General features: G+C 30.4%; 2 protein-coding genes, 4 long non-coding RNA genes and 1 pseudogene across 8 annotated transcripts; 3 read left to right on the forward strand and 4 right to left on the reverse strand.

Moving 5' to 3' along the window:
- Nucleotides 1-10,072: 10,072 nt before the first annotated feature.
- On the reverse strand, nucleotides 10,073-11,163 carry LOC112712691 (peptidyl-prolyl cis-trans isomerase). The gene has a single exon (XM_025765626.3). It carries the CDS (start codon nucleotides 10,828-10,830, stop codon nucleotides 10,312-10,314), a length of 519 nt encoding a protein of 172 aa, XP_025621411.1. The 5' UTR covers nucleotides 10,831-11,163; the 3' UTR covers nucleotides 10,073-10,311.
- Nucleotides 11,164-15,737: 4,574 nt separating this feature from the next.
- On the forward strand, nucleotides 15,738-21,710 carry LOC112712692 (uncharacterized). Of its 3 annotated transcripts, none has more exons than XR_003157883.3 (4): nucleotides 15,738-19,167; nucleotides 19,276-19,396; nucleotides 19,557-19,627; nucleotides 21,446-21,710. It is a non-coding gene; the product is annotated as an uncharacterized lncRNA (long non-coding RNA). The 3 variants fall into 3 exon arrangements; XR_011866149.1 differs by having other exon boundaries at nucleotides 17,071-19,167; nucleotides 19,253-19,396; nucleotides 19,536-19,627; XR_011866148.1 differs by having other exon boundaries at nucleotides 17,236-19,195; nucleotides 19,536-19,627.
- A 5,108-nt stretch (nucleotides 21,711-26,818) lies between these two features.
- Nucleotides 26,819-27,999, forward strand: LOC140175396 (uncharacterized). Its single transcript, XR_011866150.1, has 2 exons — nucleotides 26,819-27,461; nucleotides 27,843-27,999. It is a non-coding gene; the product is annotated as an uncharacterized lncRNA (long non-coding RNA).
- A 555-nt stretch (nucleotides 28,000-28,554) lies between these two features.
- Nucleotides 28,555-29,647, forward strand: LOC112712693 (ethylene-responsive transcription factor ERF112-like; annotated as a pseudogene).
- An 8,822-nt stretch (nucleotides 29,648-38,469) lies between these two features.
- Nucleotides 38,470-39,411, reverse strand: LOC112712695 (uncharacterized). The gene is made up of 2 exons (XR_003157886.3): nucleotides 39,005-39,411; nucleotides 38,470-38,762 (listed from the first exon to the last, which is right to left on the reverse strand). It is a non-coding gene; the product is annotated as an uncharacterized lncRNA (long non-coding RNA).
- A 1,094-nt stretch (nucleotides 39,412-40,505) lies between these two features.
- Nucleotides 40,506-45,242, reverse strand: LOC112712696 (ABC transporter G family member 21). Its single transcript, XM_025765627.3, has 5 exons — nucleotides 44,633-45,242; nucleotides 43,553-44,360; nucleotides 41,919-42,086; nucleotides 41,575-41,753; nucleotides 40,506-41,334 (listed from the first exon to the last, which is right to left on the reverse strand). The coding sequence occupies exons 1-5, from the start codon at nucleotides 44,870-44,872 to the stop codon at nucleotides 40,684-40,686; spliced, it is 2,046 nt and encodes a 681-aa protein (XP_025621412.1). The 5' UTR covers nucleotides 44,873-45,242; the 3' UTR covers nucleotides 40,506-40,683.
- Nucleotides 45,243-47,493: 2,251 nt separating this feature from the next.
- On the reverse strand, nucleotides 47,494-49,452 carry LOC140175397 (uncharacterized). The gene is made up of 2 exons (XR_011866151.1): nucleotides 49,152-49,452; nucleotides 47,494-47,841 (listed from the first exon to the last, which is right to left on the reverse strand). It is a non-coding gene; the product is annotated as an uncharacterized lncRNA (long non-coding RNA).
- Nucleotides 49,453-72,089: the final 22,637 nt, after the last annotated feature.

Raw genomic sequence — 72,089 nt, forward strand, 5'->3', positions numbered from 1 at the left:
TGGGTTAATATCAGTTAAATTACTTAAATATAAGTTGGTATTCTATACTTTTTCAATAATTTTTTCCTCGAGTCATGATAATTATGCATTCTTGTATTGTAATTCGGTAATTCGGCCTCCCTGTCTTAGGCTTCTTTTATGGTCTTCCTGTTTTGGGCGTTTTTGGTGGTGTGTTAATGTAATCTGGACTCAAAAACATGCTTTGTAAGGTGTTTGAGGTTTATTGGTGTCTAAGGTATAATGCAGAGTCCTTATTGGCTCAAGACAAAAAAAAAAACAGGTTATTGGTTGAATCGCTTGAATGCTTATTTTTTCGGTGCATTGTATAGATTTTAATAAAGTTTGAAAATTTTATTAGGAGTTCATCAATAATGCCGTGAGTCCTTATGTGCGTAAGAGAAAATTATATTCCTTTTACAAACATGTTAGGGTCGGTATTTTTTCTTGCATTTAGAGCAACTCTAATGCTAAGAAATAGAGTTCCTCTTCTGACATATGGGGACTCAATTACCATTGGAGTGAAAAGGAAAAGAGGGCTCTTCACGGGGATCAAGGTTGAGAGTCCCTCTAAGTAGGGACTTGCAACAACCAATAAAATCATGCCATGTGGTAAGTTAATAAAAAAAATAAAAAATATATTAAATATATATTAAATACTTATATATCTATTTAATTAATTATTTATATTAATTATTTAATAATTAATTATATTAAATTATAATTAATATAAATAATTATGTTAAATCAATATCAAATATTATTTATATTGTTATATTAAATCATAATTAATTAAATTTATTTTACATAAAAAATAAATTTAATTTTTATATATTATAAAATAATTTTTAGTTGAATTATTTATTTTTATTTATAAAATTTAAAATACTAATCAAATTTAAGTTATTTATTTTAATATTTTATAATATTGAATTATTTTGAATTTATAAATTTAAATAATATTATTAAAAAATAATAATTATTATATTAATTTTAATTACTTAATTAATTAATTAGGTGGGACCACAATAGGGATCAAAGTTAGTTCCTTCTAATGGAGAAGAGAGAGATTCATTGAGTTCCTATTTATTGGTTATGACGCAAAATCTGATGTGGAGTCACTTTTTATGACAAGTGGGCCATAAATAAGGACTGAGATGAGTTCCCTACTGGAGATGGTCTAGAGCGAATATAAATATTAAGAGTGTTTGCAGTGCGATTTGGTTCGATTTTTTTAGAGAAAAGTCATCTAATTCAATTGTTTAATTAAATTGCGATTCAGTTTGGTCTAATTTTTTTAGCAAGACTATTCGAATCAAACCAAACTAATTAAATTTGGTTCGGTTTGTTCGGTTTTTAATCAATTTAAAAAAATATTATCATCCTATTTCACAAAGTCATAATGTTAAAATCAACAAATACAAATACACAATAACTAAATTTCTTTATGCAAACTAACCTAAAATAAAAAAACAGTTACATAATAATAATAATAATAATAATAATAATAATAATAATAATAATAATAATAATAATAATATAGCACTAGTAAAAAAATTTTAATCTAGTTAAATAATAATAAAAATACACCTGAATGTTTTATATTTGACCTGGTCATCATTATAGAAGAAAATTGTGTGCTCCTGCAATGACTTGAATCCAAATGTCCTTCTTTTTTGTCAGTCGGTTCCTAATACAAAGGGTCCGTGGAGAGATATTTGTCAATTGCAGATAAGAGGACAGCAAGCGAGAGATAAGATGGTCAGAGGGTTATCATTAGAGTTAGGAGATGGTAGAAGAATTCGTTTCTAGAAAGATAATTGGCTACCATATGGTGTGCTATAGGATGTATTTCCAAGGCTTTTCTCAGTTTCAAAACAAGTCGGATCTGTAATATGGGACTGTGGATTCCGGGATGGGTTGGAGTGAATATGGAACTTTTATTGGAGAAGGGTACTATTCCAATAGGAGTTAGAATTAGTTAACCAACTTCATGGAGTTCTACAATCTGTCAGATTAACAAGTGAGAGGAAGGATAGAATAGTATGGAAATTTGATAAATCAGGAGTTTACTCAACTAATTCATTTGTGCAGGCTTTGCAGGCTGAGATTCTCCCGGAGGACATTACGAGTTATAGTTTCACTAAATCTATATGGAGAGGACTAGTACCACCAAGAGTTGAGCTATTCACCTGGTTTGTTTTAGTTGGTAGGGTCAATACTAAGGAAAGATTGATTAGATTGGGCATTATTGATCACATGGATATGATTTGTGTTTTATGTAAAAAAGAAACTGAGAATGATTTCCACTTATTCATTGGCTGTGAGTTCACGTGGCACGTGTGGTGTGCTTGGTTATACGTCTATAATAAAGTTTGGTCTATTCCAAGAACCATTAAGCAACACTTTGAGAGTTGGACAGGAGCTCCTGTAAGAAACGTCGAACGTAACAGGTGGCTGATTGGTTTTTTTGCTATCATTTGGAATACGTAGTTGGAAAGGAATGCCAGGATTTTCTTTTCTGGAATCAAGAATCATGCGTTGCGAAAGTTATTACCAAGTCGATTAGGAGCTACAAAGAGTGGGTTGACTTTGTTCCGTCTAATTGTTGATGGTAATGTCGGAGATAACTACTATTTTTTGTTTGGTGTTTGTATTGTAATTCTGGACTTTTTAAATACTCTACCTTACTGTGTTGAGCTTTTTATTTCAAAAAAAAATTTAACCTGATCATCATTTCAAGAAAGTGATATTGTTGATTCCCAAATAAAAAAAAAAAGATGTGTTTCACAAATTACATGCTCACAAAAAGTTAAAAGAACTAAAAATCAGTTATTACAGGGTGTAGTATTTTCCGATTGGATAGAACATTGTTCATACCACAACATGGCTGAATTGGAGCTGAAGGGATGTAGAAATTGTCTTGTGCTTCCTTCACTTGGACAGTTACCCTCTCTTATGTAATTGAGGCTCTCAGAATTTGATATGGTAAAGATGCTTGATGCTGAATTTTACAAGACTTATGAAACGGATCATCGTCAGACGTCCGGCAGGAGACACCCTTCTGATTTCTCAAATCTTTGTCAATTTTTGATATGTCTTGCTGGGAGGAATAGGTGTCATTTAAAAAATAATAAGCAATTTCAAAAATAGAACAGTCAACAATAAACTTCATAAAGAAAAGTATAAAGTACCAATATATTATTCGCCAACTTCTGCTAACTCTTATTTATATTTGTATTTCATGGAAGTGTATTCGTAGATGTGTCTAATAATTAATATATTTTAAATACATATATAAAGAGACACATCCATATATCTATAAAGACACTTCTATTAAACACAGTTATAGAAAAAGATATTTTTATTAGACACATCCATGAATACACTTCCATAAAACACAATTATAAATTAGAGTTGGCAGAAGTTGGCAGATATACTATTGGTAACATAACGGAATCGACTTCATAAATTCCTTACAACAATCAACAACAATAAGTTATTTCAAAAATATTAGAACATAAATTATTCAAACAGATGAAAAGTTCAAACCAAATAAAGTAATTACAATACCAACAACAATAAAGTAATTTAATAATATCTAGTTTCTCATGTGACCAATGGAGATGAAACATGTGACCAATAATAAAAGAAGGAATAGGATTCGATAATCGTAGAATGTTTGGACCATTAAATGATCCAATAATAAAATATATTTTTTAAATTTTTTAATAATTATTAAATAATATTTATTTAATTTTAATTATAATTTAGACTTTTATATATTATTTAATTATAAAATCTGTTATCTATTTTATAAATTATTATTTTATTATTTATTTATCATGTTTATTAATAATTAAAAACAAAAATAACAACGAAATAAATTTTCATTAATCGTAACCTTTATAAATATTTTGAGTTTTTGACAATACAAATTAAGGAGTTTTTATCCTTGATACGTTATATTTGATAAAAATTAACAAAATTGTACTTATTGATAATTCAATCTATTGAAAATACAACATAATCAATTAAATTTCACATAACATACAATATACATTTTTTAAAAATTGAATCGATTAAAAAATCAATACAATCGATTGGAATATTATTGATTTTGGTGCCGTCATCTGCACCGTCAATCCCTATTATTATTGTCTCCAGAGTCTCGAAACAATTTGAAGATTCAAATTCATAATTACTGTACTATGGGACAAAGTGAAAAGTTTTAAAATTATTATTCAAAAAAGACGATAGTTTATTTCATAGTTTTTCATTTTTGAGAATTCAGACTTGATGATATAGAATTATAGACAAAATGCCTACAGTTGAAGCATTAAGCTTTTCTTTGATCAGTTGTTTTATTTCAAAAGCAATCTGCACCAAATAAAAGACAAATTGATGATTATCTAATTCTTATTAAATGATTTTGGGAGTAAATAAACTATTATGAAATTATTACTTTGGGGAGGGAATGAAGAATTTTTAATTTGGAGAATTATTGGTTAAAAAGTTGGAAATAAAAAATGTGAATTTTTAACACAAATAAAATAATTTTATTATTTAGAGATGAATGGGGTTCGTTCATTTGAATATTAAAAAAAATTATATTTAAAAAAATTATTACCCAAATTGTAAAATTACAGTTTGAACCATAAAAATTAGATATTAAAGAGATAGATAAATCATAAACAAAAGTGACGAAGAGATTGATAATAAAAAAATTGATAAACAATTACAATTGTAAAATTAAGTAATTAAAAAATAAATTAATGATAGATTATTCACTAATTATTAATCTTAATATTGAAAAATATGATTAGATATCTAAATCAAAATAAAATAAAAAAATGAAAGATAAAATTTTAAAGATAAGATAGATAAATAATAAAATAATAATTTATATAAAAAGACAAAATATTTATAATGGCTTAATATATAATGCAATCCTCAATTCAATCGATTGTGTAACACTTTCAATCAATTAATTTTTGAAAAAACTCATATTGTCGAGTGAAATTCAATCAATTGTTGTACTTCCAATCGATTGAATTACTAACGAACACAATTTTGCTAATTTGTTCGGATGTAACGGATCAAGGATAAAAATTCGTTGATTCGTATTGTCAAAATATTTATGAAAGTCACGATATTAATGAAAGATCTATTTTATTATTTTTTTTAATTGTTAATTAACATGATAAATGAATAATAAAATAATAATTTATAAAATAAAAAAGATATTTTATAATTAAATAATATATAAAGAATTAAGTTGTAATTAAAATTAAATAAAGATTATTTAACAATTATTTAAAAAATATATTTTATTATTGGACCATTTAATGGTCCAAATTAGGGGTGGCAAACGGGTCTAAATCCGTCGGATTGGCCCGCGTAATCCACCAAAAAAGTGGGTCGGACTGAAAAATTGGAACCACCAAAGTGCAAAAGTCCGCCTAACCTACACCGCTGAAACCACAGGCTTTGGCGGGGTAGGCTTCATCGCTGGGCTTAGTTTTTTTTAAAAGGGGGCATTTTTGTAAATTTTTTTTCAAAATCTAACTTCTCCCAACCCAACTTACAAGAGTATAAAGATGAAAATTGAGTATTTTGGATTATGTTTATGTTGCTTTAGAAACAATATTTATAATTATGTTTATTTTACTTTGGAGACAATATTTATAATTCTATTTTGGATGAAAATTTGGTTTATAATTATGTTTGTTAGATATTTATAATTACAAAGACTTTAATGTTTGTGAATATAAAAAATATAATTTTTTATGCTTTTAGTAATTATAAATTTATTAATATGGTTGTAAAATTATATATATATTATTTAGTAGTCAATAGTAAAAAAAAAAAAGAGAAGTTTTGGCAGGTTTAGCCCGCCAGCCCGCAATTAGGCAGGATGGGGTGGGATTCTAAGACCACCTCACTAGGCGGGACGGGACAGGCTTTTGGCAGGGCAGGCTTCCCCGCTTGTCACCCCTAGTCCAAACGTTATGGGATCATTGAATTCTATGCCAACTAATGATGCGTTTGTTTATAGGGACAAGATATTAAGACAGTGACACATAGACACAAAATTGTGTTTGACAAATGAGATATAGATAGAGACATTGTGTCCATCATGATAGAAAATACACAAAAATACTAACAAAAAGCAGTCTAAAAGTGCTAGTTTCCTAATTTTTCTTTATTTTTTTACCTAATTTTTTTTAGAAAGTTCTGGTATATTCTTGACCAAAAATAAAAAGATTATAAAAAATTCTTACTACGAATTCTCTACATCATCTTCTTCTATATTATTAGTACTATTTTTACATACTAAGATATACTTTATTACACCATCATCTTGCCTTCAAGAAGAAGAGATTATAAAAAATTACAAGTGATTTTTGTGATATTTTAAGATGATGTCTAGTTTGAATATTAACTTCAATAAATCTAGTTTGATCCCGATCAATTGCGAGTAAGGATAGTCACAAAAAATGTATAGATTGTTGGGGTGTAAATAAACTTCGTTACCAATTAAATATTTTGATATTTTTTTAGGTGAGAATCTGAGATTGGTCAAGACATGGAGACCAATTATAGACAAAGTGAAAAAGAAACTCAACTTGTGGAAAGCCAAAACGCTTAATAAAGCTGGTAAGTTGGTCCTTATTAAATATGTGCTTAATAGTCTGCCAATTTACTACTTAAGCTTATATAAGATGTCTAGAGGAATAATAGAGAAATTGATCTCTTTACAGAGAGATTCCTGTAGAGTAATGAGGATGGCAAGCATAGGCTACCTTTAGAGAGGTAGAAAATTGTGCAAATTCCAAAACGTTTAGGAAATTTGGGAGTGGGTGATGCAATAATTTAGAATACAACATTATTGTTCAAGTGGTGGTGGTATTTTTTAAAATAAGATTGTCCATTGTGTAAGAAAATTATATGCTCTTGTAATGATTTGAATTCAAATATTTGACTGACAAGAGAAAATTCATAGCAGAATATAAAAGAGCAGTAAGTGAGAGATAAGATTGTCAGGGGATTATTTTTGGAGGTAGGGGATGAAGAAGAATTCGGTTTCGAGAGGACAACTGACTATCACTAAGTCGGATCTGTAATAGAGGATTGTGGGTTCTAGAATGGGTTTGAGTGGATTTGGAATTTTCATTTGAGAAGGGATCTATTCCAATAGGAGTTAGAATTAGTTAACTGACTTCATGGGGTTATACAATCTGTTAGATTAACAAATGATAGAGAAGACAGAATCGTATGAAAATTTGATAGTTTAGACGTTTATTCTACTAGCTCATTTGTACCGGTTTTGCAGACTAAAATGTTTTCGGAAGACATTAGAAGTTATAGTTTTACTATTTCTTTTTGGAGGAGTTTGGTACCACTAAGAGTTGAGTTATTCACCTTGCTTGTGTTAGTTGGCAGGAACAATACTAAGGATAGATTAAGTAAATTTGGTATTATTGATCAAAATGATAAGCTTTGTGCTTTATGTAAAAAAAGAATAATCTAAGCAACATTTAAGAGTTGAAGAGGAATACCTATAAAGAAGAAAGAACTTATAGGTGGTTGATTGATTTTTTTATTATCATTTGAAATACATGGTTAAAAAGAAATGTGAGAATATTCAGAAATTAAGAAGCAAGTGTAATCAAGAAGCAAGTGTATCGGAAGTTATCAACGAGTCGACTAGGAGCTAAAAAAAGTGGATTGATTTTGATCATTTTAATTGTTGATGATAATGTTGAAGATGATTACGAATTAATATGTATTTTTTTTATTAGTAATTCTATATTCTCTAGTTCCTCCACTTTATTGTGTTGGACTTTTTGTTTTAATAAAAAAAATTAATTTTTTATTTTTAGATAATTTACTATAAAATATATAAATCTACGATAATTTTTTTATTTATATGAATATCAAATAAAAATTATAGTTAAAATTATGATGAAATTTAAAAAAAAAAAGACTCAAACGAGCCGATTTGTCTAATTGGGACGAGTATATGTATTATCTAATGTGATAAATTGAAAATTTGCACTGATAGGTATGTAATTATTAAAATAATCCCCTCAAATTTAATGCGTTGATTATTAAATCAATCTATTAAATTTTTGATAAATTAAATTTATCTCTACAGAATCGTTTATTTAAATTTTGTTATTTTTACTTACTCATAAGAATTTTCTTTTAGATTGTGTTAATATTAAACTTCTACTAAACATTTTTATGATTTACAATCATCACTACTCTTATTCCATTTTTTCACAATCAAATCACTCACTTTAGAAGGGATTAGATAACCTATTTTTCCTCTTCTTATATTGGATTAATTTTTCTTGTCTTTTATTTAAATTTTCATTTTATTTAAGTGTAAGAGTTTTATTATATTTTTCGAAAAGTTGAACTCAATTTTGTAGGATTTAAAACCACATAAATTCAATACACCCCTAATGAAAATAAAGAAATTTGAAAGAAAAATTAAAGAGAACAAATTTAATTGATATTGTAAAATTTTAAAATTAACTTCAATATTGTAGAGTTTTTTGGTGACTAATTTTGTAGAGTTTAAAACCACATAAATTCAATACACCCGTGTGAAAAGAACGAACTTTGGGTGGTGTTTCGTCCTGACTAAGCCGAGATTATTAGCCTCCGGTTGAGCACCTGAATTCGCAGCTGAGCTGAACGTCGTTCAGGTATAGGAGTGCGGACTTAGCTCGGCTTTCTGAAATACGGCGGCAGAAGCACCTGCACAAAGCACTCCGACGTTCAAGTAAGTGTGCTAGTTATAAGTAAGTAAAGAGTAATAATCAGAAGTAAATGTAGAACCTGCCCTTTTTTATGAGTTAGAGGGTTTAATTTTATAGACGTTTTTGAATTAGTAGTAGGCTTCATAGGTTCCGATAGTCAGTGCAGTTAGTAGTATCTTTTTGATATGGGTGAAGACGTGTTTGAATAGTGCAGTCTGTTTTAAGTAACAGTTTGAGAGATAAAGTTGTTTTGTTTGTTTCCGACCTTTGAGGTCGGTTTGTAGCTGAATTGCGTGGTACACGGTCAAGTGGAAAATTGAAGAGAACGAATACAATTGATCTTGGAAACTTTTAAAACTAATTTGATTGAGTGAAATTTTGAAAAACCAAATTGACTACCGTTTTAACCATGTATCCCTAATGATGGATAGTAAATTTCATTATTGTTTATATGTAATAGAGAAAATAAATTAGAAATTATCATTTCTATTTTAATATCATTTATTTTTTTAATAAATTTATGCAAATATATAATAAAAATAATCATATGTAAAATAATATTATGAAAAATAAGAATAACAATATCATCACCCTATCAAAAATTAGCATGCGCCCTGAAAAGTGGATAATAATCTGTCATTTTTTTAAGTGCATCTTATTAGAGTCTAGGATCTTGGAGGTTTAGAAGGTAAGATTTAGAGTAAGTTCTTTTTTAGAAAGTTTACTTTATTTATTGACCCAACTAATCCGAAGAGTACGTAATGCTTCACAAAGATTGCTTAGTTTGGTTCATATACACTACGTGAAACAACACCTATATTCACAATGCAATTCTCACCCTATACTTGCTCGCTCATGCTATTAGCATCTCTTTGTCCAATAACCACACCTTGAACTTGCAAGCTCTTCCTAGATGCTCCATTGCCCCAACTCATTGTGAGCTTTGCATTGCATCTTAAAATTTTGGACTTTTAATCTTAGAAAATTTATTTTCCATGAGATTGTCTTCCAAGCTTAGGTTCCAATTCTTTTTCTGCAACTTCTAAATTTTTTATGCAATGTTATGATCACTCTTCAATGAGATCAATTGCAAATTATATATATATATATATATATATATATATATATATATATATATATATATATATATATATAATGTAGCTCTAAAGAAATATAGAGATAGCTAAGGAGTTGTTAGATGGGACAAAAAAATCAACCAAAATGCAAAATGCAGAATGAACAGAGTATAGTAACCCAGGATGTAAAATCATAAACCAAAAGACAAAGCAAACACCCAAACATCAGAAAAGGAAAAACCCCACACAAAGTGCATAACTAAAAATTATAGATACACCATGCATATATATGTAAATATGTCTTAGTTGTCATTACCACCTGCCACATTTTTATTCTTCTATAGTAGCTCATCTCATAATATTTTTACGATTCAACTTAACATTGTTATTAAAACTAGACTAAAAACAAACAACGACACACGCAGGTGTACATTCAGATATCAGAACGCTTTGGTCTACACCGTCTAAGACAGTTGACCGCAGTCGGCGACGACCACCGGCTTCGACGTCCTGCCAGAGCTGGACCCAACCTTCTCGATCTCCCTCACCACATCCATGCCCTCGACCACTTGCCCGAACACAACGTGCTTCCCATCCAACCACTCCGTCTTTGCGGTGCAGATGAAGAACTGAGATCCGTTAGTGTTTGGACCCGCATTCGCCATCGACAGGATACCCGGTCCGGTGTGCTTCCTGATGAAATTCTCGTCAGCAAACTTGATGTCGTAGATCGATTCACCGCCGGTGCCGTTTCCTGCGGTGAAGTCACCACCCTGGCACATGAAGTTGGGGATGACACGGTGGAAGGAGGAACCCTTGTAGTGGAGGGGCTTCCCGCTGCAGCCAACTCCCTTCTCACCGGTACAGAGTGCACGGAAATTCTCGGCGGTCCTCGGCGTTGTGTCGGCGAAGAGCTCCATGATGATGCGGCCAGCTGGCTGGCCTCCGATGGTCATGTCAAAGAACACCCTAGGATTTGCCATTTTCACGGAAAGTACCAGAAGATGATCACAAGGTACTAATTGGATTTACACTAGTTAGGGTTTAAAATTGGGAACGAGGGGTATATATAGTAGTTTGTGATCGTTCGATTAGGACACCTGGCCTCATTGTGAGGGTCTGATGGATGTAGGGTAACTATGGTTAAGTTGTTCACTGACCTGAGTTAGTGAGTGTGGATCCAATTCAACGGAGAAGGATATACTTTTCCACTTATGTTTGTTTTGGGGCCTTCTTGAATGAGGTCTAAAGACAAAGCCTAGTCATATTGGGTGTTGCATCTGGAAGCTTCCTTGACCCATCTTAACCCAAAAAAACAAATGACACCGCTTAATGTGAGAACATCAACAATAAATATTGAATTTTTTTAATAAAGTAATGTGACAAGATAGAGTATACAGTGCACTGTGCACACGTTTCTGGCATGCATGCACCTAGCTAATTAATGAATTAATGAATTATGTTACAGGTGATTACTGTAACTATGTAATTTCAAGTGGGTGGGGATCACCTGTCCCTGTTTGTTTGTAAATTCTAAATTTTTTATACTTCATATTTAATTTGGTAAATTTGTTAGAAAAAATAACATACAATAATTTTTTTTTATTTTAAAAAAAAATACATCACACTCATTTTTTAACCCTTTTGAGTCTAATAGACTCATTTTTTGAAGATAGTTGTTTGTTCTCTCTTCCTTAAGCACACGGTGAATTCGCTACAAGAAAATTGAACATTTGTAACAAAATTTTTGTAACAAATTTAATATTGTTACAAAAAATTATTTTTTTAAACAAAAATTAGTAATTGTTACAAAATAATAATGTTTTGTAACAACAATATAATTTGTTACAAAACATTTTGTTATTTTATAACGATTTAATTTTTTAATTACAAATTATATTGGTTTTTGTAACGAATCGGTGTTTTATTGCAAAATTTTATAATATTTTGTAACAAAAGATGAAGTTGTTGAAAAAGTTCAAAATATTTTATAACAAATATCCATTTGTTTGAAAAACTCTAATTATTTTATAACAAAAAATTAATTTATCACAAAATTTAATATTGTTTGTAACAAATTATTTGTTTGTCACAAAATACAAAAATTTTTGTAGGTAAGCTGAATTTTATATTGATCAAAATTTTCATATAATTTTATTATAATTTAATATTTTGCATGATAGAGATTAAAATTTAATAATAAAAGAATTATATAGTTTAAGTCATTTCTATTATGAATAAATTATGGTTTATTTTATTAATTTGAATTTTTTATTTTTAAAAATTAATCTAAAAATAATTAAATTATTTTTATGAATATTTAGAGAAGTTAATTAATATTTTTGTAAAATTTATTATAATTAGTTATTTTATATTTTTATTTTATAATTTAAATTAGAAATAATTAATTGAACTTAGTAATATATTGATAAATAATGTTCTTAAATATTTTTAATAGAGTGTATTTGGTTTTAAAATTATTCTACTCTCCTATTTTATTAAATATCTATTCATATTTATCCTTATTCTTTTTATAAATCTTTAATTTCTAATCCTAATCCAAAAATTCCCAAATGGAACGAAAAAAAAAAAAACTTAATTTCCCCTTACCTAGCTCTTTCAGCCACATCCCCATTCGACATAACACACACTTCACAACAAACACACCCACACAGAGATCAACGAGGGAGGAGAAGAAAAGAGCGTCGCCGGCTTGTTGCCGCCGCACCCATCCTGTTCCGCCGCCGCCGAACTATCAAGCCCAGAAGAGAGAGTTGCCGTTGTACTGTCGAGAAGAGAGAGCTCGCGCAGAGAGGGAGAACTCGCGAAGGAGGGATTGTTGCCCATAGTCGCCGCCGTTCGTTTCTTGTCGTCACCGTTCTGCCTTCCATCAAGCTCGAACAGTCACTGTTTGTGGAGCTTGCCGCCATCGCCGTTCAAGTTGCTGCTGCCGCCGTCACACGCGACACCACCGAAGTTCCCCTCATCCTCGTCGACTCATCTGCGACTTCGTTCCCCAAAGGCTCATCATCCTGCTCATGGTGGCTTTGTTTGCTCATAACCTTTTGGTTGGATGCTTTGTTCATCTTGCTGTTGTTGTCGTCATTCGTGTCAGTGTGGTTGCTGCTTGCTATTTATGTTTGTTGGTGCCGCCTCTACTTGTTGTTTGTGTCACTATTGTTCTTCCTGTTTGTGTTGCAGTTGTTGTTCTCCATTTCTTTGTGGTTGCTTTTCTTCTCTGTTTGTTGTTGTTACTCACTTGTTCTCTTCTCCAATCAAAGGTAAATAAGATTTGTATTCATATGTTTTTTTTTCAACTGGTTGTAGAATTATGTTTTTCTTAGAGTTAATTAGGGTTTGATAAAATAACCAAAATTTAATTTCCACTTTTTTCCTCTTTAAAAAAAATAGAAAGAAAAATTATGCATATATCTATACAATTGAATCTGGGCAGATATCTTGAGTTAGTGAATTTGTTTGTAAGTAATTGATGCAACTCTTGTATGTCATAGGTGAAAAACACTATATGCGAAATTTTATATAATGCACTGTCAGGTTATGACTAAGACAAATTTGGTCCTTTGTTGTCAGCATTCTTCAGAGACTGTACTATTATGTTGTGGCTAAGATAAATTTGATTCTTTATGGCTGTTGAATATGGCTCCATATGGTTTATTTAGTTTTATTACTTAATTTTAAATGTCTTAAATATAATTATTTTTGGTCTAATGTAACGAGTCTAATTAGTTTCATAAGTATGGTTATATTCATGGAATTTTTATAAACTCAAAATGACTTGTATTACTATGTTTTGAATTGATGCTAGAAGTGTGAGAAGTTCAAGAAATCAATTATTATGTTGCTGAACATATACATAATAATGTTCTTTTTTCAATTCTCTATATGTTTTATTTTTCTTTCTTGTAAGTTCTGTGGTGCTTTTCCGACTCTTTTAATTAAAAAGGGATAATGACAATAATTTTTTATTTGTTTTATGTTTAATTCAGTGTATCAAGAAGTTTTAATTGGAGCATGCACAAATGTGAATATCTATTACTGAAAGGCCATACTTGCTATTCCATCATGGGTATCTATTCTTCTTGCATCACTGGTTGGTAAGTCAAGTTTTTTTCCTTCTTTGCCTTTAATTTATATGGTTGGTTTATTATTTGTTACATAAATAATGAACACAGATACATCATAGTCATAACTATCATTTTCAATTTTAGTCAATAAAATTTAGTTTTTCACATTCCTTGATGTTATCTTAGACATTTTTTCCCTTTTGTTGGATATAGAGAAGTGAGGCTTGTGAGCAAAGAATCCGAACATGTAAGTGTACTATTGGTAACATTATTAGCTTCTCCACTTTTAAATGTGTGAATATTAGTTGAAATTTACTGTGACTTCTTTTACGTTGAAATACATGTTTAATTCATTGTAGTGTGGTGGAGGATCTCTCATTCTTTGTTTTCTGGATTTTGCGAATTCAGCTTGTGCAGCAACTGCAATGAGTGCCTTGCAAGGTAGCATTTTACTATTTATCAATGAATAAATTATACAAAAGAAAGTTCTGTATTTGTTCATGTAAATCATCTAACTAAATCATTTAAGTATGTGATAACTTAGATGAAAGTCGTCAAATTAGAGGATACATTAACTTGTTTGGTAGATACAATGAAGTGTTCTTTGTTGATTTTTTTAGTTGATTTTTGCTTGTATAATAGATGTGCTAGATGTGCTCAAAGAAAAACTTGAAGAGCAACAAACACGACAAGAGGAAGAATTAGCTCGAATGAAAGCTCAATTGGAAACTCAACAAGCCATTGTAAATTCTTTCATAACGCGCTTCTACAACGAAAGAAATAGACAATTAAAGGTACCCCTAAAATTTCTTATGGTTTTAATACATATTCATAGATGATTCATATATTATTAGTATAGTTTAATTGTATATGGGTGTATTTATTATATTTTACTTGTGACATGGTTGATAAATGACAAATGTTCTATTATTTGGTTTGATAAATTTGGTTGTGTATTGGATGAGAAATAAGTAATGAATTAGTTGTTATTGTTTGAACCATAGACGGTGAAAATATCCAAGTTTTAGAGAGGTTCTGCCAAAATTTTTCTAAAGATTTTGAATAAAAGTTAATGAAAAAAATTGTAATTGGTGTTATATCTTGTTTCTAAATGACTCAAGAATATTTTGATTCATAGAGACACTAATCTATGTTAGACTTTTAACTTTTGGTCGAACTTGTGTAAGAAATATAACTCGTAGAACTAATCAATATAGACATTAATGTTATTTTATTTTAAAACAATTTTAGTTAAATGAAGCATATTTGAATTATCTGTGTTTTTACATATTATATAAATGTTGACTTGCTCAGTAAAGTAGTTAATATATCAATGAATTAAAAAATTAATTTGATAAATTATGTATGTAATTTGTATTAAAAAAATTGTTACAAAATAAATATTGTGCTTTTGTAACTAAAGAAAACAAAATGTTACAAAATCAAGTTATATTTTGTAACAAAATTTTATGATAGAAAAAATATATTGTCACAAAAAATATTTTGAAGATCAAAATTTGTTATCACTTTTGTAATGAATTTTGATTTTTGTATAAAAAAAATTTGTTACAACATGCTTTGAATTGTAACAGTTTTATTTTTTGTTACAAATTTTTTTTGTAACGGGACATACTGCAATAGCTATTTTTTTGTTACAAATTTCTTTTGTTTCAAAATTTTGATTTTTTGTAATAATTTTTTATTACAAATATTACTTTTTCTTGTAGTGATTATTGACATCTTCCATCCAACTATTTTAAATTTTTATATTATTTTTATTTGTTATCATCTTTCTTTTCTAGAAAAAAAAATTATTATGCTTTTTTTAAATTAATTATTTTTATTTTTTTAATAAAATCATCTAGAGATTCTAATTGTTTTAACTTATTTTAAAATTCAAAATTAGTTTACTAATTAATATAAATAAGTAGTGTTGTTCTCTCATAACAACAATACAATAATAAAAATTCTTCATCTTTTTTTTTCTCGTTCTTTTTAGTTCTTTTTCACCAAACAAAGAAAATTGCACAGTGAAAAAAAAACTCAAGAAAGTAAGATGTGACACACAAGAAAAATGAAAATTTAAACGAGAATCAAATCATATCCCAAAACACTTAAAATCCTAACAAAAGAAACATACTGAAGAGATGTGGTGACTAATGTTGTAGTTCTAAGGAAGGATAATGAAAATTCTGCAGCAACTAGCTATAATTTGAGAGAGGATGATGAAGATAATATTGAGTTGTTGAGCAAGTTGTAACTACTAACTAATGATATATTATTTTGCTGTTATCTTTTAAATAGAATTTTGTTACAATTAACTTTGGTGAGTCAGCACATTATTAGAATAGAAAAAGTATATGGAAGACTAACTCATAACCAGCCAATTTTAAACGACTGTAATTAATAATTATTAGTTAGAAATTTTTACAAAAATTAAAATTTGAATAATCAATAATTAATCTCCATTTGAAAAATAAGGATCAGCAATAAACGAGTAATTCCCTATATGGTCCCGAGATTCACGGAATTACCTAATTTGATATTTGAGGTTCTGATTTCATCATAGTAGTTCCTCATATTGAGTTTTGAACACCATAATGGTCATATTGAGTTTTGAACACCATAATGGTCATGGACATCTTTCCAGTGCTGACTCAGTTATCAGACTGATGTAGTCATTCTTTGCCACACACGTGGTAAAATTGTAATTGGACCCAATTTGATCCCTCCTCCATTATAAAATCCTTATTCATCCCAACTTTCAAATTGGATTCCCTTTCTTCTTGCTCTTCTTTTTCTTATTCTTAATCAAAGCCTTTAGGTATCTGTAGTTATTGGAATTTACTCAACATTGATATGAGACAACATTCTATCAGATATTAGAAATGTATAGGCCTTGTTTCCTCGATAATAAATAACATAATAATCAATTAAATATAAATAAGAGCTAGAAATTGAATATCAAGTATTTAGAATTTAGATGTTTCATTGCACTTGCCAAAACTGATGACCATACTATTCATCATAAAACTCACCAAACAACATGTGTTTTCAAACGAGAAAAGAAAAAGAACTACAGCATCAAAACACCTTGCCAAACCCTAGCAACAAAACAAACAAAAAGATGGAATCATTTCTTTTTTTTTTTTTATTTAGAATGACACTCATATTCCAGCATCGTTTCCCCTAAACCACAAACACAATGCGAGATGTTGACACACCAAACCAGTACCTTGTCTTCAGGGTGTCTCGACGAATGATAGTGCTAGGAAATAACACACAATTCCTTGCGTTATGAAGGTGGCATCAACTGGAGAGAGGTGTCGCGTGCAACAACAATAGTGGCAACGGTACGGCAGTCGTGGCCTCCATTGAAGAAGAAATCGCGAGGGTGCCCCCACGTCTGCACCGTGTAGGTAACTCTCAGAGTAAAAAAAAATTGAATAAAAAAAAGGATAAATTCCTAACCTTAGAATTTGAGAAATCCAAAAGAGAGCGAAAGAAAAAGAGAATGGAGAATGAATAGGGTAATTGAGAGAGAAGAAAGGGGGATTGAGAGGGTTTTGGAGGGACAAAGATGATTAAAGTGCATTTAGCTAAACAACAGTGAGAGTGTTTCGCGTGTTTGTGTGATTAAAGTGGCAAGATTATTGGCTGTGATGAATTTTGATCGGAGTGGATGGGAGGAAGAAGAAACAGAAGAACGAAAGGAAAAAGCAAGCACCAGAAGTTAACGTTCAGATTGGGAGGGAGCGAAGAGGGTTAGGGTCAATTACAAAGGCAGGGATCAAATTGGGTACAATTAAGATCTTGTCATGTCAACTTGCTGTTGGACACTTCCGTGGCAAAGGATGATTACATCAGCATTCCGACAGCTGAGTCAATGCCGAAAAGATGCCCAACAACTATTATGCTATCCGGAGCTTAATATGAGGAACTACTACAGTAAAATTGAAATCTCAAAAACCAAATTGGATAATTCCGTGAATCTCCGGGACCGTTATGAAAATTTACTCAGAAATAGACCGCTCCAATACGACGTCTTTCCCCTTCCCCATTGCGCATCAACAAGAAGCTCTATCCTCACCTCCGTGATCGTGACCCACCCCTTCCCTCAGACCACCGGATTGCCACCCACATAGTCCAGCGCATCGCCATGTGCATCTTCGCTCGCATCTCCAAGGCCAAGCTCACGTCTGCGCCACCGCGACCTCCACCCGACAATCCTCTGCGTAGTGCCGGTTCCCTTCGCAACCAATTCCCGTCGCCAAAACACACGCTCTGCATGCGTTGTAAGACCCAAAATTTCCGGAAAAATCTTATTATGAGCTAATTTCAATTTATTTATTCATTAAAGACTTTATTTTCAAAATTTATTTTATCAAAAGTAATTAAATCAAGTTTTCATTATTAAACTAAAAATTTTACTTAATTTTATAATTATTGAATAATTTTCTATATTTAAAATTATAAAGCTTAATAATTGTAAGAGAATAAAAGTTTATATGATTTATTTTAAATAATTGAAATTTTGGAATTTGATACTTTAATTTTTATAAACAAAAAAAATTAATTATATTATCTCTAATTTTAAATTAGAATACTTGATTAAAAATAATTAGCAAATTAATAATTAAATAATATTTTTAAAATAATTTTAAAGGATTAAATTAGATTTTAAATTAAAATAATATACTCTAATTTTATTAAATTTACCAAATTCTAATTTTAACCCTAAATTCCCAAATAAGAAATCCTACCCAAATTAAAAATTTTAACCCTAACCCCTTTACCACACTGCCATTCCCTTCCCAAAAACACAAACACACATACACACACGCACGCACATAAAGGGGAAGAGAAGAAGAGGAAAGTGAATGGAGAAAGGGAGGAGAGGAGAGCAAACGAGCCATTACTAGCCGGTCACCGCCGAACCCGTCACCCGCGTCATTCGTCCTCATCGTTGCCAGCTGCGCCGTCGTGGAAGAGAGGTGCAATGGAGAGAGAGAGGGTTCACGGAGGGTCGTCAACATTTGCGGAGTCTGCACCAGTGTTGTCGTTGTCGTTGCGGAGGAGTGTTATTGTCTTCACGAGCTGCCGCCATCGAAACTGGGTCCATCACCGCTGAAGTTTGTCGCCGCCGCCGCTGTCATTGCTCCCTCACTGTCGCCACTGTTGGGTAGTCACTAGAGGGAGCCCTCTCTATCAACGCCACCGTCAGAGTTACCGCAGGTCTGTCTCGGCTTTCTTCCTAAGTACGGTAATTTCTTTTTATCGAAACCCTCAAAATTTAGTATTTTGTTAATGTTTGTTAAAGGTGTTGAGATTTTGGTACCATAGGGTTGAGTTCCGATGATTGCATGTCGAAATTAAGGTTGCTGCTGAACCACCAGAGCTTCTGGCAGCTGTCGGAGCTGCTGTCGAGTCAGTTCGGAGGCTGCTGCTTTGTTATTTTGTTGCAGTAAGTTAACCCTGTTCTAAAACTATCACTGCTAGCATTCTGGTTATCTGTTATTGAGAATTTTGCGATGTTAACATTCTATGGTCAAATTCCGGTAATTGCATGGTCAAAATAAAAGTTGTTTTTGTTGTTGTGAAAGTAAACGGAGCTGTGGATGCAGCTGCTGCTATTGCGGGTCGAGGGAAAAAGGGACTTATCATGTTAAAATCGTTGCGGGCTTGATTCCTTGAGGTACGTGATTGTTTTAAAACTTAAAAATATTTTGGGCTTTGAATACCTGTCAAGTTTAGTATATTAATGCAAATAGATGAATGTCTGTGAAGTAAATAATTTTCTATTGTGATTGAAAGGTTATGTTTGTGGTTGAATTGGTTGATTTTTTAATTTCTGGAGAAATGGATTGAATATGTTGAATTTTGGTTTTCTTTGATTGAAATTGATAATGATTAGTTTTGAATTATGTATTGGAAACATTAAATTGAAAGGCTGATTTTGTTGTGTTGAGGTTGAAAAGAGGGAACCCGTGGGTGGCAAACTCCGGTGTTTAGGGGAGGTGCTGTCCAAATTTTTTTGAAAATTTGAAGTTTTGGTTATGATTTTAAAAATGAGCTTTGGTTTGAATTAGTTATCAAAAGAGATAAGTTTTGAATACTTTTAAGAATTTTTAAGAGAATCGAATTTTTATGATTTGGTGAATTTGTGATTTTAACTTATTTTATTTTTAATAACAATGAAAAGAGATTTGATTAACTAGCTAAATATTTTAAAAAATAAATTAATTATAAATTCAAGGGTTGGGAATATGAGAATGAGTTTGAGGTTTTAATAGAATTAAACATTGGAGTGGAGAGAAAGAGAGTTATTTTGAGGAATATGATGATAATTGTGTGATGTTTGATTTGGAGGTAAGTTTGGTAAGTTGTTTGAAGGTTATACTTAAAATTGAGATGTGATTACTGACAATTGGTTTTGATTGAGGTTTAATAATGATTTTGAGATTGAGAGAGAGGATAATGATTAAGTATGATTGAAGTATGGTGATGATTCCGGTTGATTATAGTGATGTGGAATGATGACTATAATTGATGATGATGGTTATGTTTTTGATGACACGATTGGTGATGAATGAGACATTATTGAGAATAATGTGGATATTGAAGAATTATGATTGAAATATTCATATGGCATATGTATTTGGAATATCTGAGACACGAGTTTTTCTGGGTAGATGCAATGGCTTGCCACCACTTTCTCCAGGTTGAGATTTTATACTTTGTTGATCCTCTGGCGTAAGATGTGACCGGGTACTTTAACTTCCCGGGTTCTCCCATGGGCATGCATATATATATATATATATATATATATATATATGAATTTGAGCTTGAGGATTTTTCCCATGGATATTTGAGCTTGAGGATGCACGCACAGAGCGATTGTCCAATGGTTAGCTACTAGGACATGTCGGGTTGGCTATATAACGACAGATGAGCTCATCAGCCATAGGATTGGAATGCATCATATGCATTTGTATGTTTTACTTGAGTGTGCATTATCTTGGTTTGACTAAATGATTAACCGTGTCTATCTGCTACTTGCTCTACTTGTTGTATCTGTGTCCTATCTGTGTTTTTTGTCTGATTTGTATGTGTATGTATCTGAGAGACCCTCTTTGGTAGAGGTGTGATGAGGGTGATTTTTGATATATGATGACGGAGGTTGAGGCAGGATGGATTAGGTGTTGCTTTATTATTCTAATTTATGAATTGGTTGGATAAGAGTGAGCGATGTAAGTTGGGTAGGAATCCCTCAGGCACGTCTTTGGTCCTTTTAATATCTTTAAACTATTCACTTTACTGATTTGTAAATTAAAGGAGTTTCCTTACGACTTTTCAAAATAGGTTCTTCCATAAAGCTTTTCCAAAATATTATTTCAAGGATAAGCTATTTTTATAATGAAATTAATTCTATATTTGCAAGTATTTTTTTGCTTTGATGGTATTCTCTTTCCAATTGAGAACCTGCGAGGATGATGTTCTCACTCTCCTACAGAATTTTTTTTCAGTGACAAGTTCAGGAAGCTTTGGCGCGAAGTCGCAACCGAACTATGGAGCTTTAAGTATATATGTGTTTTCTTTTTCTGTATTTGGTTTATTCTTAGATTTTATTTTTCCCTCGTCGTTTATTGTATTAGTTTTTAGAGGGATAAGACTTGTGTTTGAGGAATTGTAAATAAGACTACGTATTTAACATTATGTGGATATAATTGTGTGATTAAGTTGTTTAAAGTAAAAACTTTTCGTTTTCAGAATTGAAATGCCATTTGTATTTGTGAAGGCTTAATATTAAATACATATAGTACTAAATTTAAAGAATTAAAGGTAAGTAACGTCTAATCTTTTAGTATGATCATGAGGTATTAAAAGTAAGGGTGTGACACCCAACAGAGGATTGCTTGCATTGACAATGGTATTTCAACATATCTGACTCCAACACCCTATACTCGGCGTTTCTTCGAATGCTTTAATTCTTCACTGCCAAGAGAACAACATCTCTACTCATCAACCTTTGTCCCACTCAAAATTTTACCCTTCTATTTGTGTTGTAATCCTCACCGTTGCCGAGATTGAAAGGGCCCGTTAGTTGCATCGCATCCAAATTAAGAGTGTGATAATGGGTGAGAACTTTTAATAACCGTGGAATAGGCAACGGGAGAGGAAGAAGAAGTTGAACACCTCCACCAGTTGGAGTATCCGGCACATACTTCCCAGACGACTCACTATCATTGGATGACCCGGTGTCGACAACATAATCTAAATCAGACTCAGTCAACTCTACGTCAACTTATTCCGTAGATTGGCAAAGTGAAACGGTTTCGCTGGGACCGGGATTGCATGGGTATTGAAAAAGATGGCCCAGAACCACCAAACACATCATGAACATCTGCATATAACTCCATCACATGTTGCGGCATTAGTCTATCATGCACATCAAACATTATACTAACGTGTTTATCGGCTTTAATCCAAAATGTCCTATTAGTAAAACCTGCACTAGACAGCGCTGATAGGAATCTATATGCTACTCAGCAAATTTTCTTCGAAGTGGTTACTCCCACGTTGATCAATATGACAATCTTAAAAGCATCTAGAGAATCAACACAAAAAATGCACAGCATCACAGTTGAATTGCACTCAAATATTAGTCTCTTATTACCATTTCTAATGATCCCGTTAGGATAAATTACTACAAAAGAAAAAACTGATTACTAGCAATTTTTTTGAAAAAAAAAAGAAAACAAGAATAAATAGAATAAAGATAGATACATAATAGATGATCTAAAAAGTTGCTTATACAAATATTTTTTTAGAGAAAGTCTAAGGGCCAGCACTTTTGTTGAAATCTGGCCAGCACTTAACCATCAAAAGAAAAATGATTAATCCTGCATTATTAGATGTCATCTCATACCATTAAAAATATTAATGATGACTAATTGATAGTTAAACATCACAAATTCTACTAGTCTCTAGTACTCATCTATTTTTTTTATCATATATCTAGGGTACAAAAACCTCTATTTACTTAAGCGCGTACCGGGTATAGTGCCACCAAATTTATTATGACTATATCCTGAATACTGGTCTCTAGTACTCATCTATTTTTTTATCATATATCTAGGATACAAAAACCTCTATTTACTTAAGCGCGTACCGGGTATAGTGCCACCAAATTTATCATGACCATATCCTGAATACAGTGTCAGAAAAATTTGTTAAGATTGTATTTTAAAGACAATACACCTAATTTATGTACCTATTTTCAAATTGTTTGTATAATAGGTACAAAATATTCGAATTGTGTTTTTATTTTATTTTGGTATCTCTATACTCCAAATATGTAAAAAAACACAAATACATAAATATGCTCTAGATTAACATATTCATAAATATTATATTTAAATAATTTAAATAAAAAAATCTCTAGGTGAAGGATTTTATGAAATCCAAAATTTATAGGTAGTTTGTATTGGATTACATCTATGGCGGCGTATATAATTTATTGGATCATATAATGAATTAGTAGGAAAGGGAGGGAATGGGATCGATGCACCCAAGGATTTATCAAGGACGAGAACAAAAGTACTTAAATAGTGCTCCAAATTTTTAATACATGTATTTATATATAAATTTTTAATACTTGTATTTATATATAAATTTATAAAATATAGTATTCCAAAATTATTAAAATATAATTATAATATAATATAGTTTTTATTTTATCACAATACTATTTTAATGTATTGTATTTTGTCACACTATTATATTTTGGGGTATTTATTTTATCAATAGTTCTTCCATCAATTATATTGTATATATTGTATTTCAAAAATTTTGGAATTCTATTTAAATATTAATTAAAAATTTTAAATATTATTTAAATTCATATGTTAAAATTTTAGATGAGCTACCTAAATAAAAAATTTTAAAAAATTGAAAATTTAAATAAAATATAGAATAAATAATAATTTCTGATTATAATAATTTAGACGCTGATAAAACTGACTATGAAAAATTGAAATTAAAGTTATATCATTAAAAGATGAATTATATTTGACAAAATTATTCAGTCATTAATTTTTTATTAATTTTGTTAAAGAATGAATTAAAATATCTAGATTATCCTATTCTATTATTTTCAATATTTTTTCTTTATCTCTCTCACACTCCCTTTGTTAACCACCCTAAAAAAATTAAGTTTACACACACGAACCACTGCTACCGCCGCCGATATTGAACTACAGCAGCGGCAACTCGAACCACTGCCGCACACACACACCCTAGAACTCCTCACATGAACCACCGCTACTGACATTAAAGAGGTTGAGATCGTGGCTCAAACCACCGACATAACAACAGCAGCAGCTTCACACACATAGGAACCATCGCCACCGCCATCGATATTGAACCATAGTGGCGACTTCACACACACAAGAACAACTGCCGCCGATATTGAAGAGGCCGAAAATACGACTCGAACCACTGTCGTTAACATTGAACCACAGCAGCGGCTTCACACACACGCAGCCTCAAACCATCTCTGCAGATATTGAACCACAGCCGCGATTTCACGCTCACTCGAAAGAGAGGAAAGCTCCAAGAGGAAAAATAGTTAAGGAGAAAAGGATGAAGAAGACGTCGTTGGCGAAGATTGTGGTCAACTACGACGCCTTGTCCTTTTTCCGATCTAAGTTTTACTTTCTTTTTTGTCTTTTTATACTTTCCTTTGGATAAAAAATGAAAAGAAGATACAGAAAATATAGTAGTGGTGAAGGAGAAGATATGAACAACAGTAAAATTAGAGGGATGTGATTTTTTTTTCTTCAAGTGACTAACAATAATAGTGTCTAAAAAAAATAAGAAAAAAGTTAAAATCTTGAAAATAATAAAATAGGGATAATATGGATATTTTAATTTATTTTTTAATAGAACAACAACAACAACAAAACTTTGTCCCACTGAGTGGGATCGGCTACATGAATCAAACGATTTCATTGTGCTCTGTCATGTATCATGGCTATAGAGAGACTGTTTACATGTAGATCTCGTTTGACCACCTCATGGATGGTCTTCTTAGGTCTTCCTCTGTCTTTCGCCCCTTGTCCCTCTTCCATCTCATCCACCCTCCTGACTGGATGTTCTATCGGTCTTCTTCTCACATGTCCAAACCACCTGAGACACGATTCAACCATTTTTTCCACAATGGGTGCTACTCCAACTTCCTCCCTTATATCTTCGTTCCTTATTTTATCCAATCGCGTATGACCACTCATCCATCTCAACATCTTCATTTCTATCACACTCACCTTATGTTCGTGCTCCCCTTTAGTCGCCCAACACTCCGTACTATAAAGCATAGCCGGTCTTATAGCGGTGCAATAGAATTTACCTTTAGGTTTTAAAGACACTTTTTTGTCACATATAAAACCATATGCACTCCTCTATTTTATTTAATAATTAAATACTTTTGTCAAATAAATTTAATTTTTTATAAATATAACTTTAATTTTAATTTTTTATGATTAATTTTATCGATATTTAAATTATTTATAATTAAAAATAATTATTTACTCACGTAATAAATCAGTTCAAAATTTCTTTACAAGTCCAACTCAAAACAATCAATACATGAGATGGATGTATTACCGACCATGAGAATGATGTTAATTATGTACAGTTTTATCTTGATTTCTCCTGGTTAGATTTACCTCAAATTGTTTTACGTTTTATTTTGAAAAAAGTTCTTATTATTTTAACAATCTCCTTATGGAGAGAAATGTTCCGTGCCTTCAAAATTTTAAGCAGGTTCATGTTTGATATTTGGGATTAGATTTCAATCATTTAATAATAATTTAGTTCAGGACATTACAATAAAATTTATTTTTAGTGACAAATTTTTAACGACAATAATAAAATAATTACTATTGTTGAGGTGAAAACATAAATAATACATTAACGATGACAAATATGTTAATTGGGTTAATATCTTAAGTGAATTTAACGAAGTGTTTTAGTGTACATGGTCCAATTTATTTTCGTTGTAATCCAAATCATGGAAATCTAAAGCAGCTGAATGGAGATAAAAACAAATCAAATCTAATGCCAATCAAGCTTTAGTGAAGCAACCCTAAAGCTTTATTCTCTTCGGGTGTTGGTTAGAAATAGAGAGTGAACTTCAGTTCAGTTTGTGCTCAAACACTAGAAAAAAAAAGAGAAAGTTAATTAAAAAAATAATGTCCAATCAAATTAATCAAAAGCTTGTTAAACAAAGGTGAAAGGTTAAAGATAATTTGTTTTCATTTGTATGCAAGTTAATCGTTTCATATTTTTTTCTATTTTCTACACCACTATTTTAAAAAAAATGAAGAAAATGGTGGCTGAACCAAGATACATAGCTGTGTTATTTTCTTTATCTTTATTCTAATTCTGTTTTCTATAATTTATGAGACAAAACGAAACTGTGTTTTATTTAATTACTTACACAGACCAAACAAAAACCAAGTTTCTAGATTTGTTTTGAAATAAGTTTAAAAAATTAAAAAAATCATAGATTCAACCTCCCATTTTTTAGACCATTAAAAATCTTTAACTATATTCTTTATTTAATTTATATTTTTGGGACTATTATATATTTACTATTATTAACATAAGTTATAGGCAATTATTATTATTACAAAATTATTAATTTTTTTACTTTTTTTTTATTTTTTTAAATTAATAACGACCATGGTAATTATTGTCAGTAAAAGTATTCCTAAATTAAATTGATTGAAAAAGAAAGAAAAAAAACTGTTCCTGTGTTGAGATTTGGTTACGGTTCCGCTACGTTACCAACAATATATCTATCAATTTTTGCCAACTCTTATTTATAATTGTGTTTTATGGAAGTGTGTTCGTGGATGTGTCTAATAAAAATATTTTTTTATAGATATATTTTCTGGATGTATCTCTTTATATATGTATTTAAAATATATTAATTATTAGACATATCCACGAATACACTTCTATAAAACACAAATATAAATAATAGTTGGCAGAAGTTGGCGGATAATTTGTTAGTAACCTATGCTTTTCCATTTGGTTATTCAGAAAATACATTTTTCTCCGTCACTGTAATCGAACTCATTTTCCTCCATTATCAACCACGGCCTCCATAGGCCTTGCCACCGCCGTCCGTCCTACACTCATTCAAATCGCATCTCTATTCCTGTTTCGTTTATCCTCCACCTCAGATCTGCGTTGTTGTCTTGGATCCACCGTCGCCAAGGTCTTCTACTTCCAGATCCACCGTTGCTGCATCATCCTCAGATCTACTTTTCCGATTGAAATTGCTGCCAACTTGTAAGTTGTAACTGTAGACTGGGGATTCAAAACTTGAGGAACCAGGAGGTCGAAAGCGGTGGAGATCATCATCACAATCACAATTGTTCGTCGTTTCTGCAATAGAGTGCTAGCCATCGTCCTCCACTTCTTCTCGGTGCTTGACTTGATTATCATAGCTTCTCTGCATAGTAAGACTTATTGATAAATACACTTCGTTTGACTTGATTTTGAAATTCTGCATAAATGAAAGTCAAATAGCTAGGATTTTGGAAGAGACGTAATTGATCATTAAATTTGTTATGAAGTTAGGTTATAATTACGAATTCTTAACTCCATAGGATCATAGCAATGCTCGTAACTCTTCAATTTGGAGAATACAATCACCATATTTGATAACAACAAGTTCTTGCTGTCATCAAAAGCTAAGATTTAGAAGCACACCTTTAAAAATCAAATAATTCCTTCTCGATTTCTCACAAATGAAGATTAATACGCAAGTACTAAATCTCTTAATTTTTTTTTTCCATTAGTGTTAGTTGAAATTGACTGATTAGTGTCTTGAGAATCAGGACAAGGCATTGAGGACACCTATTTCTGATGTGGTTGTTCCTAATAATTCTCTGCTTAGATTGGTTAATCCTGCAACGAGGTAAACAAGCAGCCTACTATCCCTACTAATACTTTCTAGATTTGATCATATATGATAATAAATAAAAAATTAAACTATACTTGTTGGGTTGGTATGCCTACCATGTGTTTGTTGAATTGCTTAGTCTAATCCACTCAGTTAATCTGGTTCAGGTAAGTTTGTCCAGTGTTTCTAACGACAAGAATTTCGTTGACTTGTGTTGAGCTGGATTAATAGTGAATTGAACTGATGATTGTGCTAGTATTAGTATAGCAAGTTTATAGGTTGCTTTGGTGACAATTCTTTGTAAGTGTGCAATGGGATAAGATTCTAATGTTTGTGTGTGCTTGTGTGTCTGATCTCTTACTGATAAAATGCTCTGTTACATAATGCATGGATAGTGTTTGTGTGTGTGTTTTTTTTATGAATCATGTTTATTGTTTAGGGACTAATTTTATGTCAATACACTAATAATGATAAAAACTAAACTCAGTTTATGAGATTTAAAGTTATTTATTATAGAAAACATTTGGTAAATAAAAAAAAGAAATAAATACCAAATTGGCACCCGAAAGATTCTGACACTAATAAAATAGTACATGATCTTTGTTATTGACAAAATGATTCCCGAAAAGTTTTAAAATTTGACAAAAATGACCAACTACCAATTGAGTTACCTGAAGTTAAAGTTTAGGGTGACGTCAGTTAACAATTATCATGTTTACCCACTTTTAATTTTTATAATTTCTAAATCATCCTCATTTTCTAAAATCCTAATCTTTTTTTTTTCTTCTTCTTTTTCCTCTCAACGATGCCATTTTTGGGATTGAGGTAGTGGTTAACGAGACTCTGGTTGTAGTTGTGGTTGTGGTGGTGGTGGTAGCGGCAGAGGGGGTGAGATCTGCTGCGGAGGCATTTCGCATGGAAGATCCTGTGTTCTTGAGACAATGGTTTAGTTTGCGATTGGGAAGGCGCGGAGATTCGCGATCCAAGGAAAGGTGTTCGCATTTGGCTTGGAACCTTCAACACCACCAAAGAAGCCGCCAGGGCCTATGACAGAGAAGTTCGTAAGATTAGCGGAAAGAAAGCTAAAGTGAACTTCCCCAACGAGGATGACGAACACTCCATTCAACAATCTCGCAACATTATTCCAAACCTTCCTCCTCCTCCCATTCGAAGATCGAGTAATCATCTTCCTCTGTATCAATATGGTGATGCCAATAACACCAACATGAACAACCAGGCAAGGACTCTGAACCTCAATTTGGAGTTTGGTTACGATCTGAATCATGGAGGAGCTATTGGTGTTGGTGGTGCCATCAACGCAAACCTATTTGTGAGTTGTGTTGATGATAATTTTGAGTTTGGCATCGGAGGTAGCAGGTGGGTCAAGTGGCGATCAACAACATCAACAGGAGAAGAAGAACTACGAGGTGGAGAAGCTTTTGGAGAAGCTTTTGGAGGAGCTAATGGCATATGAGAAAAAAAATGAAAAATGAAAAAGGAGTTGAGTACGAGAGAAGCATCTTTGGTTAAAAATGTAAAAAGAAGGAGGAAGGTAGATTCATCAACAAATGAAAATAAAGAGGATTTAATTGAGAAAGAAGAAGAAAATTGGTGGATGATGAGGAAGGGGAAGAGATGAGAGTTTCAGAAGAAAGGGGATTAGGTTTTCAAAAAATTGAAATTGGAGGTGTTTTTAAAATTATAAAAATTAAAAGTGAGTAAATTTTGTAATTATTATAATTATTAACTGACACGTCACTTTAAAACCTTAACTCCAAGTAACTCAATTGACGGTTGGTCATTTTTGTCAAATTTTAAAATTTTTTTAGGATCATTTTGTCAATAACATAGATCAAATACCATTTGTTAGCGTCAGAATTTTTTAGGTACTGATTTGATATTTACCTCTAAAAAAATTAGCCAAAAATTGTCTAAATTTACTATTTTTTATTAATTATATACAGTAATGTCACGTATCTAAAAAATTATAAATAATAATAAATTATATACTTAATTAGACACTCACTTATAAGAGAGTATAAACAATTTTTTTTAAATTTAATTGACACAATTAATTTTCTTTTATAATTGTCTCTTTTTATTTAAGTACACCAAAAATTAATCTTAAATTTTATGTAAATCAAAAATCACACAATTATTCTTCTATACTCTTGATTATTACATCCGCAATTATACGATCTCTTTTTTAAATTAACTTTACAACTTCTTATATCATTAATTCTAAAATTATTCTAAATTATCATAACCCATTTTATTAAAAAAATTCAAATATCTTAAATTTGATCCGTCTCGATTTATTTATTTATTAAAAATAAAAAATATAAAAAAATTATTGATTTATGACCTACAAAATAAAATAATAAATAATAAACCAATCTCAATCCGTTGATTATAAATAAAGTGCACTGTTGTAATTTTGAGATAAATAAATCATTACATTTTTCCTTTTATAACATCTCACATTTGAAAAAATTTTATTCATAAAAAAGCTCATTAATTTAGATATGTCATGCTAGTGTGTATTATGCATTAATATGGAAGATGGGGTGTTATACATGGATGTAGAACAGTTTTTGGCTGAAACATAGTGCAAGAAATCGGACCATCTGAATTCTGTTAAAAAAATTGGGTTATCAAATCGGATGGTCCGAGTTGTGAGAGAGTGAAAATAGACCCTTCGATTAGGTATTTTTTATATACAAAGAAAACGGACCCTCCGAATTAGTATAAAAAATATTTTTTTGAATATGTGACTTGGCATAAAAAAAAAACAGACTCTCCGTGTTCCTGTATCTAACTCTCTCGGTTCGAGTTATGCTCCCCTGACACCACATGCAGGTAAATATGTGCTCTCCATAACACTGCAATACATCAACCTCTCATCCATAATAAAAATAAAAAGCGTCATAAAAAACATATCAAACTATTTAAGTCTATCTATCACTTTTCTAAGACTAAAGCAAGCTGAATTTGTCTGGGAGACTAAAAATGATTCCTTCTTAGCTGTACACAACAAGAAAATAAAGTTCAAAGTACAAGCACCATTAGTATTTAGTAAAGCTCCAATACTATTGTGTGCCTTCTTTTAGTTGCACACACCAAACTTACCTTCAGCATATATGAACACACGCGCACACATGCATGTAGCTATTATTGGCTAGCTAATGGCTAGTGCTTTGAGCTGGTTTGCTACCCTTTCAATAATTTGTTATGCATTCACAACCAAGCATCAAAAGGCTTCATTTAGTTATTAATAGTATAACTATAAAATGCCTACCTGCACATAATAACTCAAACATATACTACTATATAGTCGTCATCATTAGTAGCTAGCTAGTTTCCAAATTAAAAGATTCTCCAAAGAAGAGATATCGTTTTTTCTTGGATTCTTTGGGGCTGACTTTGAAGATGGATGATATAATGCACCTTGAAGATTCACTACTGTAATCTTGCTTTTTTCTTGGCCTGCCCAAAAAGTTGGGTGCCAAAGGATTTGTCGACCTTCTAGGATACTCTACCACATTATTACTCAAATTATAAATCAAAATACATCTTAAGCAAATTAATTAATAAAAAATAAGTTAATATATATTCAGATTGGTCTTTAAAATTATATTTATATTTTAATTTGATTTTTAAAATTTTTATTTATTCTATTTGATCGTTTAATTTAGCATCCGTAATTCATATTGGTCCTTGATCTTGTTTTCATAAAAAATGTTAATAGAATGCTGCGATGGATTGATGGGTATTATATTAATTAACAGTTATTTAATATGATAATTGAAATTTTTTAACAATTTTTTTCGTAAAATTTTTTAAATTTTGATTCTAATTTCATTTAAAGGTTTTAAAAGAATCTTAAAAAAGATTAAAGAGTAACGTAAATCACAAATATTAAATTAGACACTAAACTATAAAAATTAAAATTTTAAAAATTAAATTAAAATATAAAAATATTTTTTACACGAATATGAATATTAACTCAAAATATTTTCCTTTAAGCAAGCAATGAAGCGGTTCTCTGAACTTATATTGATAAGTACTATAGAGCATTAATTTACAGTGGAAAAGTCTACTAATTCGATCGTATGCTAGGTTTATATATCGCATCGAGAGGAGAGGAGAACTCGAATCCCGAGCTGTTAAACACGGTTGATGATTGTGATGAATTTAGTGGTTGAGAGTTGATGGGAATAGAATAAGTGATGACATGGAAAATCTCTGGCAAAATCTTAGCTTTTAGCATCGGATGCTCAGTAAATTTCACTGACGACAAGTCTTTGATCAAAACATAATTTGAAAAAGAAAGAAAAAGAGTTTAAAAAAAATTAAAATGCAGAACTAGGAGAAAACTGAGAAGAAGTGAAAATATAGCGATATTATGACATTGTTGGAATTAGAGAAAGTGGAAAGGTGATCTCGAAGGTTAGAGAAATTGTCGAAGGCTGGTGGGCAACGGTAGCACGGTGATGGTGGGAGCAACGGTAGTTTAACGGCGCAAGGAGAAAGGAGAAGAGGGGAAGAAGGAGAAAAAAGGAGGTGTCGACGGTGGGTTAACGGAAACGGAGAGGAAACTATGACGGTGGTGGTCTCGGCAGTGGTGGTGGAAGACGGTGATGAGTGACAGAGTGGAGAAAGTGAGAGAGTGGGTGAATATGAAATGAGGGGGAAGATAATTTGTGATTTGAATTTACGCACTGTTACTGTCAGAAAAATTCGATGGTAAACCGTTGCGGATCACTAAAAAACAACATTTAACTAATTGGGTTACCGTCGGAAACTAAAGTCCGCTAGTAGTTACTTAACCTACGAATTCAACGTTATTATCGACGGTAAATCTGTCACTACTCTGTGATGTTAAATCTGACGGTACTCAACGTTTTTCTTGTAGTGTCCGTCCGAAGTAGATAACACTTTATTTTACAAAAGGTATACTATATAGATTACAATTGTTATCATTATTTTGTTATTTTTTATTTGATGAGGGTTTTAATAAAATTTTATATTTTTGTGAATTAGGTATCAGTTACATGAAGAAAAGGACATATGTTTTATTAGGGTCTGGCACAACTGTTGGGACAAATATCCATCTATTTGAATTATTTATTTTTCTAGTTGTCTTGGGTGGAAGAACTTCTGCAGATTCTGTTGATGGTACCCCTTTAAGTGGGGCGATCAGGAGAAATATTAAAAGGACGATAATTGACCTAAATATGCCACCTGAAGGTAGTTAAGAAGGGTTAAATGTCGAAGATTCTAATGATGGTATGATGCAAGTTGATGTTAAAAGTCATGAGAGTTCTGCTATTAGAGACCCAATAATGGATCCCTATCAAGTTAACCCTGATGGCGGTGAAAATGCTGAAACTGAACCAACTAAAATTTTGAAAGAGAGGAAGGAAAATATGAACTACAACAATGACACACAAATTGCACTGACACAGCCTACTATTTTCTGACCATATGATCAGTCGGATCACTTTTTCTCATTGAATTTCGAGGAAATGACTTCGATTGTCTATTTAGTCAAGGAGGCCCTGAGGGTGATCCCACCAATGAGTTTGAGATTGGACAACAATATAAAAATAAGGAGAAAGTTATTATGGCAGTTAAGACATATAACATTAGGAGGGGTGTGGCGTATAAGATACAAGAGAGCGACCAGTTGAAGTATGATATAAAGTGTTTCTAGTTTGGGATTGGTTGTCAATGGAACATACGCATAGCTTATTGTCAAAAGAAAGAAAAATAGGAGGTGAGGAGATACAGTAGTTCTCATACTTGCATGCAAACATCAATGGATCAAGACCATGGAAGGTTGGATTTAAAGGTGATGGTTAACATATATTCACAATGGTCAAAACAAATCCAACCATTAGCATAAGGGTTCTGCAAGGAGGTGTGTAGAGTCACTTTTGTTACAAGGTGTCATATAGAAAGATTTGACTTGTAAAGCAGAGTGTCATTACTAGGATATATGGAGATTAGGAGGAATCATACAACAATATTTCTTATTGGTTATTCGCAATGAAGATGTGCTTATCTGGTAAGTTTCATTACAACACCTTTACTTATAAGTGTTTAATTAAGTAACCACTTTACTTATAAGTGCTTAATTAAGTAACTACTTATATGTCATAAAAACTTATGATTTTTTATTAGGTACTTGGGTGCAACTTGTAACACAGCCTTGACTTGCATCAGTCGATAGTGTCATGTTTCATCGAATGTTCTAGATGTTTCCTCCTTGTGTTTAGACTTTCAAGCATTGAAAACTACTTATTTTCATTGATTGCACCCACTTTTATGATAAATACGGAAGCACTTTACTCATGACTATTGTTCAAGATGGCAATTCAAACATATTGCCTATTGCGTTTATTGTAGTCGAAGGTGAGACAAATGAGCCTTGATCATTTTTTCTTTCTTATTTGAGACTGCATGTGACATCCCATCCATACCTGGTGGTGATTTCAAACAGGCACAAGTCGATTGCTGTGGCGTTGAACGCCGATGGAAGTGGATGGAAACCACCGCATGCCTTCCAGGCATTTTATGCAAGACATATTGTTGCCAAATTCATGACGCATTTCAAGAAAAAAGAACTTGAAGAAGATGCTTGTTAACGCAACATATTCAAAGTCACATAGGGAGTTTGCTCATTATTTTGATCATCTGAGAGGCGAGAATGTTGCAATCACAAGCTGGTTTGAAGAAATACCATGTTCACAGTGGGCGCAGTATGTAGATGAGGGTATCGTTTTCAGCACATGACAATAGACATCTCTGAGTGCATCAACACCGTGATGAAGGCTACTCAAAATTTTCCCATCACCGCTCTTGTCAAGTGGACCTATTTCAATTTGGGTGAACTTTTTGCGAAGAAGGATTCTGAGGCTCAAGCATAACTTAAAGTGGATGTTAAATTCTCACAGATGTTGATGAATGTAATCAAGTTCAACTCAAAGCATGTGAATACAATGAATGTTTATTAGTTTGATCGGTCCAGGTCCAATTTCATGGTTGAAGAGTTAGCGACCGTGCCCGGGTTCAAATAGCAGAATTACCAAGTACTTCTTGATGAGGGTAGGCGTGAATATGGATACTTTCAAGATCTTCATATTTCATGCCATCATGTGCTAACAGCATGGTTGCATGCACGACTTGATTGGGAGCAATTTGTCCATCCCATGTATCACATGGAGACCGTGTTCAGTGTTTACATATCAGAATCTAGACCGACCGGTAAAACCACGCCAACACAGCTGACCCCATGATAGCGTCTTACATCGATCAAGGCAACTAATAGAGGCAGCCACCTCATATGCATCTGAGAGTTAAAGGCATTCGGAAACAGAATGCCCCCAATAATCTGCATGATGTATCCTTTAGTGTAACGTAACAAGCGCTCTTTTGTCGTGTGCTCTTCCAACTCCCCGCAAATACTATTTTAAAACTAAGTAAGAATGACTGTCCACTTGTTTTGTGACTGTCTATCATGGGCCTGGAATAACACCTAACAGCTCCTAACAGAGGTCCTTAATAGATCGTCCATTATAGAACTGCTCCTACCCACCATTGTAGCTGCTGACTAGATCTCCATCAATGTTGAGTTCCAACTAATACACCACATCATGCAAGGTGAAAGTCATCTCCCCACATGGCAAGTGAAATTTATGTGACTCAGACCACCATCTCTCGATCAAAGAAGAAACCAATGCTCAGTCATAATCCCATTCCAGCATATATGCCACATACTCAAATCTTGCTCGTCCAAGGTGTGACCTAATCTACTTGGGTGGCTGCTATAGTAAGTTTTTTTTGTGCGTAAGACTTAAGGCACCTACAAAAAAATCAATCAGTCAAACAAAACGGAGTCCACAAGTAATAAGACAAATTTCAAACATTTGAAACAGATAAGTTATAAATTATACTACTCGGCCTAGTATGCTAAAAATGTGGTTAATCGAATCTTGTCTATAAAAGGTATCTTCGTACCCTAACATATTTTGCGCCATAAAACTATAATAAGATAGAATAAATTAAAATACAATAATTTTAAATTAGCTCGCTTTTTATCAAGCATATTTAAACTTAATCGAACTACCTAAACTATAAAATGTAATTTAACTCCAAACCATCGACAATAAATATAAAAAATCTAAATGCTTAGATCGTAAACTATAATTTTACTCCAAAACTAAGTTCAAATGAAATAATAATCAAAATCAATTTTTTCATTAACCAACATAAACTAACTAAAATATCTAAACTAACACATGGTACTCTAAACTAACCATATCATTTGATTATCAAACTAAATAATTATCAAATTAACTAAAATTTAAAACTAACAATAAAACTTAATCTAATTAAATAAACATGTTAAAATCATAAAATAATACGATAATAAATTAAATTAAAAAAAAATAGAAAAATAGAATTATTTAAAATTCTCAAAAACACAGAAAATGAAGAGTCTAACAAGAGAAGAGACTATGAGAATGTGGAAGGATAAAAAAGTGAAAGGTGAAAAGTGAAAAGTGAAAATAGAAGGGATCACGGGTTTTTATATTTAGACAAATTTTTTTAAAATTCACCAAGAAAAGCAGCGATCTTTATATAATACATAAAATTTGCTGAGGAAAGTGATAAACTCCTCCCTCCCCATGCCCAAAAAAAAATTTCGAGAATTAAAGTTTGAATAATTTTTTTTGGAAATAATTTTTTTATTTTATGAAAAAAATCTTTAATTTACTAGTGTTTACGTATATATGTATTAGATAGGACAATTGTAACATGACGGAAACTCAGGAAATATCTTTAAATAAAGATATTTGATCTCGTTCGATAAATAAATTGTCATGTAGTATTACATTATTGACACGCGACATAAATTAAAAGTATTATTTTTATTAAAAAGTGTTATTATATTTTTGAAATTGTTAATTTGATTTTGATACCAATTTTTTTATTTGTTTAAAACTTAAATTTTAATAAAAAAAATTATTAAAGAATTATTTTATTTTTATTATTTTTTATAAATTTTATAATATTATTTTTTGCTTCCATTTCATTATATTATCATTTTGATACTTTTTTTTCATTTTATGAATTTAATAATTTTTTACGAGTTGAATTTTTATTTATAATTTTTATTATTCTTTTAATAATTATTTTTCTATGTTTAAAAATTTATATTTAATTTTAATCTACCAATTCTTATTGCTAATTATCTTTTTAGTCTAATAATTTTTTTTATTTTTAAATTCTTTGAATAAAATGTATTGTAAAATTCAAATTTTGAAAAATTTATGTTATATTGATTTAAGAAATTTAGCGTTGTTTGAATTAATATTAGTTCATTAATTTAAGAGAAAATTTTATTCCCCTCTTTCGAGAGATGTTAAAATAACATTCTCTTTTTTTCTATTTGTAAAATGTACATTCTTCTCTCTTAAAACTTTTAAAAAAACATCTTCTTTAATCTATTTTAAATGTTTTATGTTAACTAATATTAACTTTATCTATTTTTCAAGAAAAAATAAATTATTTTTTACAAAAATACCCTTTAACACAAATTTTATTTTTTTGTTATTAAATTTTGTTTACCAAAATATCCTTTAATAAATTATTTTTTTATTAATTAAATTGTATTTTTATCAAAATATTTTTAAAAAATTTAATAATTAATTTATTTTTTTAAGATACCCTTCAATAATTTTTTAATTATTAAATTGTGATTTTACCAAAATTTTTGTTAAAATTATTTTTATATTTTATTATTAATTTTTTTATATCAATATATATTATTTTAACATTAAATAAAAAAATCTTACCGACAGTAAATATATTGATATCAGAAAATTAATAGTAAAATATAAAATAATTGTTAACGAAAATTTTAGTAAAATCATAATTTAATAATTGAAAAATTATTGAAAGGTATCTTAGAAAAAATAATTTTATTATTAATTTTTTAAAAAAATATTTTGTAAAAATATAATTTAATCAATAAAAATAATTTATTAAAGAATATTTTGGTAAGCAAAATTTAATGACAAAAAAAATAAAATTTTTGTTAAAGGATATTTTTATAAAAAAATAATTTTAAAAAAATAGATAAAGTTAACATTTGTTAACACAAAAAAAAATAAAATGGGTTAAAGAAGAAGTTTTTTAAAAGTTATAAGAGAGAAAAATATATTTTTTATAAATAGAAGGGAGAAAGTGTCATTTTAACATCTTTCAAGGGAAGAAAGTAAAATTTTTTCTTAATATAATTATTTCTTTTCTTAGATCTTTAATTTTATTCATAATTTATATTTTTATTATAAATTTATGTTTTTAAAGTATATTTTTTAACTGTGGCTAAATAAATAAATAAAAAAAAAGTGGTGCCCTTATAACATACCTTATCCATTTGGTTATTACGAATAAAGGAGGCAACTCTTCTTCTCGAAATATAATTGAATTATAGGTTCATATGAAAGATATGTAAGGTAACAATATTCAGATTCACATCTCTAGTCAACATATATAAAATAAGTATCTTTTATTTATTAGGCCACGCCTGCAGGAACATAAACATACATGGATATAAAGCAAAGTGAAGTTGGTGTATGTCATAGTATACATAGAACTACATACAGATAAACTTCATGGAAGAGCACCATATATCATAGTATCCCTGTGACCTTATTAATGGACTCTTCACATAATAACAACCAAGTAGCTTGCTACTATTATATTCTTTATATAAACTCATCATATACATTTCTCTCATTCGTTATCACTTATTTTGTCCTCCTTTATTTCCTGCTTGTTGCCCCTGAAATACACCATCAAAAAATTATATATTATTTTATCTCTGTTGGCACAATTTGAAAGATAAGAAAGAGAAGTAGAAAAAAATTGTGTGTGTATTGAAGTTGTGTACAATAATATAATATACACAAATATTTATAGGTACCAAAAAAATTAAAATAATAAAAACGTAATCTAATAAATTTTAATATATTCCAACAAAGAGATCAGAAGAAGGTTATTTGTATTACTATTATCTATGTGTACCTTGGAATTATTCTTCTTATTTTGAGACTTTTCATTAATTTTCTTTGGAGGTGGCTTAATGGAGACCGGAGCTTTGGGAGCGGTGGCACTGGCTTTGGCTACATGCTCTACTTTCTTGACAGGCCCTGATGATGGTTTCTCGATTTTGATTGATGATGGTTGTGCTTGTGCCATTTTCACACTATAAGAAAAGAGTTTCTCACCTTAGTTCGATCACTGCTATGTATTTTCTACTATACTAGGTACATCCATTTATAGGTGATGAGATTAATTAGAGCATATTTTTACACCAATTTGTTACTACTGTAGTAGAGAATAAAATTGAAGCGTCATATTACGGATAAGTTCATTATTGTTGTATGTACGCAGCATCTGATGCTTAGCTAGCTTCACCTAAGGCATATTTCGAAGATATTATGTTATTATTATTATTATTATAATTGTTATTATTATTGCAAATTGGATCATTATTCATATTCTACCATGTGGTAGGGATTGAACTGCTTAGACATGCACATGCATTAATCTCAATCCCTTCTTCTTGTTTCATTAATTAGGCCTTTCTTTTTCTTTGGTTGGTAACAACTAAAACAATCTTTTGGTAAAGGCAAGGACAGAGATATCTCATCATGCATATATGCATGTCATTATCCAAGAACCTAAAGAAAAATATAATTGATGTGCATTTAACTTTAATTGTTTAATGTAAAACCCTTTTTTCTGTTTGGTAGGTGAGATGACCTTCAGTTGACTAGTGATTAGCATGGGCTAAAATTTTATGAATTATAAACCTCTTAACATATATTAGCCCCCCAATTTGTTGGCTAGCTTTTTATTGTTTTTATATGACACTTTAAAAGCAAAAAGATTTATAGTTTAGTAGTTAAAGAAATGGTAAGAACTATAACTTGAAGGGACCATGTTTAAGTCTCCAGAACAACCATTTAAAATAATGTTTAAAAACAACAAAATTATTGAGTATCCAGATTTTAAATTGATGTAACAGCTCGTTTTACATAAACACTGAAGTAATACTATACTGTAATTACAATTTTTTCCATGTAGAAAATTACTTCAGCGTGTATGCTAGATTTCATCAAACTGGTCCCATATATTCTTGACAAGGAGAATGCTCTGTATTAAATTCAGTGAGAACAGCATAGGAATATAATAATACAGATATTTACAAATTACAACTAATATAACAGATATTTTCATGCCAAACATAACATCTTTGAATGAATCCATTTTAGTGCAGAAATAACAAAAAGAATGGGAAATTTATTTTATTTTATTTTTTTTTCAATCTTGTCCTGGTTTGACAAATAGACAAGACAAAACACAAATGCTGACAGAATTATATGCATTTACTTGATAAAACTAAGTTTCCAAATTCCAACAATAATCACATGCATAGGAAGATCCAAAACCACCTTTTTTGTGCCAGCAAAATAGACCATTGTCCTCTTACTAGATGATGAAAAAAAACTTTGGACACAAGTTTCTCTACCAATTCTGATTGCTTCATTTCATGTCAAATAATTAATAATCACAAAAAGGCATTAAAATATTCTGCTTACAATTTGAATGAATTCCCACCAGTTTTACATAAGGTGGGAAATTCAAACAAAAACCAAACTCTAAATCTGTTCATAACAATTCAAAGTCCTTATTGTTAGTCAGTGAGGCTGCCCCATCCTCAAAGCTAAATATGCGACAACTCTGTATCCAATTAACATCAGAGTCAATGTTGCAACATCTTCCCACAAATTTTCAATCCCCAAACACTTTATAGCAGGAAAGTCTCTTACTCTACAAAGCAAGCCATGTCCACAATCATACACATCATTTTCTGGATACTGAACTCCTACAAGGAGCTTATAGCAGTAGTGACTGAAGGAGACATACTTCAACCATTCTATGAAGGGGGGCATATGTTGAATGTAGTAGCCGCCGGCCAAGAGAAACACCAGCATGGTCACTGAGGCTAGAGTCGTGGCTTGCTTCACATCCATGAGGATTGCGCCGAGTGCTAGGCCTATTCCTTGGGATACAAGGACATTGAAAAGCATGATCAAGAGGGTTAGCACAAATGTCACTACTGAAGGCTTTAGTCCTCCCATCCAGTAGCTGATGCTTACAAAGATTGTAGGGAGGACAAGCTCCATTGGCAAGTCTCCGAGCATTCGTGCCACGTAGTATGAGGACAGATGGTACATTCCTGATGATCTTTCTTTCACAAGCATTGGCCTCTCCAGAGGAAATGCAAAGATAGCATTGAAGAGAGGGAAGAATCCCCAGAAAATTGAGAAGAAGAAAAGGAGTCCAACCTGTCAAAGAATGCAACCTTGTTATAAGTACTAAGAAAATTTAATTTTTACAAGTCTTAAAATTTGTCTGCATCAAATAACATTTTAGTTGGTAATTCTTGCAATCAGTTTATTAGTTTAAAAAACTTTTAACATCTGAGAGGAAAAAAATGTAACTGCATGAATCTGCAATTTCATTACTCTCAACTTTGAGTTGTCACATAAAAAGGAGAAAAAACAGAACATGGTTTTATATAATACCTGATCTTGTATGTGTGAGTGATCACAGTGCCACCAAAGAAGCCCTGAGAGAATGGATACAGACAAAACTTGGAAGATTCGAAGGCCAGAAAAGGATTCATGCCTTCTCTCTTGTAAACCCCTCTTAAGTAACACCTTCAATTGCTCCCACCATGTTGTGTTCCATTGATTATCAGAACCTACCCAAGAATGATTGATGATATAATTTAACCATGGTGTTTATACATTAGTATAACCCCCTCGAATAATAAGTGCTGGCAGTTTTGTCGGTCTAACACTTATTATTGGACGAAGCGAGTAATAAAGGAAAAAGAATTCAAAGAGAGCATGAAATTTTGACTTACTTCTTGGTGTTCCTGATGATATTACCGAGTCAATATTATTTCGTTGAATCTCTTCTTTAAGAGCAGGATACAAGTTCTTCTTGTAGGATGAAATTAGGGACTGTTTGATTGATGCTTGATCCTCGTGATGTTCAACATTATCCTCATGTTTGACATCAGCAACTATGCCTGCAAGCAGAGTGTAAAAGATTAATGGATGGACACTATTGACTTTTGTGGCATATGATCAAAAGTAATAGAAATTAATAGTACAATGCTTCAAGATGTTTCCACCATCATAGAATTTGTGCTTCAAATATGCTCTGCATTTAATTCTAAGAAATTGAATTCAATTTCTCATCATAATTTAAAAATCAAATGAACTTTTTTTAGTAGTCCTATAATGGCTAGTAGTGCCACACTGGGTAGGGACTTAATTGTTCATGTGGCTTGATGGCTATGTTTTTGAGAAGGAAAATTCCTCTCCCAATAAAAAAGATTCTGCTTTCAAAATAAGAATAAGTACCCCTAGCACAGCACAAAAGAAGAGAGCAAAAAGTAATGTCACTGAATAAAAAATAGAAAGAATAAAAATATGCACCTTTAATTTGATTGAAGAGGAAAAAAAGAAAAAGAAAAAGAAATTCTTCTATACAATTTTCTTATGCCAAAGAACTTATGGTTGGATTTGGAGACAAGCTAATCTCTGGGAAAATCAAATGTAATTAATAAATACAAAGCAGCTAATAGGCTAAGTAATTTCTTTTTTAAACAAACATGGACACACATGCACACAGATATCTATCTATCTTTCACAAAACTTTATCTAGCCATCATGAGATTCGGACCATTTCAAACTCCTTTTACAACATAAAGTTTTTCTTGTGTTGATCTCTATCTACCAACAGAAGAAAAAGCTCACATGTCGTGAAAAATTGACCCCATTTCGGTATTATGTCTAATCAAATTACTGCTCCTAATGACCCATTATTCGTTATAGCTATTGCTATCTATGTTTCAAACAAGTTTCGCTAGCTAGCTTCAGAGAAGACCTTAAATCCTATCTCACCACCATTATTTAAAATCTTTGAAAATGAACCTTCACCTGATAGTTAATGACCACAAGTCACAAGTGTCAATCACTATCTCTTTCAATATTATCTAACTTAAAATCGCCAGATCCATATACTTATTACTTTTATATAGAAACCATATCTAAGCAAATAAAATAAGAGAAATTCTAACAACCATCAAAATTTATATTTTTTGTTATTACATAATTATCAATTTAATCTTTTTTATTGTAGTTTTTTTAATTTAGTAATTTAATGATATATTTTATTCCATACTTTTAAATATTGATAACTAATTGATAGTTAAAAGTAATAAATTTTAATGATTTTCTAATATTTTTTATAAAATAAATCCTTAATTAATATAATGCATGAGAGTGCATGTATAAGTCGAAACAGGACAAATATAATTTGAGAAACCGGCATCTCACCACAAAATCCCACAAAAAAATCCAAGATGTTATATATATATCATGGTCGTAATCATCATCATCGCTATACTTGAATTAATTGAATAATTAATGAATATAGACCCAATAATCAAGCTAACTAAGGTCAAAATCAAATCATCACTACACTCACCATTTGCAAGGTCAAGAAGGAAATCAGCAGGGTTGACGAAGTTGAAAGCTGGCGCATACCCGATGGATTCAAGATACTCCATGACCCGACCCGATTGACCGGAATAAATCGGGTGCCCGTCACTAAGCACCACCACCTTATCAAACATCCTGTAAAGCCGGCTCGACGGCTGGTGAATCGTCGTCACCACCGTCCGGCCGCCGCGGGCGAGCCCTCGCACCACCGACACGATCAGCTGAGCCGTCGTGGAGTCCAGCCCGGACGTAGGCTCGTCGAGAAACAACAAACTAGGGTTTATCAGCATCTCAAGACCTATACTCACTCTTTTCCTCTCTCCTCCGGAGATTCCCCGGATAATCGACACTCCGCCGCCGACGGGACTGTTCCGGCACCGCGTGAGGCCGAGTTCCGCGATAATCGCGTCTGCATGCTGAAGCTTCTCTTCCTTGGTGAGCGTCTTCGGGAGCCTCAGCATGGCGGCGTAATTTAGGGTTTCTTGGACGGTCAGGTGAGGGTAGAGTACGTCGTCTTGGGAGACGAAGCCTATCTTGCGCTTCACGGCGGCGGTGTCGTGGCGGCCGTTGTAAGTTATGGAGCCGGAAACTTTTCCGACGAGGCGACCGGCGAGCGCGGTCAAGAGAGTTGTCTTGCCGCTCCCGGACGGCCCCAGCATTGCCGTTAGCTCCCCGGGACGAGCGACGCCGGTGACGCCGCTGAGTATTTTCCTTCTGTGCTTTGGCTCTTGATGCATGAAGCAGCCGTTCTTCTTTTTCCTTGGGAAGCTTATGCTGTATGATACGTCCTCAAACTATGTTGCAAACACAAGAACACAAAAATCTTAGTAGCGTGATGAACACAATTTCTTCTATCATTGATTAATAAAGATGATCGTAGTCGTAGTTTTGATTAATTTTATATAGAAACGATTCTTTTCTTTTTCAAAAGTTGGTTTCATAAACTTTTTAGTAGTATGAGATGTTATTATTATGTAAGTATATAAAATAAACTAGTCCAAGTGTTACAGATGTATATATAATATAAATGTGAGAAAATGAGAGAGGGAGATTAATTGATGAGTACTTTTAGAGTAATAGGACGCAAAGATTGTTGAAGAATAGAAAATCTTGTTGCTGTTGCTGCTGCTGCTGTTGTTGGTTGATGGTGTTCATCATGAATGGCATCATTGTTATTATTATTATTATTATTATCCAAACTTGGTATAACTTTGTTATTATTGGTGGCAGCACAACCCTCCACCGGTTCAGCATCACCAGGACTAATGTTGGGTGCAATATTGCTTTCTTGCTCTGGGGGCATCATTGATCAGCAAGCTAAGTATAAATATATATATATTATTACAATGAAGTAGTTAAGATCGGATAAAGAATAAGGATGAGAGAGTATTGGAAAAGAAGAAGAATAGAAGTAGAAGAAGAAGAAGAAGAGTCACATGAAAGAAAAGAGTAGTAGGGGTGTTTTTGTGTAAAGTGAGAGAAGGCACGAGAAGCACACAAAGATGTGTTTGGAAATGGTAACAATATATAGTCTTAGGAATGGTGCTACTGTTTCTTTAATCTTGCATTGCTGTCACTACTATTAGGTGTTGAATCATATGTTGTTATTTGTTGGGCTATACTATGCTATGCTTGCTATATTATTATGCTATAACAATTCAAAAAGAAAAAAAAAAGATAAAGTGTTGGTGTCAGTAAGTATAATAAAGGAATAATACTCAATAGTGTTTCTTTCTTTTGGGTGTTTAATATCATTTGTGCTTTGCCCAATGTTTTCTTCTTTCCCTTTCATACGGAAATGTATTTGCATTTTTATGTGTTTTTGTTCATGGATATAACGGTATTGCACTGCACCTTGCCACGTGGAACTAGAACATTTGTTTGATTCCTCATTTTTTTTCCGTTGTAATTTTTTGGGGGAAAAAGTAGTAGAGATTTTTAAAGTTATGTAAGAATTTAATTTATTTTTTTAAATAATAATAATTAGAACGTGAGGGGCCCATTATAAGATTTCGTGATATCCACTTGTCCTCAAAGTATGAGATTGCATAATGCTTTTTGATATCGGTCTATTATTGTTTTGAAGTTTTGACTATGGTAGTGAATTTTCCTTTTAACTTTGATTTTTCAAAAAAGTAAAAGTTAATTAGATTTAATATATTAAATAAAAAGTTCTGTAACTTTTGTTAATTAAATAAGTTTTAATTTTTTATTATTATTTATAAAGTACAGATACTTTGCTAAGTTATCATCAGACATATTTTACATACGACACTTATCAATATTCGTCTTATTCACATATTTTTTATATCTAATCTATTTTAATAAAAAAATAAAAAATCTTCTCCAAATTTTATTTAATATGTATTCTTCAAATGAATTTAAAAATAATATATATTATTATTTACTAAAATACAAAATATTTTAAACACGTTATATAATTAAAAAAATATTTAAAAAATAAAAAATTAATATATATTTAATATTAATAAAATATTAAAATAACATTATAATTTATCTAAAAGATATTTTATATTATGTATAATATATATATATATATATATATACGATCCCACTAGAGAACCCAATTAGAGGATAATCAACTTAGAACGGACTAGTTAAAAAATAAATTCATTAAAAAAAAAAAGTAAAACACCAACTTCCACTATCTTAATTTTTTAAATTTAAAAATTAAAAATAAAAATTATTTTTTAATTAATTGGCTCTAAATTAACTACATCTTGATAGTTAGTCTTTTAGACTATATATATATATATATATATATATATATATATATATATATATATATATATATATGTGTGCCTCGTAAGATTTAAACTTTATATATTTGGTCATGTGGTGTATGAAGTCCATGTTAGAGTGTCCGTGCATGATAGAGTATTATATTTTATATCAATAAATTAATTTTAGAATTTAAAATTTATAATTTGAGATGTTTAATATTTTTTTCTCTTATTTTTAATAATAGATTAATTTTTAAAAAATATTATACCTTTTATTTTGTTCAGAGTATATTAACATTACCATAATAAAAAGGGTTAATATTATAATATCTATAACATTGTATTTAATTTGTTAAAAATATATATATAGATAATATTTAATAAATTTTAAATATTTTATTTTTTATTTATAAAAATAAATTAAACAATTTAAACACCACAATAAAAAATACTATAAAATTCACCAAAATTCATATAGTAGTCAAGAAATGATTTCCTCTACATACATCTGAGATGTTTTCATTTTTGTGTTAATATTGTATGTGACATGCAATAGAAAATGAAAAGAGAAAACAATCATATACGCAATTTATTGATTAAAAAGCTCGTCAGCTTAATTAAAATTCTTAGATGACCATCAATTTTCTGTACGTAAGTTTGTTAAGCACAATTTTAGATAGGCCAAAAAGCAATATATTTATCCATATCCCATTAAAAAAAGGAGTTCCATCTCAATCCTTATATTTTTGCTTTTAACCAAACAAGATTTATCTGTCTACTTTTTCAATTTAATTTCTCTCTACTTTGTATTTTCTTTCAATTGTTTTCACCATGCCACGAATCTCCTTAGCTTTCATCAAAAAGGAAAAATCTTCTATTGTACTTATTGAAAATAAAATAAACAAAAAGAATATAATAATATATAACAGTATTTTCGCTGTAGAAGATCTCCAATATAGAAAACAAATAATAAGACAACTATTTTTTTACAAGTGTCCTTAAAATTCAAAAGTCAATATAAAGATGAATTTGTACATTAATTAAAGTGGACATAATCCTTTGACTCTAACTAAGTATTTTAGGTTTAAAATTCAAAATAAAAATTAAAAAGAAAATAAAGAACAACTGATAAATGTAATATCATCTCCTCTCAAATTAAATCCTATTGGTCAAACCAAACGTGTCAAATATGTCTATATTTATTTTATTTTTATTTTTTTTGGATGTTGATTTATACAAGAAAGAGAATAACCAAATTTATATTTATATACTACAGGAATATTAAATAAAATAAAAATATGTAGATGTTGTAATGGCCTCTCTTTATAGGGTATTTATTTATAAAGCATAGTTCCCCGGGGACGGCGATGACTTTATAGGTGTCAAGTATCCATTCATTGGTAGAGATAGTGGCTGAAATTAGTGTCTTCTTTCCCATAAAAGGCAATGGTTTTTGCAAATGGAGTCACCATCGCTATAACCTCTCTTTCTTCATGACTTCATTCCTAACCCTTTATAATTTTCTATGTTGCTGCAACAATAACCAGGTAATTATATGTTATTAGAACAAAATGGTATTTTTAACATCATAGGTGGAAATGATTATTAAATAAGAGACCAAAAAATGACCATTAGATTACACAACTATATGTAGAGTAATACTACATGTATATAAAAATCAGTCACTAAAACCAGCCACCAGTATAAAATATATATTAGAATATAAATACACATTAAAAATAAATTAAACCACGCATACATGTATTTATACACAAATATATTGATGGTTGATTTTAGTGGTTAATTTTAGTGTACAAATAATATTTTTATTATATATATAATATACTATTTATATATTAATACTCTTGACATACATATAAAAATATAATTATTATTAAGTAATTATGTATTTAGATTTTTTAATTGACAAAATAAAAAAATACATATTGATTATTAAGAAAATATTAGTATTTAAATAGTATCTATTAATCTATTATAAAATAAATATATATATATATATATATATATATATATATATAGCAAAGATGTAAATTTTATTTTATTTTTAGTCCAACAATATATATATATATATATATATATATATATATATATATATATATATATATATATAATTTGGATTAGAAATTATTCATTTTTTGTTACCTGGTTTGGGGTTGGGGGTTTTCTGAAAAAGTTTGAAGGACGAATAATATAATTGGGAAACACATGAAGATATTCTCATTATTCGTTCTACGTTTCACCTGACAATTGGTGATTGATCAATGGAGTATAATAGTATATTGTGATGGATATGAAATGAGATATATATATTACAATATTCTAAATATCTATCTTTTCGATCAAATATTCAAAATCATCAATAAGAATGGGAGTACGCGCGTTACGTGCTCGCGTTATAGTAATTATGAAAGCAGATTCATAATTCAATTCTTGTACATTACCTACAATAATTGAAGAGTCAGAGAAAAAATAAATAAACAACTATAATTCAAAATAAGATGCATTTTCTTTTAATTGAGAAAATAATATATTTTAATAGAATCGTCTGATTCATGTAATCAATCTTATCTAATAAGATAAATTTTTGTGTTTGTTGTTTTTGTTTTTTTTTAAAGATTTTTTTTCTTGGAGGTTAGGATTCACTACAAGAGAGGCAGAAGATAGCAACGGCAAATTGCAAGCTGTTTTTTCATCGGCTGCAATTTTTCATTATTAAGAATTTAGCGTCGATTTCATGAAATCCTGCCGCTAACCCCAATTTAATATAGTGATTTCACCCTAAATCAGTTTAAATTATCTAAAATTATAAAGAAGAGGAACCTGCGAACTCCTGTGCTCAAACACACCGTGCGTTGCTATGTCACCGTGGAGTCGGTTCTTTTACCATCGTCGACCGTTCCCCTCTACTTTACAGTGCATGAAACTCCTAAGTCCTAATCCCTCATCTTCGATGTACGTAACCCATCCCTGTTCTCGTATCCACCGTGCGAGTCTGTGCCGTCTCTGAGTTGTGTGGCTGCTCAGATGACCTCCTCTCATCATTGGCAACTATTCTCCTCTCCTTCACCGTGCGCGAATCTTAATTATCGCGCCCTCTCTTCTGTCATTGGTTCGTATTTTCATATTGCTCTTTTTTGTTTTCATTCTTATCACTTACAAAATTCGAATCCTATTTTTCTCAATATTTATAAATATATTCTTAGTTCAGATTATGTTTTCAGGTTATTTTCATTCAAATTTTATCTATATATTTGATTAATTTATTTTAATTGTGGCTGTTTAGAATTAAGAATTTTGATTCAGATTTTACCTATATATTTAATTAATATTGATTCAGATTATGCCACATGTTTAATTGGGTTAAAAAAAGAACCTAAAAGAATGTTAAATAAATGCAAATAAATTTATCTAAAACCTTTGTTTTTTATTTCTGATTGTTCTCATTCACTGCCTAATATAACTAGGAAACACATGAGCTTTGGATCCTTAGTATATTCTAAGATCCTGAAAAATCTCTCGTTGCATTCTAAAATTTTAGAAATTTTGTTTTGTTGTTATTATTATTTTTTGTAGAATTCTATTTTGTTCTTATAATAATATGAGTTGTGTATTAAAAATTAGGATGAAAGATTATACTATCAGAACTGCTTGTTGAAAAACTATGCTGTTTTTAAATATAGAAACACATTATTCTAGAGTGGATGGATATGCACCCTGTTTCATCTATGAAAATAATTAAACTGACTCAGTTTATGATTCACCGATATCCATTAGTTGATATTTTATTAGAATGTAGAATAAATTTTTTAAAGCTCGAGATTTTTCGTGTGAAGTATATATATAGTAGTGTAGCGAAAATTTGTTTTTTTGGAGATAATGTCTAATAGCTACTTTGATTTCATGGATGGTCTCTGTGTGTATAGCATTAAGTTCTTTTATGGGAATCACGATGTTCTCTTCTCTTTAATTTCAATTTGAGCTTCTAACCTCAGATAACTCTCGAGTCTAATCATGAAAGCAATTAGCCACATTTTATTAAGGAATAGACCTGACTAAATTCTAAAAGGTTACTTCATGGGGAAAAACAACTGTACAAAGTAACTTTAATAATAAGGAACAACATTTAAGTTTTTTTTTTTGTGTGGTTATGGTAAAGTAGAAATATTTATGTTTTGTTTTTGTTTCACTCGATATTTAGTAATTTCAACAGAATTTTTTTTTTACGAAAAAGAATGAATTTAATTCGAGAATTACTTAAGTTCGTGTATGAAATGTTCAAATAGTAGTAAATAATAAAGAATTACAATAAAACAACTGAAGCTTTAAAATTACAATCGAAAGAAAGTAAAATACTTAAAGAACAGAAGTGAAAATAAAATGCGCAAAGCAAATAACTAAAAGAAAAAGAAATGAAAAAAGAAAATAAAAAAAAAAGCAAATAAAAAGGATTTTCAACATTGATATGCATTTGTACTCTATATTCTTGCATTGGGAGACTAAAAATTTTGGTGAAGGGTTATCTGTGATGATCTCTACGATGATTTAGTATTGTTGAAGAAATTTTATAACTCTTCTAAATTTCTACTATATATTAATAGACCATGGAGATGTACTTGTCATGAAGCATGTTGTTCATTGTTTTACTTCTTTTTTTTTTCAGTCACAATCTTATCTTAATCATGAAAAATTTTGTCTTCTAAATTTTGACATCTACATTTTTTTAGTCTTTAAATTTCATGTTTTTTCAACTTGTTTCTTAAATTTTGCATTCATATTCTTCACTTAACCTGAAAGATAAACAATAAGTCTTGATGTTAAAAAAAAGTAATAATTACTTTTAAATTCGATTTTGACGTTTTTTATACTATCTTTCTTCAACTTCAATTTATCTATCTATGTTTTTGTAGTCGAAATTATTGATAGTTAAAATATTTTTTTGTCAAAAAAAAAACTATTTTTTTAGAAGTAATATAAAACTTTAATGCGCACCATAAAACATAATCTGTATTACGTTATAATTAAGTCAGTCTAATTTAACCTAATTAATAACTTAGCTGTCGATCGAAAGAGAGAATATTACCCAAATTCGTATAAAATATATATTTAATATTTAATTTGTCTGTATAGGTGATGTGAAGTTGTGAACTACTCTATCTGAATAGCAAGTGTAGCTAGGGAGTTAGTGGTTCCTCTAATTCCACAATTATTTAATGTATTTCATGCATCTTTAATTTGCTTTCTTATGCAATGGCATCATTTAAAAACGCATTACCTAAGATATATATAGAGTCAACGTGCATTCAACCCATCATCAAAACCACCGCTTAGGATTCTCTAATAACATTACTTTTCTCTCCTTTAAAATATTTTAGAAGAAAATAATATTAGAACGCACGTATATCCTTTTTTGCTTTTTCTCATCTATCAACTGTAGTTGTAGGGTACACTCTTTGTTGTGTTATTCCTTTGTATCATAATTAAGCACAAGTGACTCTGTGCCAAGTGTTCGAATGTTGCTCTATATACCTTTTTTCTTTTATAAATGACGCCAACTTTAATTTGGAACCTTGGTTCACAATTTGACAACGTTTCATTTAATCTTCCGACCACTTCCATAATATATATATTTTGTAGGAATTGAAGAGTGGGAAAAAAATTGGTTTCTAACTAATGAGGGAATTGAATGTAATGTAAGAAAAATCATTACTACATTTTATTAGTGATGAAGTTGTAAAGAATCAAGATCAAAAGAGGTGTAATACTCTAGAGAATGATTAGCTCAACTATTAGAAGAATAAATATTATTCTGAACAACAATGTTAGGAAATTAACTCTATATAAGCCAAGAATCAGCCAACTGGTAAATCAGAGACATCGATAACTTTAACGGGATGTTGCTACTGATAGGTACACGAATGTTTCTTTTTCTTGTAAATTGGATGGTTTTGGATATGATTTCTATGTTTCATGTATTACGCATTAATAAAACATAATTAATTATATAGAACCAACTAATAATTAATAATCAAAGGATCTGTTCCGTGATTCTCTCCTATTACTAGCGTATCTTCCCTCATGTTTTGAACGTAGTCAACAATAATTTAAAAAATAAATTAAATTATAAATTAATAAAACTAATTATAATTAATTATGTTATTTCATTCTTGGCTGATTATTAGTTGGTTCCGTATATTTTTCCTATTCTAAATTATTTAGTTGGTTAAACAGATGTTACAAACCTTTCTACAAATAACAGTTAGTTAGCATAGGACGTTTTTTTATCACTCAATAATATAAAAAATATTCAGATAATATATATTTTCTTATTTTTTCTGTTTTTATCATTTTCTCATGTCACCCATTATCAATTCAATTCAATTTACAAACCTTTCTATAAATAATAGTTAGTTAGCATAGGACATTTTTTTATCACTCAATAATATAAAAAATATTCAGATAATATATATTTTCTTATTTTTTATGTTTTTATCCTCTTCTCATTTTACCCGTTATCAATTCAATTCAATTTTAATTATATCACCGTATACAAAATTTCATATGATATCTAGAGACAGTAGGACGTGCAACATTCTCTAAAAAAAATTTGTTATCGTATGCATAGGCACACGCTTATGTCTACGCACAAGTTCGTTTCTCAGCCAGGCATGCTATGTGCATAGAAGGGCATGCCACACCTCAACTCAAGGCTCAAGAAGACATGCCACACAGTAAAGTTAGCGTGCCACATCCTGATCAAAAGCTATTTTCCAATGATTAATCTCTATAGGCCCCATTTTAATGATATAATTTTAAATTGAAGATTAGAAAATATTTTATAATTAATTAGTTTTTGAATTTGATTCTATTTTAAATTTTAAAATTTGAATTGATTAAATATTATCTTATTACTTCTAATTAAGATAAGATTTAGTTTTGAATTTGAATTGGAATTATTAGAAACCTACGATTTGAATAAGTGAGATAGCTCACATAGAGAAAGTAGGCCGGTAAGGGGAGGATTTTTGGATCCCTCAATGTCTCTTTTTTTCTCCCTTTCTTTTGTTTTTTTTTAATTATTTTTTCATGAGTCACTAATTCTTTGTTAAAGTGTTAGGAGTTTTGTTTGTGTTTCAATAGTTTATTAATTTAGATTGTCTTTTATTTTAAAATTTTGCGTTAATCTATTTATGATTGAGTATTTCGTTCTTCATCAACAACAAAAGATTAGTAACATCGACAGATGTGTTAATCTCGTCATGAATTTATTTGCTGATTTGACAGAACGGATTTTCAAATCGTGCTTGAAAACTCTTTCACATAGTTTTTAAATCAACTAGCGACGTAAATACATGATTTTTTTATTGCCCTAATTTAGGATACGTGACATATAATTCGGATTAGGACTATTCTCGAAAATTATGTTTTCTCCTTGAAAAACTTAATCAGATTTTTTAACTTAACCTTTTTAATTTGTCGATCGACTAAGACATTGGTGGTTGGTCAATTAAAGAGAAACTAATGAGTCGAGACATTGAAAATCGGTTACTTTAAATTTATCGTGAACAAAGGTTTGCAAATTTTAGAACTAAATTAACAAGGTTTAATTTTTCTGAGAACATGAACATTTTTAAAACCCTAGTATTTAATTCGATAATTGCATGCTCAATCCTTTAATTCTCATAAAAATAATATTTATTCACTGTGATATTATTTAAATGATTCGATGCACTTGTCAATATCTATGAACTTTTGTTTTTGCTCATCAAATTTTTGGCACCATTTATTGGAAATTAATTAAAATTGACATCATACGTTAGGTTAAATTGCTAAATTAAAACCTAATTTTAGTTTTTGTTTCGTTCTGTTGGTTTATTAGGATTTTTATTTATTTTGTCATTAGGGTTGGTGTTTCTGCTTAAGTTCTTTTCATTATTAGGTTTCTGTTTTCGTTTTGTCTTTGTTTTATTTCATTTTAACTATTAGGGTTTTATTTGATTTTTCTTTTTCTTTTTTCGCACGGTAAGTCAAATTAAGTTTGGTGTTTTGATTTATATATTATTTTTTTATTTAATTATTCGATATTTTTTATTTTGAACGGGTGCCTTTGACTTTTTTGTTTTTTTATATACAAAAAAAATAATGGATTCCATGAACACAATCTTTATACTCAACAAGCGCATATTTTAACAAGTTTTCTTGCTCGAAGTATAAGTAGAATAATTGCATGCTTCACAAATTACTGGCTATAATTGTCATAGTCGAATTGATAATTGAACCAATCAACTATTAGTTCATTAGTTTATTAATTAAATCGATAGTAAATTCATAGTTGAACTGGTTAAGTCAATCTTACGTAAATTAAAAAAATATATATAATAATAAAAAACTTAAAATTAAAAATTAAAATATATATTTTTATTAATATTTTAAAAATAATTAAATTTAAACAAGTTATAATTCAATTATTATTAAATAATTATATACAATTTTAATATTTTTTATAATAAAAATTTTTTAATTTTATTTTTATATAAAAGTAACTATTTTTAATTTGTATGTTTATAATTAAAATTAAAATTAAAATTAATTATAAAAAATATTAAAAAATCATCAAAATTTATTATTTTTATTTTTTATTCATCATTTAGTTATCAACTTAATTCTTTTAGTTTAATTTTTTTAGACTAATAATTCAACAACATACTTTATTCTATACTTTTAAATATTGATAACTAACTAATAACCAAAAACAATAAATTCTAATGACGCTCTAATATTTCTTATAAATTAAAAAAATAAACTATTTGATTCCATATGTATTATAATTTCTATATATAATAACAAGGAGCACAATAGCTTGGTATTGTTCATGCATGCTATATTCCCAAAAGGAAAGAATACTGAATAAACACACGGTACACAAGCATTGAATTACGATAGACTTATAAAATGCTGGAGCATTGTAGATTCCCAACTAGCCTAGTTATTGCAAAGTACACAATGAAAATTATTTTTTATAGACAAAAATACATCACAGACTTTACAAACTCACAACATAGTACTTTTATCTATTAAAAATAATCTTTTGAATGTATTTTAATATTTATGATTTTTTATATATTTGTATCTATTTTAAATTTTTTATGTATATTTTTTATCTATTTATTCTAGTTATTATTTTAAAATATTGGTGCTACTTACATTTTTATTCACTGTTTACTAAACCAATAGTATTTATTAATGAGGAATCTTAAATATAAACCTTAAAATTTGCGAGAAAAAGGATATATATGTAAGTTTTATAAGTGACATACTTTAAAAAAAGGTGAAGATTAAAGCTGTGCTACCCTACTACTGATACAAGGAAAGATGGTCAAAGGAATTTCTTTTACAATTGTTTATATAAATAAATTAAAATTTATGAGTATTAGAAGTAGTTGCATCTGCTTTATATATGTTTAACAGCTCCCCATCACTATGATCCTATGATTATTTTGAAGGATTTGGCATCGTAATTCTTGCTTGTATATATAGAGTGAAAATGCACCTTCCACTAAATTGAGTAACTTATTAATTTTAACTGCTGATTAAAAGAAAAGTATACTAGCTTAGTTTACAAATAGCTTATTATGTTTTTATATTAATTAGTCATAATATTATATAATTTGATTTTTTCAAAGATATAATTATTTATATATTTTTTTATTAATTTGAATTTCTAAAAAAAATGATATTATGACATAATATATATCAAAACTTTCTACTACTGCAATACCAACAATATCAACAAAATCAATAATAATAAATAATTATTTGTATGAAATTATAAAAAATACTACTATATGAATAATAAAATTTATCATTTTTAATTAACACTTAATTAATTTTAGACACTAAAAACTAAATTTTAAATTCTAATAATATGAAAATAAAATATTAACTAATATTAATAAAAAATATTAAATTCTTAACATTTTTCTATTATAAATAACCTCATTATTATATTTAAGATTTAAGAAGAAAAAGAATCAGATTGTTAGACTATCATCCTTTTCCAATACATCCCATCATCAATTCATCATCATATTTGATTTTTACAACTTTTTGATAATTCATTTAATTTACCTCAAGAAATTAAACGAGATTAAAAGTTTTGAAAGGGAATAGTAAAAATACAAACTATGTAAAAATTTCTGATTAATAATAACTAATAATAATAATAACTAATAATGGACCTTGACTCATCTATAAAGGGTATTAGAAATAAAAGAATAAATTAAAAAAAGAATTTGTGTGTATTTAAATTGTCTATTTATATTATGTAAAATATTACAATATAAAATGATATTTATAAATACTAAGAGAATCGTAATAATAAAGTTGTAATTTCTTATAATAAATATTCAGATATACTAAATAATATTAATTGATCATAATTAATTCTAATTATATTCTAACAAATGGTAAAACGCTAAGCAATCTAAGTATCTAACCACATTAAATATTTTATATTTTTTTATCACACTATTAATATATACTACGTGCTCATCATAAGGATTAATCAGGACCATTTTGCCGTCAAACTTGTCAACTACAAAAATAGAATAATCCTAGAATTTGCATGCTTTCATCTTTTCCTAAATGAAGAAATCCAAAGTGATTCGGAGTTTATCTAAACACCAAATTTATTATATGTAGTTACTTTAATTTATTTATTTATTTTCATCGTGCTCAATAGTTTTTCCAAATTTTTTATAATGGAAATTAAACTACTGCACGTAGACAAAGGTTTGAGACGTGTACGAAATTGTTAATCATATTCACTTTTAAAAAATCAATTAAATACGATCACTTGTATAAACTATCAAATAAAATAATTAAAAATAATATAAAATTTATATTGAATTAAGACAAAATATTAGAATGACAAATATCACATTAAGTCTTAAATAAATTTTTATAATATATAATTTCATAAATATTTTATGTAATATTTTTTGAAATCTAAAATAAAATAAAATTAAAATAGAGTATTAAAAATGCTCTAGAATGTGAGTGGACCGGTTTACATGCATTAATTACAACTTACAAGGGCTTTTATTTTAGCTTACGCACCTCTTATATATTAGATACTTTGAAACATGACATATTTACATTTTATAATTAAATACATTGGCTACTTTGAAAGTGAATAGTAGAAATTTATGAATTTGATTCGTATATACATAGCGTGTTGTTGGAATTTTAAGTGTGAGTAATTTAGTCTTATCATATAGTTAACTTTCAACATACTCATATGAATTAAGTAATTATATGCAAATAGAGGAATTTGGTTGATTATTTATTCAATATTCCAGTCATCTATAATTTACAATTAATTAAGCAGTAAAATACTTTCTAAAATTTTCGATTTAGTGAAACCCACTCATTCATAAGACCGATTCATCAGTTTAAAAGAATATATGTATTAACGATTAGAGGCAGAACTAGATTAAATAAATGATTGTTTGGGAGCTATTAATTTTAATAGAAAAAGACAAAAATTAATTTCACACTAAAATAAAAATTTTAGAAAATTAAACTAAAATTTATATATAATTTATAAAAAAAATTAAAAAAGTAAAAGATAAATAAGTTTTTGATTATTTTTTTGGTATATATTTTTGTCCTTCAAAATTTGAAAATACTTTTAAATTTTTTATCTTTTTAAAAGTTGGACAAAAGAATCCTTCCATTCATATGGGTCTGTCGAAACCAATAAAAAAGTCTGACATAGTCCCATTATACTGATCTGATCTTACGAATACATGTGTGGATGAAACTTTTTTTAAAACGGGATAATTAAGTTTCCGACTGCAAAACAACATCATTTCAAAAACAGCCTTAAACAAGACAAAATTCCTTCTTACTCTTCATCACGCGCAGCTTCATTCTCCCTTTATCATCACTATCTCCATCTTCATGAACCTCCAGCCACGACCGCTGACGAACTCCCCAGCGTTTAAGAAATTCCAAAACTGTAAACTCATTTTCAAATTTTCTTCTTCCCCTCTCTTCCCCTCTAATTTGCGCGTCGCCCTCCTCTCACCACCATCACCTCCGATTCACCATCACCACCATTCCATAGTTGCCGTTCAGACCCCAACAACCATAATCTTCCTCTTCCATCGCCGTTCCAGAATTACCGTAGCCTTCACCATCTGTGATGAAACTGCCACACCGAATTGCCGCGCTCCTCTCTCTTCTCCTCCTCTTCGTCATCCCACATCATCGCCGCCTCTCACTGTTTCATCGCCAACAGTCCACGCCACCACCGCGGCCTGCTCCACTTCATTCTCCTTTCTTCTTTTCCCTTTTTCCCAGTTCTACCTCACATTTTCACTCTTTCTTTCCCTTTACGAAAACAGAAGAAAAAGAACAACCTCTCTCACTCTCCAACTACTATCTTCATCAACATCATCGCTGGCCATTTATCTCACCTCTGGTGATCACATGTCTGATCACCACCGAACCACCACCTGTCGCCTTTTTCTTTTTACTCTCCCTTTGGCCCTCATCTAATCTCTCTCTAGTCCATCCTCTCTTAGATTGCAGAACCATAAAACCACAAAATATTGTCATTTTGTAGTGCAAGGACTTATTTATCCTTTATTTTTTTGGGGAACATGTCACATCAGCACCGTAATAGACACATAGCTTTGTAACGAATACGTGAGGCGTCACTTTACTAATATCTCATTGTTTTTTGAGAGACAAATGGACGAAAAGATCTATCCATTTGTCGTATAAAATTCAAAGACTTAAAAATATTTTTAAATTTTAAAGAAAAAAATATCCACAAAACAAAAAGTTAAAGATCTATTTATCTTTTACTTAAATTAAAATTTAGAGTAGGCCATATCCCCTTCTTTATTACGAGGCTCCGTTATGTTAACTTTGTTATATGTATATAAAAAATTAATTGCTAAATTTATTTATATGTATAAAATAAATATATATTAAAAATAAATAAAATAACATATATATTTATACATAAACAATATATGATGATTGATTTTTTGAGATAGTATTTTTTAAAGAATAATTTAAAAAAAGTTTATTTTCTAGTAAAAATTTAAATTTTAAAAATATTATTTTGCATATCAAAATTCATCCAATCAACCATCATATAATTATATTATTGAGTTATAACGTGACGAATTAATGTATATATAAGAAACTCTATGTGATTAACAACTCCCCACAATGAGTCAATGACCCAATGAGTGATATCAAAATTGAGAAATAATTGTAATTTCGATTTTATAATAAATTGAGCAAACTAATTAATTAAATCAGTCTATTGTACATGTGGAATTATTTAGAAATAAAATTTTAATGTTAAATTTGTCCATCAAATGTGATTGGTAATTATTGTCTTCTATCCCCACCATTAACCAAATTTTGTGGATTGTCTTTCAAATGACTTGAAACGTATTTTTAGACAATCTATAAATTCTCAATAAAATTTGAATAAAAACTCCAAACTTGGAAATATACTCGCAAAATTTGAAATGATATCTTAACTTTTTCGAACCAACAGATGCAAAAAGTCATGAAAACACTTTGTTACCAAAAATAAATGGACCCATTAATATTAACATACTATTAGTGATAAATTCGCAACTAACTTTTTTAAAAGAATAAAATTGGTGGACTAATTTCACACTTCATAATTTTATATATCAGCATGTTCTAAATCTGCACCGCTCTGTAATCCATTAATCCTTGTCTGGTCTTTAAATTATGAGTAATGTTAGATAATTAATTCTTTTCGACTAATATTAGTTATTTTTTTTAAATTATTTTGTTTATCTTAAATTCAAAAACCTAAATCACAAACTCTTAATTTTATACTCTAAATTGATTAATATTAACTAATTAAAAAATAATTATTTATATTTTTTCTTAAATTATTTGTCTGTTTTGATCAAAATCCGTGTCTCCTAACACTTGCCGACGGACCCATCAATCAACAAAAAAACTTTTTGAATTATGAAAACATCATATCATATTCTTCACCAAACATAGCTTACCATGTTATGCAAAGTGAACTCACGTGGAAACCCTAATAAGTGAAAGATGATTTGAATGATTGCATCAATTTTGATAAATGAAAAGAAGAAGCAGGACAAAATGCACTACTAAATGCAAGGGTAAGGTTAGGTGTAAATAAATAAAAAGGACTAGTGATTCGTTCTATCTATCTTTCAAGGCAACCAAAGAATGTTGGTATCTCTCTATGTTCAAAGGTTTCATCAATTCATGGTTCAAGTTTTTTTTTTTTATATAATTTTTCATTCTATTAAATAGTCACAAGCATTGCTTTGATTTAATTTACATAGAAAGGATTTGTGCAATTGTTGAGGAAATTAAGGGCAAATGTTAAACTACCTGGATTATTCTTTTTAATATTTAATAATAGCTTGATTTTCCAAAGGATATTGGAGCAGCTATATATTGATTTACAAAAATGTTATTTTCCAAAAAAAAAATCAGTTACTAAATTAATTATAATATATTTTTAGTGTGTTTTTTTAATATTATGCATATAAATATATTTATTATTTAATTAATTTTTAATATAAATTTTATATTTCATCATATATTTTATACAAATAATTAATTTTATATCTGATTTTTAATGTATATATAATATAATTAATTAATTATTATGTACAACAAATATCTCCAAGCAGAAAACCAAGACATACAGGACTCTTAACACAAAATTAAAGAGAAAAAACACACACAGAAAGAGAAGTTTATATATATATATATATATACTAAGCTTACTATTTTTTTTAAATATGTTGGCATACTATATTTTTTGTTATTGCATAATTTAATCAATTAATAATGTCAATATAATCAAGAAAAAAAATTCAGAAAATGATACGGCCAAAAAGAAAAAGAAAGCAGCAAAATTGTCCACCACCGTCTTTATTTTTGCATTCAAATCCCGGTTTCACTGGAAGCCTCATTATATGTTGCAAATCTAAAAGCTAGAAATTAAACTTTGGTGACTTATATTATTAATTGTTGCTATACTAAAGTGAAGCATCCACTGGTACCATCATGTTCAGTACGTTTTTTTGTTTTGTTTTGTGTTTGCAGTGTTCTTGCTAGTTAGCTAGTGCAGCTTCCCCAATTATATGGGGTTTTTTTTACCAAAATAAAAAAATAAACAATTTCCCATACTATAAGATAATATAACCAATACGATTAACTCTCTCATAAATAGAATATTACTATATTAGATATCCTCTATAACTTGTTGAATTATGATTAAAGAAATTCAAATGTATTATCATCATAGTTAATACTAACTATCTTTTTAATTTAAATTTTAAAAACTAAATCACTAAACCATACTAACATTTATTTTGTAAATTAGAACGGTTTTAAAAAATATCTCATTTTGTAATTTTCTTTTAAATTTCTCAGAATACCTAATTTTTTAAATATGTTCCAGCCACACAAATAAAAACCATTTTTTTTTATTGTAAATTTTTTGTGCATTTACTTTTGAAACAATTTAGTTGCAATTTTTTTCCGACATTTTTCCGATACATATTTTTTTAGTGAAGGTACTCGTATTTATTTATAGAGTAAAGCTAGGGAACCAAAAACATATCAGCCAAAACCCAGCCAAATACCTTTGGATGAATTCAAAATTTTTACGAGTTAATATATATAGATGTTTCTTCTACTAAGTATTAGAATGTTTCTTTTTCATATTAAATGGATGTTCTTTTATATATTTTTCGAATTTGTGATTGTTAGAAGTAGATAGATTAATGTGAGAAAAAAGAGGAAGGTTTTTATAAGTTTTAATTAGGTTTACTTAATCAATTTAAAATATTTTAAATTTTGAATTTAAAAAATTTAAAATTAATTAATTATTGATATAAATTAATATAGTTTTATTTAATTTTTGGCTGAAGGTTACTTATACTTTTCCTTATTTATATATTCTATCTGTTGATTTTTATTTTTATTTTTTTAATTCAGTTTTCAAATTTTAAAAAGTACCATAGTTTATTTAATAATTTATCAGTATATCCTAAATAATAATTACACTCTCTCTCTTCGATTTTTTTTATTCTTTATTTTCAAACAATTATGTCATTTTTAAAATCTTTCGCTTCATTGTCAACTTGGTGTTTTTTCCCGTGGACCAATTCAAGCGTCATAAAGTCGATTTGTGGATGAATTATATTAAAAATTTAAGTAAATACCGTAAAAAAAATTCACAATATATATTTACTAAATATCTTATTTTATGATATCTAAAAAATATATTACAAATTAAATTTTAAAAACTAAAATTAATTTCTTATTTAAACTAATTAATAATTAATTAATATATGTATACACAAGTATATAGGTACCCTTATAGATTAGCAGCGATCGTAACAACTTTTTCTAAATTTTTTGTGGCTGGAACATATTAAAAAAAATTGGATGCTCTAGAAAATTTGAAAAAATTACAAAATAAGATTTCTTTGAAAACTGTTGTAATTTGTAAAATAAATTTTATCATGGTTTAGTGATTTAGCTTTTAAAATTGAAGTTAGAGAAATGGTTAGAATTAACCATGATAACACATTTAAATTTCTCCAATTATAATTAGACAACTCATACCTAACCCTTATTTATGGAAAGATTAATTAGAAATCACCTTTATGTATATATTTTTAAATTACAATACTCCACTGTGATTTATACTAGATAGAAACATGACATAAACGTAAATAATATTGGATTAGAAAAATTATTTTTTTAATTATTTAAAGGATTTATAGAGAATATATAAAAATTTATTAAGGCTAAAACATTCGATTTAGAAATTTTTAGAGATTAATTTAAAGGTTTTTTTTCCAAAAAAATTTCAATACACGAAATTGTAATTGTTAATGTTAGCTAAATTATCAAAATATCTTAGACCTTAAGCAATTATGCGGCTGTTGTCATACCTGATTTCATTATCTCCTTCCTATTTTGTGTTGTATTATTCATGATTAATTTCGCCAAATAAGATCCACTATTGTGGCCTTTTTTAGCCGTTTAATTTGCTAGGAAGTGTCATTTCTCTGGGTTAAGTATCTTATTGAGTTGGATTATTATACCAAAGAATTTGGAAAACGAATGAAAAGAATCTGAATGACCAACTTTTTTTTGGTGATTGGAAAGTAAAAAAGAACAAATAAAAAAGAAAAAATAAAGAATAAAGAATTATTTAAGAAGTAGAATAGTCTCACTTAATACTATTTTTAAATTCTTTTTAAGGTAATGGAAGCTCTATTTGATGAGTATGAATCTTCATTGCCGTTTTTATCATGATATCCGCTACTTTGTATTTCTTAAGATCAACTAAAGATCAATACGCTATTTTCAATATATGATGTCTCAGATTTTCAGCACTAAAAAATCAACAAAATTAGAATTATTCTGAAAATGATTGACAAGAGTAAATGCATCTATACAATCCGTTTCACAAATAACATCTCTTTGTCGCAAGTCCTAGACTAAAAGATATCCTTTCTAAATAGCAAATAATTATCCTTGCAAAATATTACAACTCTCAATCGTTCTCAAACAATCTCGTTGTCAACTTCTATTCCAATCTTTGCTAACACAGGGGCAAACCAACACAATCATCAGTATCAGGATAACTTGCATCACAATTAATCTTAGAAGTACCCATCGAGAAAAAATTCAAGAGCCACTAATGATAGAGGGAATAGAAACTCATTGCAACTCAAAATTCGAAGCTCCTTTTCCAAAGACAAAGCTATATTAGTCACCTTATTCAAGAGCCAAGACTCATATGGATGAAAGATCTCATTATTCCTGGAATGCCAAATTCACCATATACCAGAAAATGATCTAAAAGGGCGCTTTTTGCTATGAAGCAAGAACCAATTCATCAAATGCAGAGGTTGAGAAGAAATCTCCAAAGCTTGCCAAACTAGCTGAACTTTCGAACAATCCCGAATACAATGAACAACCAATTCCTGGCCAGAAAATATTGTGGACAGCTGTCCATCGATGAGATGCTCCTCCTGAAATGAAAATCAGCAGTGGACAGAGCCTCCCTAAAACAAAGTTAGGCCAAGAATTTATGTTTTTTCGGAACAAGCTGACGCCAAAGTCAAAGCCAATTCCCCTGGTCCTCCCAACCAAATTTCTTCTTACTGAGCCATAAGTAACCACTACAAGAATCATAAACCTTTGACGTTGCACCAGATCAAAACTATCCTACCACTGAACCTGCTTGCACATTCGAATTATAGGAAAGAATGTTGCCTTGCAAAAACTGGTTTAGAGAAGAATATATATTTTGAAGGTGCCACTATCCAAATGACCAAAGATCCAAGATTCGGATATCCAAATCAGAAATATGAATATAATCCATCTCATGACAAAGCTACCCCTCTCTTCTCCAATTAGAAAACCAAAAATTCTGGTTTAGATCTCCAATACACCAAACAAAGTCATCTTTCAAGAGATCCCAAGTTTTACATATACTCTTTTAAACATAAGAGCCCGTGTCTTGAGATTGACTAAAACAATCTCCGAGAAAAGAACGATATTTTTCTGCGAATAATTGAACTCATAATTTGTTTGGATGATGAAAAAATTACCAAACTAGCTAACTTCCTAAGAAGAGCAACATTAGCACAAAATGAATCTCAAATTCCCAAACCTTTAAACTTTTTAGGGGTGACAAATATCTTTCAACTAACCAAATTCATACCTCTACCTTTAGCTTGATCTTTCCAAAGAAAGCTTCGCATCATAGATTCTATCTTATTAGATATCCCTTTATGGAAGAAAGATACTTGCGTGTGGTAAGAAGAAATAGCAATCACTACTGAATTGATCAAACATAGTCTTTCCGCCTTGTTAACCAATCTTCCTTTCTAGCTAGCCAGTCTCCCCCGAATCTTGTCTAGAACATCAGTGAACGCTGCTTACATCACCACCCGAGAGTGACAACGGAAACCCCTAAATACTTGTTCAAGTTCTGAATGAATCTAATAGATGGCACTCCAATAAAAATCTCTTTCTTTGTCATTGAAACATTCTTGGAGCACATCATTTTAGATTTTTTCATATTAACTTTCATTCCAGAGGCTCTACATAATTTATCCAAAGCAACCATTACATTTTAAACTTGCTTCTTTTCAGCTTTACAGAAAAGAAGCAAATAATCGACAAACATCAAATGAGAAATTCTTAAACCCCCCTCTAGAAACAGCAACCAGCTTCTACAAGTCCGTATCAACTTGATGATTAATAAAATAGGACAATCTCTCCTTACACAACATAAACAGATATGGTGACATCGAGTCTCCTTGCTTGAGTCCCCATATAAGAGTGAAGCTATTTAATCTATCCCCATTCCATAGGATAGACAACGAAGAGGCAGTGACACAACGCATAATTAGATTGATTGTACAGGAGAAAAATCAAAACTCACAAGGGTATATTTTAGAAACCTCCAATCAAGTCTGTCATAGGCTTTCTCCAGATCAATCTTAAAGGTCAGGGTACCTTTCTTGGACTTCGTCTTCTTCATAAAGTGGAGAACCTCTTGCACAATAATGATGTTGTCAGTTGAAGGGGCCCAACAATGTTTGTGAGATGAGGACGAAGTCTATTGACCATGACCTTTGTTATAACTTTGTAAACCACATTACAGAGATTGATATGTCTGAAATCTTTCATAGAAATCGGAGCTTCTACCTTCGGAATAAGAATTAGAAGAGTTTTCATCATTCTCGGATCAACATTCATACCAGATAACGCTTTACTAACTCTAGTTCAAACATCTAAACCAATAATCTCCCAATATTTCTTGAAAAAGAAAGCATGAAACTCATAAGGACCCGATGCCTTAAAAGAATGCATAATGAAAATAGTCAACTTAACTTCCTCCAATGTAACTGGCGTTGTAAGGTTATAATAAGTGTCCTCATTCAGGGAAGGAAGCGACACTTCACCAAAACATCTCAAATCTACATCCACCAATTAGCCGAATAAGCTTTTAAAAAATGACTCAACTTCCTGGTAGGGGTGTCCGCGGATCGGATCGGATCAGATATGGTCAAAAATTTGATCCGATCCGCACAATTTCCATCGGATCGGATCGGATATGATATCCACACTTTAGTGCTGGATCCGATCCGATCTGCAAATGTGCGGATCGGATATCGGATATCAGATATTGAATATATCCGCATGATTAAATCTTCTCTTTTTAATCATATTTCTATGTAAAAAAATTCAATAAAAATATTTTTTTCATACTTTTAAACTTATTTATTCCTAAAATATTTTTAATCAAACTCTTTCTAAATAACAAAAATAAAATAATACAATATATGAATAATAATTACTAACTAAAACATACAAACAAGTAAATATAATGCCAAACATATATATATATTTATTTATTTTTTAATTATTATTGTGCGGATCTGCGAATCCGCGGATCGGATACGCGGATGTAGAGCAGATATCCGCGATCCGGTCCACAAAGGGTGCGAATCGAATCATATTCGAAATTTCCAGATCAGATGCGGATATTTACCGTGGATCTGCAGATACAATCCAATCCATGGACACCCCTACTTCCTTGCAAAGGACATCAGAATCTGTTTTTCACACCCCATCCTAGAGAAAGAGACCATGAATTTTGTTATGCTACTTCAACACCAGAGTTTAAACATGAAAGAAATTGGTATTTCTATTTCTGAATTTCACCCACTACTCTCTAGATTTATGAAACCACAGAAAAGACGAGGAATGGGACACAAGATAATCCCATAGAAGAACTCTGGTATTAAAATGAGGACTATCATAAAAACCACTACACCTCCAAATCATATTATCTAACTGAACCTCCACCATAACACACTGATCAAAAGCATATACCTATTTGTAGCAAGTATCCGGCATTGTACAAAGGAACCATATACCCCTTAGGTCCTATTGCTCCACTGTACTAATATAATGATAACCAAGTCTTTTCTAAAACAGTTTTAAGTGTTGAAAATGGCAATAAGTATTAACCACAATAAAAAAAGATAGGTTTAAATTTTTTAACAAACTTTTTACAATTCACCCAGGCTAACTTATTAGATGCACCCTAATGTTTCAAACTATTATATTTAAACTATCCATAATATAAAGATAGAATAATAGAACAACAGTGAATGTAAAAATGGTTTACCAACCTCAAGATGAGGCTTGAATCATGGGACAGCCTCCCTCGCATGTTGTTTTTGTCGATCTCTCATAGGCGGTCCCCTTATTCCTATCTTCCCTCATTGCATCATTCGATGGCGAGACTTCCATCCTCGACGGTACTGCCGCTAAAGCAACCTTCTTGGAAGCGTCCCCCCATCGTGCTTCCATTATTCTCCTTCGGCGAGCTCTATAAGAATGATGGTCTTGGCCGTTTTCGGAGGGAGGAGTCGCGGGGCTATGCTGGGGTCTAATGAAAGGACGGCATCGCAGACACATTTCCATTCTTCACTCGCGACACGGTTTGAAATCTGACACTGGCTTGTGAAAAAGCGGACCCATCAGCATGAAGAGTATGCAACGTGGGCCTTACTTTCCTAACTAAACCTTTGCTTGAGTATCCTTTTCTTGGGCTTTAAAAATTTATTTTTGGCCCAACTTATATTTTTCCTTCCTTAATACTTGCTCCTAGTTCACTTCTTCATTCCTGCATGCCTTTTTAACATTAACCTCATGCAAGTTATTAACCAATAAATCTTCATTCATATTAGATTTGTGATCTTCGCCAATAAACAAAATCAAATTCGAATTTGAAAATCAGTTAGAAAATAAGCTTAGAATTTTGAATTTATGGATAGGAACCTAGTAATCACCCTCCGTTTCAAATTTAAAATATCCCAACCACCCTATCCCCAGATGTATATAAATAGGGGAGAACCCATAGGTAGAAAATCACTCCTCTCAAATACTAATCATCTCCCTTCTCTCTCTACAAAGAAATAATATTCTGTGGGCAAATACAAGAGACAAGCTCGAAGAAGCGTTAAGAAAAAGTGTAGGGAATTATGCCTTTCTTACTTATATTGACATGTAGTATGCTCTGTTTTATTTTCTTCCATCCATGCATGGCTATCATCTTTCATGTATTTTATGACATGAATTATTCTTTGCTTATCTCTCATCTACCTTGAGCATGGTTATCTATTATGTCAATTATACTCTCTTGAATCCATTAATATGTATCCCATATCTTTTCTATGTGCATTTACATGACCTTTTAATTACTATTCCTTTCATGTCGAGAGTATATGCCCATTTAAAACGTTTTATTAAATTATTTAACATTCCCTAATTTTACTATGTGTCCTTACATGACCTTTTATACCGTTACATTATTATTATTCCTTTAATGTTGAGAGTACATGCTCCTTTTTGTGTCTTGTTCAAGGAACCCTATTTTATTATATGCAACTAAATGACCCCTTATATCATTATGTTATTATTGCTCCTTTATTTTAAAGATCAAGGGTACATGTTTCTTATAATATCTAATTCAAGTCAAATACCCACTTTCTTACAATATGCACTTAGATTATATTTTATACATTATATCATTAATATCTTCTTAGGGTGAAGAGTACATGTTTCCTTATAATTGTTTTATTCAGCTAATTAATATCCCCCAATTTATTACATAAAATTATATTGACTTTTATACCATTAGATTAATATTAATATTTCCTTGAGTTAAAAAGTAAATGCTCTCTTATAACTATTTTATTCAACTATTTAAAATATCCTATTTTTATAATGTAAATTTATTTTATATTATTAATACCCCTCTAGGGACGAGAGTATCTACTTTCGTATAAAATCTTATTCAAACATGCTTATTTTATCATGATATATGCCTCTCCTATTGCATGATCCATTCTTGTATATGCCTAAATAATCCTACTTGTTAAGAACTGAGGGAATGATCCTTCAGTAAGGGAAGGTGACCCCCAAAGACAAGATAATCGAGATGATCATTCGGTAAGGGAAGGTGATCGGCAAACTTTTGGGAACCTTCGGTAAGGGAAGGGGACTCCCATCAATTTTATATAATAAGATATCTTTGTTGATATAATTCTTTTCTTGTGTATGTCTAAATAACCTTGATTGTAAATTGAACTGAGGGAATAACCCTTTGGTAAGGGAAGGTGACCTCCAAAGACAAGATATCGAGATGATCCCTCGATAAGGGAGGGTGATCGATCGAGATGATCATTTGGTAAGGGAAGGTGATCGCCAAGACATTCGAGATAAGAACCTTCGGTAAGGGAAGGTGACTCTCGTTTTATACCGGTTTGAGCTCAATACCTTCCATAAAAGTTATAAGTTAAGAAAGAAGAAAGCATGAATGAAAGTTTGATTTTTAGTTTTTTTTAAGAGTTATATATGATTATGTTGATGTTACTTAGGATGTTATCCTTAGATTTTCCCTATATGCTTTTCCTTTTTGCACACATGTTCTACAAGAAAGATGCATATTACATGCCGTATTATACGTCTCTTTTTAAAAATCCCGCACGAGGACTGGAGATGGATATGGAGGTGTTGCATAGCACTCCTACTGAGACGTTAGGTTCTCATTCCCTTTCTTTTCCCATACTGTTTCCAGAGGAACATGGCACATCGGATAGAGACGACGCAGTGCCCCCGAAGGTAACTTCTAAGTATGACCCCTAAAAGCACGCGTGGGTAGTTGCGACCACTACTACCGTGCTCCAAACTATCTACTTAGGTCAAGAGTTCGTGAAAGAAGAACCCCAGCTGCCCGTCGTAACCTTCCTAGATAGGAACGCTTCAGCATCTAAGAAGCGGTCATTTAAGGTGGTACACCTTGAGTCCGACTCCGAAACCGAGGAAGAGAAAATCCGACAACCCTAGCCAGAAGGAAGACACCATGGAGGAGGATCCAGAGGAGGAGTTGGACCCTTGCGGAAGTCCAAAGGTGGAATATGTGCCCTCTTCCCCCACTTCGGCACCTCGTCGAGTTTTGGTTCACCCCACCCAACGGAACCGGATCTTCACTGCGCGAAAGGTGTTGGAGGGAGATCTCTGGTACCTCGATTCGTGAATAACTGAAGGGTCCTGATCAAGGATAGGATAGGATACAAGTATGGGAGCTTCTTCGACGAGATTAGTTTAGGACGTAATTAGTTTCTTTTCTGGTTATAATTTCCTCTAAGTGTTTCATTTTGAACCGTACTCATGGTTAAGATATTATTTCATATTCAAATGTTTTAGTGCTACTCATTTTCCCCTTCACGCGTACCTCCTCCTCCCTTGCATAACTTAGGGTGTTACATTAACCTCATGCAAGTTATTAGCCAATAAATCTTCATTCATATTAGATCTGTGATCCTCGCCAATAAGCACACCTGTTACAACATATTTCGTTGTATTTGATCTTCGAATTTTTTATTAATAATTGGCGTTGACTTTCCACTAACCTAATTTTTGGCGGTGCCAGGATCAACACCCTTTTCTTCCGATTTGTTTCTACCCAAGCATTGTGCCTTATCATGATCATAACGTGCACAAGAAGCACATATCCGATTTAGACTTTCTTACTCCACTGCATAAGTTACCTCTTCCATAATAATATTCTAGATTACTGGTAATGCCAGATTTATTTGAACACAGGCTGGGAATATCTTCCTCTCTCTGCTAATTTAGTGACCATGTCCACTTTGATTGGACACCTATTGCAAAAGCAATGCACATCATAACCTGCTCTTGGTAGCACCAGATTGGAATCTCCGAAACCTAAATCCATACAAGCGTTGATTCAAAGGATTCTTCACATGGCCAAAAATCTACAACTATGGTTTTACAACAACATAATGCCCTTCTATCAATCACGGACCACCAAACATGACTTCATCCCAATCCTCAACGCCATCAAATTTCGCTAGGAAATACCCAAACTCAATGTCTAGACAATCGAAGACATCTTTGATGTGACAAGTCATTCAAAACTTATGTGAAAGAGTTGTGTAACTGTAATTCTTATCTAAGACTTTGATTACTAAGACATCTCTATAAGGTTCTGCTAAGTAGAGTTTCGCATCTTTTGTGAAGCTAACACACAAAGGTTGAGAATTACCCTACTTACCTACCATCGTCACTATACTATCTCCAGAAAGAGATTCTACAAGTGCAAAGACCTTGAAATTTTCTACACCAATAACTTTATCTCCAAAAGAGACATTTAAAATCTTTAAAAAATTCTCTGAAAAAGAATTTTTTGACACCGAATACACGCCCATCTTCACGCTCCCCTTTTCTCTTTCGTGACATGATCGTCATCCTCCCGTGTTTTGTCCTCAAACACTTATTCCCACTCTCTCCTTCGTTTATTTTTTTTCTCTCTATCTGACTGACCAAATAGACGATAGAAATATGAGATCATTGAATAATTATTCTTCTTGCTGGAAAAGCAATTTCAATACAATTAAATTCTCAAACTTTATATTGCGTATATATAATTCTCCGCATATTTGAGTTATATTCATTGCATTGTACAAATTATTAGTACTTGCACTCTATTGCCTAATTTAGAAAATTTCTCATGTATGTGATGAAATGGAATTACATATATTATACATATTTAAAATGCAAAATTAAGAAAAA

Source organism: Arachis hypogaea, chromosome 9 (genome assembly GCF_003086295.3).
Source record: "Arachis hypogaea cultivar Tifrunner chromosome 9, arahy.Tifrunner.gnm2.J5K5, whole genome shotgun sequence".
Classification (NCBI taxonomy): Eukaryota; Viridiplantae; Streptophyta; class Magnoliopsida; order Fabales; family Fabaceae; genus Arachis; species Arachis hypogaea.

Bases quoted from the DNA above. Each gene is read 5' to 3' on its own strand.
- LOC112712696 (XM_025765627.3), bottom strand. From the start codon at position 44,872: ATGATGCCCCCAGAGCAAGAAAGCAATATTGCACCCAACATTAGTCCT. The intron at 44,361-44,632 runs GTACTCATCAAT...TTTGCAACATAG, and splicing joins TGCGTCCTATTACTCTAAAA to TTTGAGGACGTATCATACAG. The intron at 41,335-41,574 runs GTATTATATAAA...ATTCTTTGACAG, and splicing joins ACTCACACATACAAGATCAG to GTTGGACTCCTTTTCTTCTT.
- LOC112712691 (XM_025765626.3), bottom strand. From the start codon at position 10,830: ATGGCAAATCCTAGGGTGTTCTTTGACATGACCATCGGAGGCCAGCCA.